This window comes from Oncorhynchus masou, chromosome 13 (assembly GCF_036934945.1).
Source record: "Oncorhynchus masou masou isolate Uvic2021 chromosome 13, UVic_Omas_1.1, whole genome shotgun sequence".
Lineage (NCBI taxonomy): Eukaryota > Metazoa > Chordata > Actinopteri > Salmoniformes > Salmonidae > Oncorhynchus > Oncorhynchus masou.
The window spans coordinates 56440564-56511828 of NC_088224.1; the positions used below are offsets into that span (position 1 = coordinate 56440564).

General features: G+C 42.8%; 4 protein-coding genes and 1 pseudogene across 7 annotated transcripts in view; 4 read left to right on the plus strand and 1 right to left on the minus strand.

Annotated features, from left to right (window-relative positions):
• The first annotated feature begins 2543 nt into the window (after nt 1-2543).
• Nucleotides 2544-19476, plus strand: si:ch211-137a8.2 (uncharacterized protein LOC777613 homolog). 4 transcript variants are annotated; one of them, XM_064984360.1, is made up of 13 exons: nt 2544-2628; nt 2719-2800; nt 11989-12299; nt 12549-12699; nt 12841-13023; nt 13148-13285; nt 13525-13719; nt 14006-14225; nt 14412-14512; nt 15144-15410; nt 16909-17061; nt 17270-17328; nt 17785-19476. In XM_064984360.1, the coding sequence occupies exons 3-13, from the start codon at nt 12022-12024 to the stop codon at nt 18008-18010; spliced, it is 1971 nt and encodes a 656-aa protein (XP_064840432.1). In that variant the 5' UTR covers nt 2544-2628; nt 2719-2800; nt 11989-12021; the 3' UTR covers nt 18011-19476. The 4 variants fall into 4 exon arrangements, with proteins under 4 accessions (XP_064840432.1, XP_064840433.1, XP_064840434.1 ...); XM_064984361.1 differs by lacking the exon at nt 2719-2800 and having other exon boundaries at nt 2554-2628; XM_064984359.1 differs by having other exon boundaries at nt 2571-2800.
• A 6303-nt stretch (nt 19477-25779) lies between these two features.
• Nucleotides 25780-36593, plus strand: si:ch211-137a8.4 (retinitis pigmentosa 1-like 1 protein). Its single transcript, XM_064984363.1, has 3 exons — nt 25780-25923; nt 32731-34575; nt 36068-36593. Exons 2-3 carry the CDS (start codon nt 32922-32924, stop codon nt 36088-36090), a joined length of 1677 nt encoding a protein of 558 aa, XP_064840435.1. The 5' UTR covers nt 25780-25923; nt 32731-32921; the 3' UTR covers nt 36091-36593.
• A 157-nt stretch (nt 36594-36750) lies between these two features.
• Nucleotides 36751-42380, minus strand: LOC135552636 (transmembrane protein 87B-like; annotated as a pseudogene).
• Nucleotides 42381-44659: 2279 nt separating this feature from the next.
• Nucleotides 44660-50221, plus strand: LOC135552637 (calpain small subunit 1-like). The gene is made up of 11 exons (XM_064984365.1): nt 44660-44791; nt 45094-45165; nt 45530-45566; nt 46707-46799; nt 48127-48184; nt 48337-48401; nt 48513-48581; nt 49190-49268; nt 49445-49561; nt 49669-49727; nt 49871-50221. Exons 2-11 carry the CDS (start codon nt 45119-45121, stop codon nt 49895-49897), a joined length of 651 nt encoding a protein of 216 aa, XP_064840437.1. The 5' UTR covers nt 44660-44791; nt 45094-45118; the 3' UTR covers nt 49898-50221.
• A 16884-nt stretch (nt 50222-67105) lies between these two features.
• The window catches only part of LOC135552638 (calpain small subunit 1-like), a 5122-nt gene continuing 962 nt past the window's right edge, over nt 67106-71265 (plus strand). The window contains exons 1-8 of the mRNA XM_064984366.1: nt 67106-67214; nt 67570-67642; nt 67915-67951; nt 68133-68225; nt 69341-69398; nt 69679-69743; nt 69930-69998; nt 70272-70350. Coding sequence (XP_064840438.1) covers nt 67596-67642; nt 67915-67951; nt 68133-68225; nt 69341-69398; nt 69679-69743; nt 69930-69998; nt 70272-70350 — 448 coding nt within the window. The 5' untranslated portion in view covers nt 67106-67214; nt 67570-67595. The remainder of the gene's footprint in view (nt 67215-67569; nt 67643-67914; nt 67952-68132; nt 68226-69340; nt 69399-69678; nt 69744-69929; nt 69999-70271; nt 70351-71265) is intronic.

Sequence of the window (71265 nt, forward strand, 5' to 3'; positions counted from 1 at the left end):
TTCAATGTGCCTACCTACTGTCTGTCTCGTGTAGTTCAGGCTATGGGCAGTAGTAGGCAATACACATGCCCCAGAATTATAATACTATCCACAGCCATTACATAACATTCCATGCTTTAGAGAACTCCTATAGATGTGCTAAGTCTAACAAAGGCAGTAGACAAGTCAGTCACAAAGAGAAGGCTGTGAATTACATTGGAGGGACCAATCAGCATAAACATCAACAGAATAGGGGCACCATTTCATTCTAGGTTAATAGGCCAGACCAGGGACTGACATTTTGTCCATTAGATGTGGCTTTTATTAAAGGCTGTGTCTCCTGGAAGGGCTCTCCATAAATGGAAGGGATCCGCTGTTTGAGTCGCCTTCCTGCTGATGCTGCTGTGAACCCTGTCAGACCTTCCTGCTGATGCTGCTGTGAACCCTGTCAGACCTTCCTGCTGATGCTGCTGTGAACCCTATCAGACCTTCCTGCTGATGCTGCTGTGAACCCTATCAGACCTTGCTGCTGATGCTGCTGTGAACCCTGTCAGACCTTCCTGCTGATGCTGCTGTGAACCTGATGCTGCTGTGAACCCTGTCAGACCTTCCTGCTGATGCTGCTGTGAACCCTGTCAGACCTTCCTGCTGATGCTGCTGTGAACCCTGTCAGACCTTCCTGCTGATGCTGCTGTGAACCCTGTCAGACCTTCCTGCTGATGCTGCTGTGAACCCTGTCAGACCTTCCTGCTGATGCTGCTGTGAACCCTGTCAAACCTCTGCACTCGGCATGCCTCAGTAAACGACTATCCCACCTACTCTGCCATTGACTACCTACCTTGCTCACAACCGTGTCCACTTTATAGTACTAGCTGTATATTACATATCTCAATGGAATGAATTAAGTTGGGCCACAGAAGACCATTCAAACTAGGTTTCTTCCTTGTGTCTCAAATCAGGGAGAAAAAAAAGAGTTACCGCACACCGTCCAGTTAAGGCTGTAATCGTCTTCTGCGTTGACTACTGAGATGCCATCTCATTCTCTCTGTGGAGCTCTGATGATGCACTTCCTCCCTGCACTCTGTCGAAAGGAAGCCTGTGGCCTCCTCACCAGTGGCTCTTCTCTTTTGTTTCTCCGGAAAGGCCAATCGGTAAGCCCCCTTCCCACTCCATAGCATAATTAAAACAGAGAGAGAGAGAGAGCATGGAGAGTAAAACCACTCTGATGTATATTTACAGTGTTTTTTTGTCATAATTAGCAGATTGGGTAATCCATTCAGACGTGCTCAGTGAGTTATCTCGCATGCCTTGCCCCTCCCCCATCTCCCCTCTCCCCTTGTTAAAAAGAGATTTGGCGTTAGCTTCGGTTGGAGAGTGGGAACGCGGTAAGCATATAATCTCTATCTCTCTCACTCACTCCCCCTGTTTCTGCTGAAGCACCAACGAAAACCGTCTGACTGAGCCCTCCTCTAAGACATGAGCTGAGAGAGTGAAGCCATCAATGTAAAAGCCTGCATCTGTCTCTCTCTCAATTCAATTCAAGGGGTTTTATTGGCATGGGAAACATGTTAACATTGCCAAAGCAAGTGAGGTAGATAATATACAAAAGTGAAATAAACAATGACAATTAACATAACATTACACTCGCAGAAGTTTCAAAAGAATAAAGACATTACAATCGCTCTCTCTCTGACATGCTGTGTTCATGCCCCACACTGAGGCTCTGTAGCCTGTATATGTGACTACAGTGAGGGGAATGTTTGCCTTTCTAATGCCCCTCCTTTGTTTCACTGTAATCAACAACAAAGGGACTCCTTAGGGGGGTGGGGGGGGGCTACCTATTAGTACAGTGTGAGTTAATCAGTTGTGCCTTCTCTAATGACACAAATACAATTACAATGCACCCTGAATCTGTATAAATTCTATCTTATTTCACTGTCCCCTAAAACCACAGGATCTACTGTAAATCATGGGGGTTATGAGTCACATATTTATACTAGTCACTCCACTATTTCTGGAGGCCTGAGCCAAATAGATTTACCAAGATCTTCTCTGTGTTCAAGACAACTGTGGTGAAAATGATAATATACTTATTTTTGTATTGAACCTTTATTTAACTAGGCAAGTCAGTTAAGTTATACTCATATGAGTATAAAATGACTGCAATTTAGAATTAAAATCTTATCTTATACAAGCCACTTCAACCACTTTTTATACCATCCCAACCAGCCTACAAGATGCCTTCATTTGAATAATTACATATAAGGGCTAGAAGAGCTGTGCACATGGCCTGTATAATACATGTAAACGTTTGCATTTATTTAAAATGATCCAGACATCTGTCTTTGAATTATATATTTTTTGTATCACAGTCTGGAAATAATCTTTTGAGTTGAAAAAAAAATCTATAAGAGAAACTTCAATTGAATTGTCCACTGTATTTTTCAGTTATGAAAGAATGGATAAGGCAACATTTTTTGATAGATCCTATTTTTGTTTGGGACACATGCAGGTAGGCGGAAGTTTAATGCAGGCGAGTAGAACGCCAGGGGTGTGGTTTCAAACTACCTGTGACAGGTCAAGTTACCTGCTACATTCATAACGCCGGCGTGCTCATTCGATAGTGGTTACATCTACAAGAGAAAGCAGGTAAACTTCACAAATGACATCCTATGGTTGTTTCTTTAAGCGTGCACAAACGTCCCTCCGCATTTTCAAATAGGTGTTTGTCATATTTAGGCGTCAAGCGAAATGGGGCTTCCAAGTGTCAAGACCTCCCAGCTGTATGAATTTTACCTGTGAATCCAGACGAAGTAGAATCGTAAGTTGCCCGTTTGTTTCACTGTCTCGATGCTATTGGTGATTTTTTTTTTTGACGTAAGCATAGTTTAAACGTTCTTGTAGGTCTATTAAAATTTAAAATTATAACGTTATTATATATATTATAATGTTATTTCATTCACGTTTTGTTTGGCGAGAGACAAAGTGGGTAATTAACAACATTCGAGTTTCGTCAATGTTATTACAAATTCCAAGAGCAGGCAGGAATGGTGTTTATCTCAGGTAGTACTAACATGTAGGCCTAAAGTGTCATTTCCACTTAAATTGTTTTCACAAGGAACCGGTTAATGTCTGGCTGCTGTACTATGAAACTACAGTATGCATGACTCATTTTTACAAGTGAATTCCCTGTCATGCCTTGAGGTTATTACTTTTTTGAGGATGTGGCATCAATAGCCTTACTGCTGGACCTACAACTCTTAGTGGAACCAAATACTCCTCACTCCTCTAATTTTCACTGAAAATTGTGCTCTTTTTCACAAGGTCTATCACTCCAGTGTTTAGTTGCTAAATTGTAATTATTTTGCCTCTATAGTCTAGTTATTGCCTTACCTCCCTAATCTTACCTAATTTCCTTACACTGTATGTTTTTTTTTCTTCTATTGTTATTGACTGTACGTTTGTTTATTCCATGTGTAACTCTGTTGTTTGTGTCGCACTGCTTAGCTTTATCTTGGCCAGGTTGCAGTTGAAAATGAGAACTTGTTCTCAACTGGCCTACCTGGTTAAATAAAGGTGAAAGAAAAAGTAAAAAAGTACTCCGAGAGTACTTTTACACAACAAATTGTACGTCGCTTGTGGGCCGATGTCTTAACCTTGTAATGCCAGTGAATAAAGCAAGTTTGTATAGGCCTAATGGGAATGACCGTGTATCTTCACAGCCCTTAGACAGTCCTTTTTTCATTAGTGACCAGCAATTAGATAAAAATGAGTCTGCTCCTTTGAGCAGTGCTTGACCTGAAGAAATTGGTGTCGGCTAATTAACTACTGAATCAGTCAGCAACATCCCTCAGACAAGTGCCAGGCCCTGGACCAGAAAGCTGACAACTGTGCTGTCTGTGAAATGGTGAAACCCAACTCATGATTTTGTGAGCAGATGTCTATCAGGATATCTTAGATAGCTATTTAATTTACTATCCCTGACCTAGAGATCAAGGGTGTAAGGACATTAATCAGAAGGAGAATTGCAGGCCTTTCTCATTTCGGTATTGATATGATACCCTCTCATCATTGTTGGTTACAGATCTCTTAATCGTGGTCACAAAATGTCCCCTCTTCAGGGGCTCAGCTCCTCAAGAATAGCATCTGGCAGTAGTGTCTCTCCAAGTTCCCTATGTGGAGCTGAGAGGGAAAATAAACAGATAAAAGATTTCTGAACTGGATTCAGGGTCGGTTTCATTTACCTGCTGCTCTCCTATAACCAAAACTGTATTGTTTAACAGGGACTCTAAAGTGTTGTGATTTATTTTGGTTTCCGTCCAGACATCCATTTTGATTAAGTCTCTAGCTGTCCGTCTATGCCACTCTTGCAGACGTCCATCGCAGGCCTCTAAATTGTTTCCAGAAAGTTACAGGGTTTTTTTTGGCTTTCATTCCAGTCAATTTCCGTTGCATTCATTAGCTTGCTCTTTTAGTTATTTAGCCAAACACATTTAATTCTGTTCATTTCCCCTGAAGTCTAATAAATGAATTGTAGGACACAAGGAACATTGCGAACCACTGAGTCTAATTGAGTGCTCTAGCCCTCTAAGAATTGAGTTACATTCCCTTATCCTATACGGCATTGTGTGTGGTTGCATGATGGTCACCCTAATGAGAGGTGCGGTCAATAACATTGTACTCTTCAGTCCTGGGCTCTTGTGTGACTGGGGTTATTCCCTCTCTCTCCTCTTAGCGATAGTATAGCTATGATATCCAGAGCACCAGTTTCGCATGCCTGATCAAGCACAACATTAGATACAGCCCTCATTAAAAGAGATTTTATCTGACACCAAACATAATCTGTGTAACCTAAAGTGTACTTGACCACACATTCTCTTCCTGTTCCCGGCCAGGCCTCTTGTTCCATTGTGTTCACGTAATTTCTCTGTTTTCTGTCTTTGTCTTGTACTCATCACATACTTTAGGCATTTTTATACAGAGACTTGAAATCTAAAGACTGAGGTATTGCTGTTGGAAACATGGGGTCGGGTTTCGCCAACGTAGCATTGCTTCCAAACGCACCTTTTTAGTAAATATTAGTAGGGAAGGCTCAGTAATTCTAGCAGCCTATGAAATATGAGAGCTTTTGTAGTCTATTTGATGTTTAACCACTTTTATTAGAGTGCAGCAGTTACAAACTAATATTTGTCTTTCAGTCACTGAGGGCTGAATACTACAGTACACAACTCACTCACTCTATCACCCTTTCTCCTATCTGTCCCTCTGTCTTTCAATCGCTGTTTCTCTACTTTCTCTCTTATTCTGCTTCGCCCTCCATTTTGTCTCTGCCATTTTCTTTCTCGTTCTCACTCAATTAATGCAGAGACTTGGAGGGTGAAAAAGTTTCCATTGAGGGTCACCAGATCTCTCCTCTGGACCTGCTCCTTTCCTCTCCCGCAACTGACTGTGTTAAGTGTTCCGATCTTGGATCAGTTTCGGGGGTGACTAATGTTGGGTTCCTCTTCCTGGTTGCCTCTGTGTAGATGGAGGGATAGATCAGGTGTCCCAGGCCTGTCTTCCACACTCCATCCGGACAGCAGAAAGGCACATTTGTTCACTTTGAGTCTTTTGTGCTACCGAGACAATGGCCGCAGTCTCTGGGCCATTGGGGTGAGGGGAGCGAGTTTGAGGGGGATGGGTTGGGAGCAGTTGACGACGTGAAACTGCGCTCCATTTTCTCTGCTACTCACTGGCTGTCCCACCGGATGTCCCCCACGGCTGCTCCTCCTCACTCTGCCCGCGGTATGGCACAGAAGGGAGTGGTCGGACATGCTGCAAAAGAGACGGGCACTGCAAACGTGGCGATAGGCATGCTAACTGTTGGGATGAGAACAGATCAAGGTGTTTTGTTAAGATGTCATTATTTCAGCTATGGTGACATGCACAGTTGTCACTTTTCACAAATAGTATGTTATGTTTCCAATGGCTCTGTACTTGTTATTTGATTAATTTTGCCTGCTGTGCCTAGTTCTTTCGACTGAACTGTATTCGCCCTCCGAGTGTTGTTGAAGTACTGAACTAGTTGGCATGGACTAAAGTGCTGAAGTCAAAGTTAAGTTTTGTTGAGCAAGACTAACTACGTGGTCACTGGTGGTGCTGTAGAGCCCATCTAATAGTATCCAGGCAGATAAATGTGATTCATGCAGCGGTGTGGTGCCTCGGTCTGTTCAGCCCTGAGCCTCTTCTCCGGGCATAGGACCTGCATACCAATAGCTGTTTTTTGTTTGTTGTTTTTTTTCACCATCAGAAGAGTAGAGGAGCTGCCTTCACACACCCGGACAAAGAACGACCTGTCCCAGCTGCTTATAAACTTTGTCCACCACAAATCAGACAGCTGAAGGGATGCAATTGCCAATTAATTATTGTCCCTGAACACTGTCCCACTAAGAACATGTAGCCAGCAGTACGTGACCTGGAGGTTGAGTCAATGTTTAGGCAAATGACAGTTGATACTTTCTGTCAAAGACTGAATAGCAGACTGACTCTGCGGGTTAACCTCTTTTCCGTGGTAGTGTTCCTGCTTCAGGATGCTACCGGTGTCAGCTGAGGAGGCATACATCAAGGAAATGTCAGCGGCCAGTCATGCTTTAATGGCTGTGTTGACGCTGTCATTATTTTTCATTTGTCTCTAGCGCAGCAGGGCTCGTCTGGGCAATCGTTGGCTGATGACGTCAGCAGCTCACCTTTTGTCTGAGCCAGAGAGGCATAGTTTTTTTTTCTTCCATAGCAGACAGCAGTTTCACTATTTGGGTTCATTCAGCTCTCACTTATTCAAATGCGGGTATTGTTATGGAAAACTACCAATATGCACCTGCTTTGCCCCCCTCCACCCCTACCCTGACAGTAATATGACTCATGCACATTGTGGGCGTAAGCTGACATTAGTTTACTTGTCATATCCCTATTAATTTATTCATGGGCAGGTAGTTACTCTAATCTGTGCAGAAATGGTGACTTCCAGTGTCTTGGGACTGTACTATATTCACAGATGGCCTTTGCCATACTGTAAAGAAGAAGGTTTTAACAGAGTAAATGTAATGTCATTGAGAAGTAGCCTATTGAGACTGTATCATCACCTGCAGACAGAGAAGCCCCCTGCCCTTTGTGCTGTCTAGAGGGGGACAAAAACCTAACATGACACTACTTTTTTTTTATGGAGGGCGTATATGATACAGGCATGTATGTGTAGAAACCTGAGCTTCTGGCCCGAGTCCCCATGGAATTACATGTTACTCAACTACTGGCTGTCAGCTTCCATCATATACTGCAACCCTAACCCCCTCACACACACAAATACACTACTCAACACTGGAGAATTGATTAACCTCTCACCATAGACCTGGAGCCTCGTTACCGCCCAGCCCTCTCTCCCTCCCAGCCTGCAGAAATTACGAGTGCCCTTCAGAAGCTGTGACATCTGCGTGTTCCATTATACTCCAGAATGGACTGAGCTCCTCTAACAGGTACGAAAGTAATAAAACTGCTTTCAACTCCCATCGCCTCAAGGCCCAATCCAGTGACTCCTTGCCCTCTTTCAATGGAGCAGTCAGCCACACACGCGTATGAATGTTCAGATGCGACTGACTGACGCTGCTCTCTCGAGTAAAAAGAAAAGGACGTTTCATGGTGTTCATATTTAACCACTGGCTGGCAGCCATTTTGAGAGCCCTGCATTCTCTTCTATTTTAATATGAAGAGAAATCTGTCTGATTGGTAGTGTTATTCCCAGTCTCACTCTGTATGATTAGTCTAAGGGCAGAGGTCAACCTCAGGCCGGTCGTTGCGGCAGCACTCTGCTGTGCCGGATTATCAAGTGTGACATTAGTCCGGAGAGGGCCGTTGACTTGCCGACGATAACAATAAGCCCCTGGTACCAGAGTAGCCAACCTTCCATGGCGTATTCATCAGGTAAGGGACCGGGGGAAATCTATTTGGCATTTTTTTTATATACCAGGGAAACAGTGGTGCCCACTTAACTCTTCCGGACACAAGTTTGAAGAAGTGGTTTATCGGCCTCCAAGGCTAATGGAATTCTTAAAGAGCCTACAGGCTACTTCCACAATCTATTTAACTGCATTAAAAAAATGGCTGCCATGGAAAAGAACAGTCCTGTGGTAATTTGTTGTGAAGTGTTAAGTCTCCAGGGCATCTCAATCAAGTTGTTTACGGGACATTTTGATTGACAACACTAGTAATGTGAGCAGATTGGGTTGGCATAACGCAGTGGTAACCATGTGAACCTTGTGTTCCCTGTTTCATGTCACCGTAAGATAAGCAATATTTACTTTTTGGTCATATAATCATCCCCTTCCATTTTTATTGATGTTGTCCATAACTGAATCACACATGATAGTAGTTCAGACTCCACCGACAGCCTGGTCTCACATCTGCACTACATAAAGTTTTTCCTGGCAGTCTCTGTGACCTATGGACTTCAGTTTAGTCATTAGTTGTAGGCATGTCACTGTCTGAGAGGTTGGCTCAAATGGAGAGTTTCTCACGTCTTTGTGCCACACAAAGGAACAAACTGAGAACCACGTAAGAGGTTTGCCAAGAGTTCAAACTTGATAGTGAAATCTCTGCACTGACTTAAGAACTTCTGCAATCCTGACTGTTCCTCAAGAGGATCTGAAGGGAATATTAAGTTTAGACAGTTGGGTCGATGGACTCTCACAAGTGGGATTGCAGATTGCCAGTGATGTGTGTTGGAAACATCCTCCACACTGTTCTACTTCCCCTGGAAGGAGCTGTCATTCCTTTCACATGGCAACATGCCTTCCGCCCTGAAGCATGGCAACATGGAAATTAGTTATGAATGACAGTGGGAAGACTGCATCAAAAAGTATCCTCCGTAGCTAATGAATGCAAAACATCAATTTTTAATCTGTGGTATTCAAATGCTGTTGTTTTTTTTCGCAGGGACCCCATATTTTTCTCCCAATAATTATTTGCGACCCCACCCAAAATTGAATGACAAATTTACATTTTTACATCAACAAATAACCATCAATTCATTACATCAAAATGAAAGAAACCAATAAATACAATTATCATTCTCAAACATTTTGTTGTCCCATACAATGATCTGTACTCGTAAGGTTTTGTTTTTGGTAACGCCACTGAAGTTCCCCCGTGATGCTACTAGGGGTCACGATCCCGACTTTGAATATCACTGCTCTAAATGGTATTTGGATAAACGTTTGGCAAAAAGACTATCTTTTCTGTTTTATAATTCGCGATCAAAGATCTGACAGCCTCAGAAACCTGTGCCCACTCTGAAACGTTATCTCACAGGCTGCTGCCCAATGTGCCATCAATCACTGAATAAAAGTGAGAAAGAAGGAAAGAAGCTATTATACTTTACTATACTGTAAGATGACAGACAAGACCAGGATTGAACAGACCGGCCTGCATGAATCTAATCAAATGTTATTGGTCACATGTAGATGTTATTGCGTGTGTAGTGAAATGCTTGTGCTTCTAGTTCCGACAGTGCAGCAATATCTAACATGTAATCTAAAAATTACACAACTACCTAATAAACACACATCTAAGTAAAGGATAGGCAAGATTATCTAAAATGCAGTGTATATACATATGAAATGAGTAATGCAAGATATGTAAACATTATTAAAATGACTAGTGATCCATTTATAAAAGTGGCCAATGATTTCAAGTCTATGTTGGCAGCAGCCTCTGTGTTAGTGATGGGTGTTTAAGTCTGATGGCCTTGAGATAGAAGCTGTTTGTCAGGCTCTCGGTCCCAGCTTTGATGCATCTGTACTGACCTCAACTTCTGGATGATAGCAGGGAGAACAGGCAGTGGCTCGGGTGGTTGTTGTCTTTGATCTTTTTGGCCTATCTGTGACATCGGGTGTTGTAGGTGTCCTGGAGGGCAGGTAGTTTGCCCCCTGTGATGCGTTGTGTAGACCGCACCACCCTCTGAACAGCCTTGCGGTTGTGGGCGGTGCAGTTGCTGTACCAGGTGGTGATGCAGCCCGACAGGATGCTCTCAATTGTGCATCTGTAAAAGTTTTAGGTGACAAGCAACATTTCTTCAGCCTCCTGAGGTTGAAGAGGCGCTGTTGCGCCTTTCTTCACCACACTGTCTGTGGGTGGGCCATTTCAGTTTGTCCGGGATATGTACGCCGAGGAACTTGACTCTCCACTGCTGTCCTGTCGATGTGGATATGTGGGTGCCTCCTCTGCTGTTTCATGAGGTCCACGATCATCTCCAATGTTTTGTTGCAATTGAGAGGTTGGTTTGCAGACAGTATACTCAGTGCCCTCACCACCTCCCTGTAGGCTCTCGTTGTTGGTAATCAGGCCTACAACTGTTGTCGTCTGCAAACTTGATGTTGGAGGCGTGTATGGCCACGCTGTCATGGGTGAACAGGGAGTACAGGAACGGGCTGAGCAAGCACCCTTGTGAGGCCCCAGTGTTAAGCATCAGTGAAGTGTATGTGTTTCCTACATTGACCACTTGGGGGCGGCCTGTCAGGAAGTCCAAGACCAAATTGCACAGGGCAGGGTTGCGACCCAGGGCCTCTAGCTTAATGATGAGCTTGGAGGTTTCTATGGTGTTAAATTCTGAGCTATAGTCAATGAACAGCATTCTTACATTGGCATTCCTCTTGTCCAGATGGGGTGTGCAGTGCGATGGCGATTGCATCGTCTGGATCTATTGGGGCGGTAAGCAAATTGAAGCGGGTCTCGGGTGTCAGGTAAGGTAGAGGTGGTATGATCCTTAACTAGACTCAGCACTTCATGAAGACAGAAGTGCATGATACGGGGCGATAGTCCTTTAGTTCACTTGCCTTTTTGAGTTGCGGAACAGTGGCGGCCATATTGAAGCATGTCCGTCAGCACACCAGCCAGCTGGTCTGCGCCGGCAGACTCTTAAATGTCTTACTCACGTCGGCCACAGAGGAGAGACCAGAGTCCTTGGTAGCGGGCCGTGTCGGTGGCACTGTATTATCCTCAAAGCTGGCAAAGAAGGCGTTTAGTTTTTCTGTAAGCAAGACGTCGGTGTCCGTGACGTGAATGGTTTTCTTTTTGTAGTCCGTGATTGTTTGTAAACCCTGCCACATACGTCTCGTGTTTGAGTCGTTGAATTGCGACTCCACTTGTTTGATTGCCTTGCGGAGAGAATAACTACACTGTTTGTATTCTGCCATAATCCCAGTCACATTTCCATGGTTAAATGCCGTGGCTCGCGCTTTCAGTTTTGCGTGAATGCCGCCATCCATCCACGGTTTCTGGGTAGGTTTTAATAGTCAGTGGGTACAACATCTCCTATGCACTGACCAGACAAGTGCATGTTTCAGACTGGTTTAATTACACACCCTCCGCTTTTGTTGTATGATTTTCTAGAGGCAGGCAGAAATGGTTAATGTCAACATCGACGGGACTGAAAGACTACTCTTTACTGTTTTAATTTCCTATCCAACAGTCTGTAATGTGAAAACGTCCTCTGTTTTCAGCTCCTAACCCCTTTTTAGAATGGTCTGAAGTGTGGGACTGCTGAGTCATAATTCATAAGAGGGATTGCTACGACAAAACGATTAGATGGCCCAGAAAATTACCTCTTGACCATTCGGGTAGTTGCCACACTTTGGGAGAGGCATTCAGCTACGCACCATCTACGCTGTCTCTCTCAATTCCTGGGCAGTCATTCAGAACTCTGTTTGTAATTACTTCTATGAATAACCCGGATGAGTTAACTCAGGTGCTCACCCAACACAGTGCTCCAAGACGTCCAACCCTTGATTTATAGTTTTGTCAAAGATCGCACCTTTTTACGGAGTGCATTGTAAGCATGTAGGTTCCATCTGATAACATACTATAGACATTGTTACACGTTCGTGTGAAAAATGCTTTCAAATGAATTGCATTGGGTATATGCGTTGTGATTGTTCCCTCATTTCGGAGTGTTGTAATGCAGCGACACTTTCCCACCCCAAACAGGTGGAGCTGCCCAGGTGACAGGTGGAGCCCAAGATGCCTGTGGAGGTGCAACTCCCAGCCGGTAGTCATGGACACCATTGTCCCTGCAGCATTGGAAGTGACATAATGTCTGAGGAGGATGAACGTCGAGTCGCTACCCAGTCTGTGAACAGCCCCTTGGGATTGGACCTGATCCTAGAGCACACTGAGCCCCTACTTTCTGAGTCCCACTTCCTTCCTCTTCTAGATATCAGTGAGGAGCCCCAAGACTGTCTGCCACTGGGAAGCTGCTTGATCCAAGATGGAAGCCTGTCTCTGGATGGATGTATCCAGTAAGTGTGTATCAGAAAAGTCCCCTTAACTCCTCAACACATTTGTTTTCTCTTCCCCTATGGGGTTTTCTCATGTGTATTTGCTGATTTGAAGGATTAAGACCTAATTAACGTGGACAGTTAATTAATGGATAGTAGATTATATTGATCAACGGGGCGATTCTGCAGTCTCTCCTAGCAGTGAACCATACTACCCATACAATGTGTTTTTCTGTTTACCAGTCTGGCCTTTGTTTTTATCTCACAAAGGCTGGAAAGAAAATGGGTGCTATGGCATGAGTTCATGAAGGAGTGCTCCTCTCTCGGCGACTGGCTCCAATTGGCTGAGAAGTCTGCCAACTCCCCGAGATCTGCCAATGTACTCTTTGTCACTGCCAAGGAGGAGCTCAAGAAATTTGAGGTAAAAGAGACCAGATCAGGCTGTCTAATGGCCGTCTAAAGCCCCATGTTGGTGGTGTTATTACAGCACTGTTTTGTTCACCTGTACAATAGTATATAAGTCTCTATCTAAACCCCCAGTTGTTGTGCTCTCCCCTCCCAGAGCCTGAGGACACAGGCTGGGGCTCGGTTAGTGCAGCTGGACAGTCTGACCCTTAGGAACAGGACCCTGACCAGGCTCTTTGATGGGGCCATGCGGTCACGCCTGCTGGGCATGGCCAAGGACTGTGGTCAGCGCTGGGACCGCCTACACGGAACCGTTGAGAGTGTCTGCCGCAGACTCAAGGTAGAAGGCACAAGATGTCTAAGGCAGTGTATATAGGGGACATTTATTTTTTTGCGCTACATCCAATTCCCCCCCGCTTCACATGCTCTCTTTCCTACCCTGTCTTCTCCTGCACCTCCCCCAGCACCGTGTGTCCCAGCGGGAGGAGTTTGAGGGCCAGAGGGAGGAGATGGCTGTGTGGCTTGCTGACATGGACCTTAGGCTGACCGAGGTGGAACACTTCTCTGGAAGAGACACCTGTGACAAGATGCGGGAGCTGCAGGTAAAGGACATGGCCTGGGACTGTACTGGACAGGACTGACCAGCTAAGTAATCTGACCACGTAATCAGTGGTCCTCACTTGTGCCTAACATAATTTTGCGTCTGCTTTACCTGGTAATTTATCTGTAATTCCCATTAACTGTCCCTGACTTGCAGCTACCAGATGCCAGTACCAGGCCTTTCCCCTGGTAAATGTCTCCTCTCTGATTTGTGTGTGTGTGTGTGTATGTATGGCCTCAGACCTTCCAGGAGGCAGTGGGGGAGAATGCGGGTCGTCTGAACTGTCTCCTGGAGCGGGGTGAGGCGCTAATCCAGAGGAGCGAGCCAGAGGACGCCCAAGACATTGAGGCGGGGCTGCAGGAGCTGCTGCTCTACTGTGCCCAAGTATTTGAGGGAGTGGGCCGTCTGCACACACGCCTGCTCAGCATGAGACTGGTATGGTCTGCTTAACCTGTATCTTTAACTGCACATGCCACTCTAAGAACCTGCTCTTCTAAGCTTCTGTCCTCTGTTCTGAAAGGCATATATGGTTTACAGGAAGCTAGTGAAGAAAAGCGAGGTGGTTTTTGGGTTGTGAAATGTCAATTTCTCTCTTGGCTCTGATCAGCTGTTGCAGGCCAAACACCGAGAACAACTCTACCATTAGTGTGTTTTTATAGCATCCTTATCGTTATTACCTTCCGCTGATACCTCCTCCTTTGCTCCCTCCTCCCTATGTCAGGTGTATGAGGATGACTGGGTACTGACTCAAGCCTCTGACTCCGGCTGTCCATCTGAGATCCTGTTGGAGCAGGATGGTGTGTTTGAGAAGAGCAGAGCCCCAGACCAGCGTAACCCCCCCAACCTGGACCACATGGTGCTGGAGTGGGACCCCTCCGTCGACATCGGGGGCCCCGTCTCCCAATACGACGTTGACTTGTCATATTTCAGCGCCCACACAGGTAGGCAATGAAACAATTTACAATGGATTAAAAGTTAATGACGCTTCTAGAATAATCCACGTGTTCTATCCTCAAACATTGGGATACCATTAGAACATTTTTAAATGATTGACGCTGTCATTGTTTTCGATGTGCGTCGGTGAGGCTTGGCACCAGATTTGAGGTGTGCTTGTGTCGTTCAAACAGATCGAGAGAAGCCATTGGCCAGAGATGGTGTGAAGAGGCGGAGTTACCTCAGCTCCATAGGCTCTCAGTCTGATCTAAATAACAGCGCAGCAGAGGACTTGGTGAGTAGCTCCTCCTACTGATCTGTATTCTGGCGCTACGCTCGGCCACTGTTCCCTTAGGCTCAGAGGCAGGTCAACATGTTTTTGCAATATTATCAGGAATGTAAACTTATGTTCAACCGGCAAAGGAATTTGGTGTATACTGAAGTATGTGCAGCCGCCTGTCAGGGTGAAACAAATGATCCATTGAAATTATGATGAGGCACAATGTTGTTGTTCAATTTGATTAACAAGGAGTTATTGTGTGTGTGTGCGAGAGGTGGAAAATGTGTGTGCTTTCGCTCTAACACACAATCTTAGTGCTCTGTTTCTAGTTAACCCTAAAGCCAATACTTCCATTATCATCGGTGTCAGTAGGGAGAAGTTTTGTTTTGCTGGTGAGACTAATATAATGCTGATTGCGTTGCACTGCTGTTGAACTCAAACCAAAACCCATTGGAATTAATAGTGGAAGATACATTAGTGTAGGACTGATTTTTTTTTTTTTTTAGCATCTGATTAAGCCAGCAATATAAAGACATCAAAGCCTCTGAGGATTTTGCATATTAAAGCAGAAAACCTCAATGAAATGTGTTAGTTCATTCCAGGTAAAATTACACAATCTATCCTCACTTGTGGCTGGTGTTTCCAGAGTCTGGAGAGGAGGTTTGAGTATGCAGGTCCAGAGGTGTTCTCGCCTCCCACAACCCAGTGTGTCAGAGATGACAGACCTCTACTCTCTGGCCGCTGGACGACCTCTACGCCCGACGGACCCTCCCCGGAGCCTGTGACCTTCGACCCTGCTCGCATCAGCGCTTGGCTGGGACAGACGCATGGCCACACCGTCCCATCTAGGGTCCTTTCAGTCCAACAGCACAGAGCCTACTCCAAGGCTGTCCAGACCGACAGTACTGGGAAGGTATGCCTTAAACCCAGTAAAACTCCTCTGCCTTTTTAAGACTGATCTAGTGTCCCCTCTGACCCATATCTCCTCCAAATTAGAATTCATTGTCGTCTCAGTTAATTGGTGGAAATAATGACTTAGACACAAACCCTCTGATCCTTTGAGGACATTGACTTTGCCCATACCCAAAAAATTATAGCCTCTGCAGTCAAACGAGTAAAGTTGGAGGATGAGCTGCTAGCAACAGTAGCCTTCATTGAGCGGCGTACTGCATCACATGAGAATCTTCACGTGTGTGTGTGTGTGTGTGTAGCTTTCTGGAACGGCTGAGAAGATGTGCCTTGGAGCCTCCAAGACTCCTGACCTTCCACACTGATTAGATTCTGCTTATGTTCCTCTTTACTAGCATTGGTCCATAGAGGGGCATGTATAGTGAGACATACACACAAAGGTGTTTGGTTCTATGCAGACCTGCTTTGTGGAAAAGGCTCACTTAAAAATATTTTTTTTTTATTTATTTATTTTTTTAATATTTTTTTTTACCTTTTATTTAACCAGGCAAGTCAGTAAGAACAAATTCTTATTTTCAATGATGGCCTGGGAACAGTGGGTTAACTGCCTGTTCAGGGGCAGAATGACAGATTTGTACCTTGTCAGCTCGGGTTTGAACTCGCAACATTCCGGTTACTAGTCCAACGCTCTAACCACTAGGCTACCCTGATCTAGGAATCGACTTTCCTTTTCAATATTTGCAAAAATGCATGGAGAATTCAGTGGCATCACGAACAAAGTGAATATCAATAGACTCATCCCCAGTTTTGTGTCATTGCATGCAGCTTTAATTTCATTGCCCACTATTTTGGAAGTGTCACCGCCTACAAAGAGTATCTTATACCTCGTCTCACTCGTAAACAAAAATAATAAATAAATATATCGGTGTAGCAGAAGCCACGTTTTAAGTGTCACCAGAACAGAAACAGCCCAGGAACATTTCCCTTCTGTTTTTTTTTGTGGAGGATACTTTCTAATTAAGCTGTCTGAAGCCCAGCCTGACTAAAGCATTCTGTTTGCCAGAGGGGGACACGTCCATAAGAAAGTGAATCGCTGTGCTGATTGAAAGCCTGATTTCACTGCAAATCCTCAAACCTTGCAGAGGAAACTTTTCCAATTCAAAGGGGTTCTTGTAATTTCTTTGCGCTCGTGGCTTAATTGGCAGCTTTACAGGGACGGCGGAACGCTCTAGCGTTAACTGGATTTTTTTTTATGTCTGTTGTAATTGCAGACGAGCGAATAAAGACACACCATAGGCCACGAGCGGTCGTCAGAACCCAGTGAGTGGATAGAGGCGCTGGTGGTTTGGTCCCATGAGAGAGAGAGGGGGGGGGGGGTGCACGGGAACTTCATTGGACCACATCTCGACGTCTCTTTTCATTTATAATTGGCCTTGGTGCATAGAAACACTGCTTGTAGAATGAGTCTAGCCTGTGCCGTAACCCAAACTGCTCTGTGTCAGTGTGCTTGTTGCTCTGAGGGAAGCCACAGTCTTGGGGGCATAGCTGTTCAGACACACGCCCAGGAGCTGTGCTTGGCCGCCTGCAACTCACAGTCATGTGACCTCCAGCTCCAGTCTGATACGATGACTTGTAGACTTCAATCAAACCCACAGGTAACAGTAACACATTATTTATGAAGATGGCAGGTTGTATGCATGCAGATCACACTAAAAGTAAAAACCTTTGCCAGCTGCCTTGTAAAATGTTGTATAGGCCTACAGAGCAGAGGCCAAAATGAATGCATCCCCTGTCGGGGGGTGTGTGTGTGTGTGTGTGTGCGCACACAGTCCCTCTCTGTTGATTCCCCTGTTTATCTGCCAGTCTCCAGAGGAAGAGCTGCACTGCAATGCCTCATGGGAGGTGGTCCATAGTGAGCAACTGTGAGTAAAGTCGTATTCACGTGTAGACTTTGGCTGCCTTTAAACAGGAGGATCAATTCTGATCTTTTGACCAATCAGCTCTTTTGCCAATAATTGTGCAAAAGATCAGCATTGGTCTTCCTGTGTAAATGTAGCCTATATGTTTTAATATTCAATGCTTTGGTTCAACTTATATTACTGTACTATCATAGTTTTTACTTATTATATGTAGATACACTCAAATAGGCTTAACTTTCATAACTACAACACTGCAAGTACCCGTCGTGACATTTGATATTCCACTCAATACCAATTTAGAAGATGATAGCAAATCTCACTCCTCCTCCATGTGATTTATAGACATTAAAAACAGCACACACTCCCAGTCCCCAAGGTCAATAACAACCCCTGACTTCAACGATGCTGAGACTTTGTAATTCTATCATGCTCCTTCTATCCATTTCCCTCCTCCTCTAGGCCAAATGAGTGCCCTGACAGACAAACCCAGTGCAGCTCGTGGCCCCTGGGGGCACTAAAGACTCTGAGGAGCCCAGTGTTCCTGGTCGTCCTGCTGGCTGTGTTCCTAGCCCTGCTGGTCTGGCCCACAACACTCTTCATGGACCCAGAGTGCCACCGCTCCAACTCCCTTGCCCGCACCTTCCAACTGGCCCTGAGCTACGTCAATGGGCCCCCGCCAACCTGAGGGACAAAAGTGTCCCAGAAGGTGGTCACATTAAATCTGAGGGAGCCCTGAACACACCTTATTCAGGGGGGACAGTCCCAGAAAGCCTTTCCATTTCACAACCGTGAGTAAGGCATTAACAAGGAGGCCGTATGAGAAATTAAGAACTATTAGGCCCAATAAAAATGTGGCCTTGGTATTTATTATCTGAATCCCTCCACCAGCCTGCTGGCAGAAGTAGCTCATGACTTAATATGCCTCATTTTATAACGCTTTCTAATGGCATTCATAATTTCTTACTATGCCAGGGTAGCACTTTTGTTGATTGGTCTGTCATGATGGATTTGTAACTTATTTATGTGGTGATTATAATCTATATGGACGACTTAATGACAGCAAATACTTTGAGCAATTCTCTTTTGGGCATTTGAAATGATCTGTATATCAATATTTATTATGTCAAAGCTAGAGAGAGCTTTCGATTTATTCTGCACTCTATATTGCAAGAGTTTGGGACTATTGGTTCGATCTGCATTTTTGTCCAAATTGAGTTACTGTTCTGTTCAATGTTCTCTGCCCATATAATACTCAACACCCCAATCTTGTTAAATTCAAAAGAATATCAGACACACATTGCTGACACCTTTCAAACCATTGAGGGTTCGGAACTTTGAAGCCAATTATCTCAGAATAATCTTTTTGCAGGTAATCGTTAGTCCCAAGCTCTCCATTTCACATGGGATTTCCTCAAATGAATAATACTGAATGCCAGAGTTCGGATTTACTAGGGCGACTTGCAGAGAACCCATTTGTAGGTCAATGGGATAGGTGACCTGGTTAATACACTTAGGATAAATTGGCACTCCTTTTGTGCTGCCGCTGTGGGTGAGACCTTGTTTGCATGTGCGTGGGTCGTTAGTATATACTCAATGAATTTCTTTTACATCTGCTGCGACCCCAACGGGGTCCAGCTGGAAAACAGGCAAAAGCCAACTCATCTGAGGCCAGTGAAGACCGTGTAAGCCTCTAAACATACTGTATGTGTTATATAATTGTTTATGGTCAATGGCTATGTTTTTGACATAGTGGATGCAATCCTGGATCTCATCCGTATGTCACAAATGTAATGTCAGTCTTAAGAAGTGAATGGATCAAAACTCCATAATATTATGTGAGGTATATGCAGCTCATCTGAAAATGTTGGAATATGTCTGCCTTATGCTTGTAGGTGTGTGTTTGTTTGTGGGGGAGTGTTTGCACAGAGTTTTGATTCTTGTCCATCCAGTGTGTATCAGCGTGGAAATGTAGCGAAGTGTAACTAATCAGATTTCTTCAAATCAGATTCAGCTTCTTGCATTTTCATGGATCATTTTTAAACTTCCCCTTTAAACAGTAAAGGATTCCTGTTTTTGTATTTTTCTTTTTTTTTATATATGTGGAGTTCAAGATCTGTACATGCATCATGAAATTAAAGAACAGTGTGAACAGAGGAGTATAGATCTATTTTTCTTCTACTATGGAATGTGTGTGTGTGTGGAATGGTATGTCGTGTGATTCTGATTTTTGCCATAGTGCGACGGCCTGCAAGTATCTGGGCTAGTGGGTGAACTGAAAGGGGGTTTTGTGCTGGTGCATGCAAAAAATGCACCCAAGAATGTTATAAATTCTATTAGTACGCAAATGAGTGAATGTCGGAAGAATTTGCAGATGACCTGTCCATGGCTGGCCAGTGAAAGTGAATTCTGATGCATAGGGTCAGGGAATCAGGATTGTGTGGCTAAAGAGGAGCCATAGTCTTAACAGGGCCACTCAGTTCACCCATGCTAATGAGGCAAATTTGTGATGTTTTCAATCTATGCTTTTTGGTTGTTTTGTCCTGTTTTCCCAATGACTCATAGAGGGGGAGTCGATATAGAGAGCAAATTGCTGGTTTGTGTGTTTGGCACAACTGTTAACAATATAATTTAGGACCTGTGCACGCTAGATTGGACTCTGGACCGAGATATACTGCCGGGGATCTGGTGCCACCGGCCAGATGACTGTAAAAAAAACGGAACAAGTAAATGCTGCTATTATCCCTTGAAGGACAAGCATTGCGGGCCCAGTGGAGAAATGGGTGTCTGCTGAGTAAATGAGACTTGTCCCCCCGAGACATTCTGAGTAAACAGACCTTTCCAGCTGACTTCTAAGGCACTGACACTGATGTACCGTTTGCACAGCGAGTGTGTACTGTAAAAGCCAGTGTGAAGAATGTCTGCTTTATTCCCCTGGATTTGTCCCTGAATCCTTCTCTAACTGTACAGTACTGGCCAATGTTTTTAGGCCAATCTAGTAAAAGCTGAGATGAAAGGAACTTATTTTTTTTTCTCTGTGGATATGGTTCTCTGCAGCAAAGTGATTTGTTTTGCTATATTCCTGCTAAAGCTACAGCAGTATATTTCACAGCCTCCGAGCCTATAAAAGAAATGTGTGTGTATATATGTATATGTGATGTGTGTGTGTGTGTGTGTTAGCCTGACTCACGTTAGTTACCATCGCCAACTGAGAAGAACTGCTATGATCAGGCTAACTATTGAAGTTTGGACTCCAGAAGGAGCAACTGACCTTGCAGAAAGAAAGTGCATAGACAGACAGTACTACAAGTCTCTACGCTCAATAGAAGCCTTGCCTGAAGTGTTCCCACTATAAATCACAGGTTATACAGTATCTTACCTCAACTGAAGAGAAGCAAAAAATATATGTTCTTGTGAAGCTGCTCTTGTGAATAAGCTGGCCAAAATTCCAACAGAGCTCTAACAAGGAGGCATTGTTTGCGCTGTAAATAAGAAAAACAAGTTAATTGAATCACAACACAAACCAAACTGCACAAGCCATTGGGCTTCCTGAGTTGTAAATCCTTTACTTTACTCCATCTTTTGCCTTGAATTTTATGTCTGTTTAAATTGTCAGCTATAAAAGTATCAACTTTCTCATATCACATATTTAATATTTGCATATTTGTCAGAGTACGTCTACATGTAAAAAAAACAATATGGAGGGGAGGGAGTGTTGTCATGCTGGCTCACTTGGCTAGTTGTCAGGATATTTAGTGAGAGGAACTCCTTCATCCTGCTTTCTGCACTACACACAATGTTGGAAAAAAAGTACTCAATTGTCATACTTGAGTAAAAGTAGAGATGCCTTAATAGAAAATGACTCAAAAGTGAAAGTCATCCGGTAAAACTACTTGAGTAAGTCTAAAAGTGTGTGGTTTTATATATACTTAAGTATTAAAAGTACAAATTTTAAATTCCTTTAAGCAAACCAGATGGCACAATTTTATTTTTAATTTATGGATAGCCAGGGTCACACTGCAACACTCAGACAGACATAATTTACAAAGCATTTGTGTTTAGTGAGTCCGCCAGATCGGCGGCAGTATGGATGACCAGGGATTTTCTCTTGGTAAGTGTGCGAATTGGACCATTTTCTGTCCTGCAAAGAGGAGACAGGATGGCCGCTACCGCCTAGTGGTTAGAGCTTTGGGCTTGTAACCGTAAGGTTGCAAGTTCAAACCCCCGAGCTGACAAGGTACAAATCTGTCGTTCTGCCCCAGAACAGGCAGTTAACCCACTGTTCCTAGACCGTTATTGAAAATAAGAATTTGTTCTTAACTGACTTGGCTAGTTAAATAAAGGTAAAAAATAAATAAAATTGAACAAGTAGTTTTGGGTGTCAGGGAAAATGTATGGAGTAAAAAGTACATTTTCTTTTGGAATGTAGTGAAGTAAAAGTTGGCAAAAATATAAATAGGAAAGTATAGATACCCCCAAAAAATACTTTAAAGTATTTTTATTTAAGTACTTTACACTACTGGTTACAACTAAGCTAATGAAAATATCAAGTGTTGGAGGAATACACACATGTTGACCTCCTGAGATTTAGGGCACAGGGTTTACATGTTCCCCACCTGTGGAAAGAGGTTTTTCACATCCACTAGGTTTGGCAGAGGGATTGACTAACAAAATGGTGTTTCACAGTTGTGTAGCTCTGTTCCATAGGTATTCTGTGACAGGTCCCCAACCCTATGTCACAATGGCTAAATCCATAGTTGGTCCCCATCGTATCTCTGCCCTCAGCCTAGCACTGGTGGGGGGAGATAGCATGCAGCTAATCGACAGAATGGATCACCATTGGCCAGGGCCCCACATCACACCCCTCCCATCCAACCCTCAGCGGGAGGCTGGCACAACAACAGCCATGATTGAGATTGACAGGTTGTGCACACATAAAGAGATTATAGGGAAATCCCTGGGAAGGCATCACTTCAGGACAGGATTGTTGTAGTATTGGGTGGCTATGACAGCTGCAACGCCAAAGTCTCCCATGCATGAGCAGTGGTGTCAACGTGGCCTCCGCTGTGAGCGACACAACCAGTCGGCACATCTAGAAAGGTCAGCTTTCTGTGCTGTGTGTGTGGACCATTCCCTGGACATCCAGATGAAGTATCTAAATGCATTGTGAACACCGACGAGGGGAGACGTGCCCATAAGACACCTACAGGTGGTGATGGATGGATGTGTGAAGACACAGTCATGGCATCCTTTTTGGTGCGGATGAACTCTGAAGTGGCCATTGGTTGAGGTATGGGATGATAGTCTATGGTTTAACCCATAATCAGACAAACCAATGATTGGAAGGTTGATTGGGATGGTCTGACAACGCAGAGGAAGCAAACCACCTCCCTCATTTGGATAGATAACCAGAGGTGTGTTCCATATTTGCCTCATCAGTGAATCACAGTACATCAGCGGGTCCATCAGTCAACATTGTCAAACAGTCATGTACTCCATTGCTTCCTCCCTGCTCTCGATGAGCACTGAATTCAGATGATAAAAAAGAATAAAGCATTCCACATATCTTCCTCCAGGGCAGGAACTGCAACAAATAAGAGGTACCATGGCCCGTCACGATCTGTTTCAGAGGAGAGTGTGGCTCAAACCTAATTACACAGATTAATGTACCGTGGAAAGTGCCATTACCTAAATGGACCCAAAAAGAGAGTGGAGGACTGCGCACATCAAAACCCAAACATTTTCGGTCTAAATGCTAATGGATGCCTCAAATCGGCCAGATGAAAAAACATATCTTTGCACTGCCTTGCTCTCTCCTAAGATGGATACGATTTTGAGCACTCTTTCATTGCAGTGCCGAGGCTACTTCAGTTGACAATGACTGTTAGCCCAGATAAATTCACCCTTCCCTATCGCCTCCACTCTGTTGTAATTCGTCTGAATGGATGTCTTGTGAGAAATATTCGGAGGCCGACCGAGGCATGCATCAAAGCACAGGCATTGAAAAGTAACCCCCCCCCCTTCTTTTTAACCCTGACTCCTCCTTCATGGTCTTCCTATTGTTCGTTATTGTTTCTACAGTCCACATTGATTAAATGGAAGGCTTAATCCTTCTAACACCATACTTTTATAGATAGTGATGTCGGCCTATTGTAAATCTATTTGCAGTAAATGAAGGGGCTGCAGATGCAATTAGATTGGCTCGGAGGCGCTGGCAGCCAGTGTGTTTAAGGCTGGGTGTCAGAGCACGTGCTGGTCATCAGGCTGCAGAAACCGGCTTCTTAAAATAAGACCTTGTTGCCCTGGACAAGAGACCGGGAAATGGAGTTGACAGGAAGTGTGAGCCTGACATACATGCACACGCTGTCGCCTGGCATTAGTGAGGCTTCACTTAAATGTGTTCACACTGAAATCCCTCCGCTTGGGGGACATTTGTTTTTATGTTTCAGTCCCTGTAGGGATTCTGCTGTCTGCTGGCTGTGGGATGTCTGGGTCTGAGAGCAGACAGACATCCGATACAGAATGCCAAAAACTAAAGCCATTACTTTGACACTGTTCAAAGCTCCCATTCCTTGTAGGTTGGTACTTAATTTGTACTGACTGTTATGGTGACAGGTAGCCTAGCGGTTAAGAGCTTTAGGCCAGTAACTGAAAGGTTGATGGTTCGAATCCCTGAGCTGACTAGGTGAAAAATCTGGTGTGCCATTGAGTGAGGCACTTAACCCTAATTACTCCTGTAAATCACTGGATAAGAGTTTCTGCTAAATGACTGGAATGTAGTGGTGCATCTGAATGGGTGTTATTTATGATCAAGCCCTTGAATGGAAAATATGTCATTACCCTACACACACGTCACCAGAGGCGGCAAGAGCCTCTCCAGGCACAGACAGCTTTCCCTCTGCCTGTCTGCGACATCCAAATGACATTGGGATTTGCTCACTCGGATAGCGGCTGAAAATAATGTATTCTCTGATTGGATCAGCCAGTGATGGAGGGAAAGGAACGATGAAATATTTCAGGCACGTTGGCTCCTACCTGCCTAAGCTGGTCAGAGGCATAGGAGAGCCAGCAGTTCTAGCCGGTGATCCCACACAAAAGACAAACATCCCACTCTGGAGATAAATGACCACCCCAAAAAGAACAGCTAACTGAGGGCTACTGGGAAGAGCCACTGTGTATTGTTGTTGAGGAAGCATAGATGGTAGCAACTCCACCTACTGTAACAGAGGCGCCATCCTCCACCCTACCAAGCCATGCCCACCAAATTATTTATTGTGCCAAACTTTGGTAACATTCTGAATTCCCGCTTCAGCTAATGTCTGCACCTTTCTTAAACCCTTTGATGCACCATGCAACATCCCATATAAGGAGAGGATTTCACATGGAGCCATGCATGACACAGGGCTAGCTCGGCTGCACCATGCCCCCTGTGCCCTTAGCAAGGCATCCATTTAATGGTTGACTCAAAGCCAGCAGTGTAGCCTAGCCTGCACAGATAGACACGCTGGCATCCCCCACCAGGAAATGAAGGCTCGGGGAACGAAAGAGACCAAGTCCTCGCAGATGTACTGTCTTATAAAATATGAATCACGCAGCGATGCTTTTCCAGTGCAGTGCACAATTTACTCTATCCAGGGGACAAATATTGTCCAATATGAAAACGGATAGGCACAGACAGATATGATGGCATCCATACAGACTGCCTGAGCCCACAGCACAATGTTCCACTGCATCCTCCCTCTGCCCTGGCGCCCCAGGCCCACTGATGGAATTTTTGTGATTGGCTATTTCTCTCCATACACCTTCATTTGTCTTCTGTGTTGCTGTCTCACTGTGTGGCAAGCAAATGGCCACTTTGCTCTCCAACATGGCTGAACAATGCTGATTGGTGAGGCGAAGGCGGATACATCATGTGGAATCAAGATATGGTTTCCAGAAGAAGAAAAATCATGTAATTAAAGGGCTTTTCCTCTGTATTTAATTGGTGGTGGACATTGTGATTGATAAAATTAATTTACTTTTCAGTGGACAGTTTATCCACTCCAGGTGTCAATTGTTCTTCATGTGCTTGAAGGGCCATTGTTCCCAAGTCACATGAGTTCAAGACTAAGATACAAAGCAACGGTTGGCTGCACACCAAAATTATGGGAATGGGAGCACATGGGAGGATAACCTGTCCTAAGATTACACGGTTTTGCGCTTTAAATCACACAATTTTACGCATATCAAATGCAAGTGGATCTTCGCTCTAAATGGGCAAATTACTGAGGGGAAACATCCGAACCGTACTCTAACTCTCTTGCCTAGTTAAATAAAGGTTAAATTACTAAAATTAACCCGCTTAGTAGTGGGGGTGGGGTGGGTGATCTCCATGGTTGCTAAGGGCAACTGGTTAGATAGATGGTCTGTATTTGCGGAGCCGCAGCTGCGCGTCTGTTAATACCAACGCGACCCTCACGTCCCCGCGCAATTCTCCACACTGGGTTGGCTGCTTCAAGGCATGAGGATGCGAGCAGGGATTTAGTTTGTGTCTTTTCCCGTCTGGAGCAGTTTATTACCTTTCTCCCGCACACAGAAACGGATTTAGCCACACGAAACAAGGTTTGCAGAGATTATTCGTTTTTTTCATTATAGCCTGTTTGTTAAATAAGCTATTAAATGCATATGATGATTAATTTATGTGATTTACATTTACCGTTTAATTAACCTTTATAGTCATACAATATGGCTATTGATGATGAAGATCTTGGATGGGCAGCAAAGCTTGGTTTTTGTTGAAGGATCTCAACGTTGAGGGACTATGAACAGGCTGTTGATGGGTGATACGTGCGCGCTCGGTGCATCTCAACTCTGGATAGCCTACGTAAATTAAATGTTTGTCTTTTTCTGGCATTGCTTTGGTTCGATAGACACTTGTTTGGGAAGACAATTGTGCGCTCCAAAACGTACTTTGGTGGCTGAGACCTGAGGCTCCTCATTAAATCAACTTCCACTCCCATTCGCCAGACTGCCTCCTTACACGTTATAATTTAAGGGCATTCAAGTGTGAATTTTAACGGGGCCAAGTAGGACCTTAATTACGTTTTACAAATGTGATCTCTCACGAGAGGGAAAACATTATAAGAGAATGTGTAGCCTAGTCTATGAGCTTCACAATAGACAAGCGCTGGATTTGTTGGGAATGTGGCGCTGTTGTTGTTTTTTTTTATCAGTGAGGATTTCATATTACTAATCACGCATGTGTTGATTCCAGGATTATATGAATGTAATATTGACTCATTCATCGAAAAGATGGCTACAACGCATTTTTTTCCCTCGACATGACTTTTGCCAGTGATGATAGCTGTCCCGCGTTATAACGCGTAAATGTTTCTCCGTAGGCCAGCCCATCTATTGTTCGGAATGCGTCTTGGCTACAACTAGGAAATAATTTCTGTTGTTGTGGTTAAATTAACGGGTTGAATTCCCTTACATAGGCAATAGCCCAAACATTTCTAGAGGAAAACATACATTTAAAATAATTCGGTAGACGTTTATTGTAGGCTAGCACAAAACTGGGCTTGTGTGGCTTTGTTACATTAGCAATGCAAATGAGTGTTTGAAAAGCACGGGCACCTGCTGTCTCAAGCATATGCATTGGCTTTTTCACCAGTGTGTCGTGAAAAACATTAGCGTGAGCAACAACAGTGGCATCGGCGGTTTGCTTTCAAAATAAAAGTCCCCCAATTGAAATGTGTACAAATAGTGGAATCCTGCCACAATTGGACTACATTCAACTAATATGCACTGTACAGCTTAATCTATGGATTGTGCAACCATGAAATGGGGTATCAGCATGCCCAGTGACACGCACAGAACATAACTCTGTAGATTTTACACAAATATTATCATCTTAGCTCTTATTGCGGGACTTTGACTGTAGAAAATCAACTCCCAACTTGGCTTGTATTGCGCAAAAGACGCTAATATGTATGTACTAAGACGCTAATATGTGTGTAAATTCTACAGATTTTTGTTCTGTGGGTGTCACTGAGTAGGCTGATAAATTTTATGGGTGCACAATCCATAGGTTAGGCCAGGGTTTCCCAAACTCGTTCCTCAGGATCCCACTGGGTGCACGTTTTAGTTTTTGCCCTAGTACAACACAGCTGATTCAACTAATCACGAAGCTTTGATAATTTGAATCAGCTGTCTAGTGTTAGGGCCAAAACCAAGATGTGCAACCTTTGGGTTACCAAGTTTGAGAAACGCTGGGTTAGGCTGTAGAGTGCAATATGAGTTTCAATATGTATGATAGACTAACTGGGGAGGTGCTTTTCCCCAGTCAATAAGAGCTAAGACGCTAATATTTGTGTAAACTCTACAGAGTTGTGTTCTGTGTCTGTGTCACTGGGTAGGCCGGTACCCAATTTAATGGGTTCAGAATCCATAGGTTGTGCAGTGCATATATAAATATCAGTGGTGGAAAAACTACAACATTTTCATACTTGAGTAAAATTTCTTATATCCTGAACAAAAATGTAAACGCAACATGCAACAATTTCGAGTGTTTTACTGAGTTACGGGGCTGGTGTGCCATGGTTTTAGGAGCAGGGTTTATTGTTTTGTTTCTTAGTTTTGTACTTAATGAGTAACCTTGGGTTATATTTAGCTTTTTTGCATTGTTTATGCTTGGGTTACTTTTAGCTTTTTTTGCATTGTTTATGCAAGTCAGTCAATTTAAATAAATTCATTAGGCCTTATCGTAAGGTTTTCACATGACTGGGAATACAGATATGCATCTGTTGGACGATGCCTTAAAAAAGGTAGGGGGTGTGGATAAAAATTGTGTGACCCCCATTTGCTTCATGCAGCGTGACACATTTGGCTGTACAAAGTAACTGGATATTGGCGGGAACTGGAACACGCTGTCGTACACGTTGATCCAGAGCATCCCAAACATGCTCAATGGGTGACATGTCTGGTGAGTATGCAGGCCATGGATGAACTGAGACATTTTCTGCTTCCAGGAATTGTGTACAGATTTTTGCGACATGGGGCCGTGCATTATCATGCTGAAACATAAGTTGATGGAGGCAGATGAATGAATGACAATGAGCCTCAGGATCTCGTCACGGTATCTCTGTGCATTCAAATTGCCATCGATAAAATGCAATTGTGTTTGTTGTCCTTAGCTTATGCATGCCATAACCCCACCGCCACCATGGGTCACTCTGTTCAAAATGTTGACATCAGAGAACCGCTCGTCCACACGAGTGCATACACTGTCTGCCATCTGCCCAGTACAGTTGAAAAGGTGAGCATTTCCCCATTGAAGTCGGCCCATTGAGCTTCCCTGAGACGGTTTCTGACAGATTGTGCAGAAATTCTTTGGTTGTGCAGACATACTGCAGTCAGCATGCCAATTGCACACTCCCTCAACTTGTGGCATTGTGTTGTGTGACAAAACTTCACATTTTAGAGTGGCCTTTTATTGTCCCCCAGCACAAGCTGCAGTTGTGTAATGATCATGCTGTTTAATCAGCTTCTTGATATATCACACCTGTCAGGTGGATAGATTATCTTGGCAAATGAGAAATGCTCACTAACAGGGATGTAGACAATCTATATAACGTAGGTAGATGACGTAATGACGCCACGGAAAATACAGTGTTACACAGAGCAAAGGCAGAAAATTACTAAGCGGACACTTCCAACAACTAGTCGAGCAGTCATTTGAAAGAGTAAAAAAACTCAAAGGTGAAATCCATTGTCAAGATGATGGCTTTTCATTGCCCTTGACAATCAACTGTTCTCTGTCGTGGATGATGTTGGCTTTCGCTGACTGGTCGAGTACCTCGAGCCCCAGTACACACTAACCAAGTAGGCGCTATTTTTCAGATGTTGCCCTACCGGAGTTACAGTATTGTTGAAATTAGAGGTCGACGATTATGATTTTTCACCGCCGATACAGATTATTGGAGGACCAAAAAATTAATCGGCCAATATATATATATGATAATAATAATAATGACAATTACAACAATACTGAATGAACACTTTTATTTTAACTTAATACATCAATAAAATCTATTTAGTCGCAGATAAATAATGAAACATGTTCAATTTGGTTTAAATAATGCAAAATAATTGCCATGTAAAAAGCTAACGTTTAAGTTCCTCGCTCAGAACATGAGAACATATGAAAGCTGGTGGTTCCTTTTAACACGAGTCTTCAATATTCCCTGGTAAGAGGTTGTAGTTATTATAGGAATTATAGGACTATTTCTCTCTACCATTTGTATTTCATATACCTTTGACTATTGGATGTTCTTATAGGCACTATAGTATTACCATTCTAATCTCAGGAGTTTATAGGCTTGGAGTCGTAAACAGCGCAATGCTTGAAGCACAGCGAAGAGCTACTGGTAAATGCAGGAAAGTGGTGTTTGAATGAATGCTTATGAGCCTGCTGCTGCCTACCATCGCTCAGTCAGACTGTTATATCCAATCATAGACCTAATTATAATATAACACACAGAAATACGAGCCTTCGGTCATTAATATGGTAAAATCCGGAGGCTATCATTTCGAAAACCAAACTTATATTCTTTCAGTGAAATACGGAACCGTTCCGTATTTTATCTAGCGGGTGGCATCCCTAAGTCTAAATATTGCTGTTACATTGTACAATCTTCAACGTTATGTCATAATTATGTACAATTCCGGCAAATTAATTACGGTCTTTGTTAGAAAGAAATGGTCTTCACACAGTTTGCAACGAGCCAGGCGGCCCAAAATGCTGCATATACCCAGACTCTGTTTGCACAGAACGCAAGAGAAGTGACACAATTTCCCTAGCTAAAAGAAATTAATGTTAGCAGGCAATATTAACTAAATATGCAGGTTTTAAAATATATATATGTGTATTGATTTTATAAAAGGCATTGATGTTTATGGTTACGATCACATTGGTGCAACGACAGTGCTTTTTTTCGCGAATGCGCTTGTTAAATCATCACCTGTTTGGCGAAATAGGCTGTGATTCGATAAATTAACAGGACAAGCTAGATAAACTACACATGGTTGATGATAGTACTAGTTCAACTAGTGATTATGTTAAGATTGATTGATTGTTTTTTATAAGTTAAGTTTAATGCTAGCTAGCAACTTACCTTGGCTCTTGCTGCACTCGTGTAAAAGGTAGTCAGCCTGCCATGCAGTCTCCTCTTGGAGTGCAATATAATCGGTGTCCAAAAATGCAGATTACTGATTGTTATGAAAACTTGAAATCGGCCCTAATTAATCGGCCATTCTGATTAAGTGGTCGACCTCTAGTTGAAATGCACATCTGTGAGCTACTTGACAAAAAAAACTATATTGGATATTGGTATCGGCCAAAAATCTAATATCGGTGCATCCCTAGTAAATAGTAAAGTACAAATACCCCAAAGCCTACATGGGGTGACAGGTGGCCTGGAGGTAGGAGTGTTTGGTCAGTAACCGAAAGGTTTCTGGATCGAATCCCCGAGCTGATAAGGTAAAATAAAAAATTATGTTGTTCTGCTCTTGAACAGGGCAGTTAACCCACTGTTCCCCAAGCTCCGTGGATGTCAATTTAAGGCAGCCCCTGCACCTCTCCGAGTCAGAGGACAGTCAAATGCATTGCCTACTTAGTTAGTTACACTATAAAGAAATCGCTCTGCCATTTCCTGGTTGCTGAAACTCTTAAGTTCACCTAATTTGAGTTTACGTGACAAAATGTAGAGAATCATTGTACCATCTGTGAAATATTTTTCCCATAACCTAAGCTATTTTTGTTTGAGCAAGTATGGTCTGGATCGGGGGGGTGGGGGGGGGGGTAAACTAATAATTGTCCTTTTGTTGACTTTATATAACAACATTCGCCCACAAAAATCTAGTCCAATTGTGGCATGATTCCACTATTTTGTTATCTATTTGCATTCGTTTCAATGGGGTACCTTTATTTTGAATGCGAACTGCCGAGGCCCCTATTGTTGCTCACACTGTTGTTCACGACCCCCCCCCCCCTCTCGGTCTCTCCCTCATTAAAATTATGTTCTATTTCTGCAGCGCATGATTGGAGCTCACAGCTAAACTCAATCGCTGGGGCATCTTAAACCCCCTCGCTCTCACTGCCGGTTTAACATAACAAAGGGGGAATAGAGTACTCGGATGAAAACCGGACAAAAAGGCTAAAGCGCGCGATTGTCCTTGTGGCAGGACGTGCAAGCGTGGTCTCCACTCCCTCCACAGACTCACATTTGCACGCAGTAGTAACCTAACTGGGAAATCAGATTAAAATGTGTTATTGGTATCGTGCTCCTTTCTCGAAATACAAGAAACTTGTATTACAATGTATGTTGCTGTATTCATTTTACGTCACATGCACCGTTTGAATCATCGAATATGCCAAAGTATGACGAGCCGATATCATAAGGTGCACCTCTGGTGTTTTAGATTGGAGAGAGAATTTATTTCACATTCTCAGATGGATGATTCGGAGAGAACGTGAAATCGGTAATAATCTATAAAGATAGCTTAACCATGGATGACATTGCTACGTTGCAAAATAACCCAATGCAGACTGGAAAACAAGGGCAGTGCTCCAAAACACAATATGAGATAAAGGGGTTGTCTGTGGGTGAAGAGATGTCTATTATAAGGGGGGTCGAGTCTATAGAAAATCATGGCCAGAGAAAATAGGGCATTTGTTCGTTTCTGTTTTGCCTATAACCTTGTAATGATGTTATGATGCATTTATAAACACTTTCCCAGATACATTTTTTTTTATCAAGGTGGCTTTTACTTTGGAAGCAGACATTTTGTCTTCAAGCAATAGATGTTTTAAAATTAGCTATGCCTTTTTCTTTGTCATTTTCCATTATGGAGATTTGCTGAAGAATTTAGATTTTCACTCGCCTCTGCTGTCATTGCATGTTATTGTTTAAGCATACTATCTAGAATGTCAGCTTGTTTTTCCTGGATACTAAAGCCCAGACATAAACCCTTCAAATGGTGCTGAATACTAAACAAAACCACTGATCCACTTTCTAAACAGCAATGCTCTCTAGCCTCTAGGTGACAGGAGTCAAACCCTTGTGGCAACATGAGATTATCTGGGGCATGTTATGCCCTGTGTTTATTCCCCTCTGAGTGCTCTGGGCCATACATGTCATTTCCACATTCTTCAAATTACCCATCACCTCTCACGTATAATTTGTCACGTTACATTATGTTGGTTTGTGGTTGGATGCATTGGCTTTAAATCCTTTTGAGCAGAGCTTTGCTGTTGTAGAGATGCAGTGTGTATTGCATCTGCTCTGTCTGGAGTACCCTAGACTAAGTAATGGACTGTCTGTGTTGTTGATTTATACATTGAATCCTTTCTCATTTCATTTCCACCAGGTTCGTGGCCCCCATTCTCACCACGGAATATGATGCAGAGGTCCTCCTCTCCAAAGGGAAGTTGGATGGGTATACTGCCATACGTGTCAGCTCGTGATCAATGAACTCAGTCCATTCAAGCACAAACGGAACTAACCTGAACTACTGAAGAAAAAGAGGGGATATAACGGCACAGACACCTTTTTGCGGATATGGCGGCGACAGATGCATGTGCAGCACCTGTACAGGAAGATGGCACCACCACCACCGAGACCAAAACAGAGGTGGAGCCCACAAACTCCGACACTGTCACAGAGGCTGTCACGTCTCCACCCGAAGAGGTACAACCTGCCGGAGAGACCACAGAGAGCACAGAGCAGCCGGCCGATGGCAAAGCTAAACAGGCATCTGAGAATATTTTCTCTTCCTTCCTGAATAAGAGTGGACTGGGAAAAGTCATGGGAGGGAAGAAGAAGAAGGAGCAGAGCACTGAGGCTGTGGAGGCTAATGGAGAGGGCAACACAGAGCAGAAAAAGGCCTCTGCCCAAGCAGAAGAGCCGGCAGCCAATGGCACAGAGGCAGTGGCAGAGGACCAGACCAATGAGAAAGTGCCGGAGAACCAGGTGAAGGTCCGATCCAAATCCTTGGACAGGTTAGAGGACCCTGAGGCCCTCAATGCCACAGTGGACACATTGGAAGATGCCCCGGCAGCAGAAGAGTCAGAGAAGCCTGCCTCTAGTGCAGCGACCAAACACATGAAACGCTGGCATTCCTTCAAGAAGCTTATGGCCCAGAAGAGTCACAAGAAGAGCACAGAAGAGTCTAAGGACGCTGAGGGCAGCGAGGGTGCATCTGGGGGCACACATGGTGACACAAGTACACTGGACTCCAAGGCTTCAGAATCCAGTGGCCAGAAACGGTGGAAACTGAAAAGGTCATGGACATTCCAGGGGCTGAAGAGAGACCCGTCAGTCGTAGGCATCAGCAAAGCTGATAAGAGCGAGAAGGCGGAAGGGGAGGAAAACCCCACAGAGAACGATGAAGCGGCTGCACCTGAAACAGACGAAGTCAAGGCACAGGTAGACGGCGAAACACAGGAGAAGACCAACACAGACGGAGAGGAGGAAAAAGGAGCCACCGCCGCCCCACACAAATCAATGAACCAACACGCAGATGAGATCTGGACCTCCTTCAAGAAACGCGTGATCCCCAAGTCCAAGCGGTCAGCAGACACGGTGGCTGCCAGTGGGGAGGAGGAAGGTGCTGCCGCATCTGAACTGGCCGAGCAGACGGAAGAGGCAGGCAAAGAGCAGGCCAAGTCGGCCAAGACCAAGCGTACACACTTCAACCGTGCCGTTTCGCTGAAAAACTTCATCATGAGAAAGGGGAAAAGCACCAGCGTGGACCAGGGAGATGGAGCTCCGAAAGAGGGTGAGGAGGCAGAAGACGGAGAGGCGAAGAACACAGAGGGTGCGGCTGCCCCAGCTGGCACGTCTGACAGCCGGCAGGGAGAAGCAGACGCTGCCCAGGGCGAGAGCAACGACAAAGGAGAGGTTCAGGTGGTCAATGAGCACACAGCCGCCGACGGAGAGGCAAAGGAGCCCACAACGAGCACACTGTCTGGTCCTGAGCCAGAGAAGGCAAACTCAGCTAAGCCCGCCGCACCAGCAGAGCCTGTGGCAGAGGTGAAAATCAACGGTGAGAATGGGTGCTCGAACGGCACGCCCGAAGAAGACGCCATACACAATCATGAAACGACCCCGAAGAAAGACGGACCAACAGACGAGGCCAAACAAGAAAACACAAACTCCATGAAGGACGCAAAGATGCTGAACCTCGGTACAGGAAATGCAGTTGCCCAAATTGGTGAGTTTGCAGTAGAAATAGACTCTGGTGATGGTGACCTCCAGCAAAATAGAGAGAACATGATGACACAGGCCAAATTAGAACTAGGGACTAGCTTTGAGAGGGGGTGGGGATTCCTCAAAATGGAGGGTCCCATTCTGAGTCAGGAGAGGCCAACGCTGAGCCACATGACCAAGAGGAAGCGCGGAAGAGGATGTTCTATGAGGCTGCTGCATCCACCGTACATACAATTATGTCAGCTGCCACTGGACAGTTAAAAAATGAGAAGAACTTTCTGGACAATGGTCAAAATGGTCTCAGGCTCCTGGGTGGCGCAGTGGTTAAGGGCGCTGTACTGCAGCGCCAGCTGTGCCACCAGAGACTCTGGGTTCGCGCCCAGGCTCTGTCGTAACCGGCCGCGACCGGGAGGTCTGTGGGGCGACGCACAATTGGCCTAGTGTCGTCCGGGTTAGGGAGGGTTTGGCTGGTAGGGAAATCCTTGTCTCGTGTGGTGGGCTGGGCGCAGCGTCTGCGTGCTACCCAAGGTTGCCAGGTGCACACGGTGTTTCCTCCGACACACTGGTGCGGCTGGCTTCCGGGTTGGATCGCGCTGTGTTAAGAAGCAGTGCGTCTTGGTTGGTTTGTGTATTGGAGGACACATGACTTTCAACCTTCGTCTCTCCCGAGCACGTACGGGAGTTGTAGCGATGAGACAATATAGTAGCTCCTAAACAATTGGGGAGAAAAAAAGGGGTAAAATTTAAATAAATAAGTGTTCTCATTGTGCCAATAGTGGGAACACTTTTGACCGTTGTCCAGAAAGTTCTTTTCATTTTCCAACTGTTCAAGAAAAGGTCATGTGATATTGACCTCAGTTTTTGTCATTGAGCGTTTACAAATATGGTGCTGGGTGAAGCTTTAAGTGGAAGCGTAGTGTAGTTACGTGATACTGGAAGCCGTTCACCTACTTCAATGCAACACTTTGAAATCCCTTTAAGGACACTGCAGTAGGTAACATGAAGCATGTAAATAGTCAGGGAAAGAACCACTGGACCAAACGGTTACTCACAGGTATCCATGTCACAGCACACAGACAGGTCACTGTGTATAACAGGGCCACTTCATTATTGTAGGGAAAGAGGCTCAAAGGACATCAATAACGTTTAGTCAATCAAAGGATTAGTAGTTAAATCAAAGTGTCACTTGGGCTGTCTAGGAACAAGATTAAGCACCTTTCTCCCTGGGGTACCAGTTTATCGATGAAAGTAGTTTTTCCTGCATGTTCAATTCACAGTTTTCAGTCAGGGGCCATGTCTACAATATTGTGATTCAAGGAGTAAGTCGAATGTGCTGTGAATCTGTCCAATAGTCTTTGAGTGATACTAACACTTCACAAAGATCGAAGACTATCAGTCAGCACCATGTATGCTACTGATTCAAATGTTTTCTATGAATGTTCTGATTTAAATGTATATTTTAATACATTTCATTTTTTTCTGTTATCATTCACCAGAGAAAAAGGTGGGAAACGTGTGACGACACACAGAGGATTAGATCTGCATGGGATTCGTTCAGCAAGGAGCTTTGACCCCCAACGGAGTAATCACATGTTCTTCGCCACGATTCTTCATGGTGAGAGCGATGCAATCCATATAGATGAAAAAAATACTCAAAAGCAATAAATCAGTCATCAATCAGTGCAGTTCTTGCTTACCATTCCATGATCAATGTAAATGTTTTGCTTGTCCTCTACTAGTGAGATTTTATATTGTCAGCAGAAGGGAAGACATTCCATCCTTGTCAAATGTTAATCTCTATGATCTCTCATTCCAGGATCAAAAATACTTAGTTTTATATCAATTGCCATTTTTGTTTGTAGTTTTGTCAATAGATATTTCAAAGTGCACATTTGAAATGATTGCCCTAAAGACTGCCCCCCCCCCACCCCCAATGTGGATTCCTTAATTAAGTAATGTGTTTTAATCTCTTTCTGTGTTGTTTTTAGACTGTTGTGTACATGAATAAACCACCATAAAATATGAAGTCTATGGGTTTTTTTTCTAAACACATCTTCTCACTGTAATGCAGATTGATCTGCCGTTGATATGTTTTGTTGATCAATGTCGTCACGTGTTCACTAGGAAATTGTCCCAAACTAGAACAATAAAGATTCAAATCAAACAACTAAAAAAAAAACACAATTGTGGAGGCTATTTATGCATAAAATGTTGACGTACTGTGTGTAGGAAGGCATTATGGAAATGCTATTGGTCATTAATCTCTATTTTGATAATCCTACATCCTTTTACATAATGGCAGATTTGTGCAGTATGCATTATCTGGAGTGCTTCCATTTCACAATGAATTGCGTCAACAGGTGAGCTCCTTCAGAGTAAATGACATCCTGTTGCAGATAAACATGTCTGCTGTAGTCAGTGTCACTGCCCTGGCAGTTGAGGGACATGTCTGTTACCGTTCTGGTAAATACGCTTGATACAGCACGATACATGAAATCACCACCATACTGTTGTCTGTTAAAACTAAATCTCTGGGATTAAGTTATTATAGAGATGACAGACGGTAAGAGCATATTATAACATATTAACCCAACATAATAGATACATGTTATGTAACGTTATAGGCTAGCTAAAAAACAAAAATGACACAAAATGGGCATGAAGTGATAACCTGCAGTGACAGGCAAATACAGGGTTGGCATCACTGAAATGGGATGTTACCCACAAGCCACAGCCATCCCAGGAATGTGGACTTCAACCATCTAAAGGTGTTCATGACATGATCATTACATAGTCATTACATTCCTGTTCTTCTGCCAAATGACAAATCAATTAGGACAAATAAAGGCGGTGTTTTCGTATGTGTGTTAAGCAGTTCATTTTTTGAAACAAACAAGCTCACAATATGACTGAAAAGGTATTTGTTTTTGGCAATATCGCACAACTGTAATACAATATTGTTGGAAATACTAAGTGGAAGCTGTAAGATAAACACCCCAGGGGTCTCGTTGTTGGATGTGTTGACCAGATAGTTGGTGGTTATCAGTGGGAACAGACACAATAAATCGATTCTGACCCACGCAGTGATGGCGCTCTGCCCTCAGGCAGGTCACTGTATTGACTATAATGTCTGGAGCATTTCACCCGCTTAGATAAACAGTCACTCTTTAAAAAGGCTACTGTATGATTCACAGATCAGTGGAACGTCACTAATGACCACTTGTGTAGAGAAATGAAAGAAAAGGGTGAACCTGGGACTGTAGTGCAGTGTGTCTGTGTATAACAGTGAATGAGAGAAAGCGAGAGAGGGACAGTCAGAGATCAGAAGATAAATAACAAGTATGTGTGTGGGGAGATTTGTAGGGGAGTGTGTATGATTGTGCTGGGCCAAGTGCAAGACTGCATACTGGACAAAAAAAAAAAAAACATTTAATCACATTCCCGCACTTTACCTATGTAAACAGTGAAAGGCAAGATACAATTTGTAGTAAAGAATCTAAAAAAAAATAATCCAGATATCCACAAAAATATAAATAAGCAGGCATTCAAAAATAAAATGAAAATAGTGAGCTCATTACATCATAGTTTATCCCATCGTATTTACAACCGCTGCTTACAAAGCTCATAAGGGATAATATCCTTCATATACAGACATAGGGTTGTCCAACGCACGGTCTCTGTCTACAGTGCACATCGTCTCCCTCGGTCTATTCCATTTGAGACATCTCAAAATTGGTTGTCATGGTCTCCTGTGGGTAAATAAAAGCATAGTTGGAACGACTTTCCAAAGGCGACATGGTGGACTGAAAAACAAAGATGGACATTGAAGTCAATCGATCTTCACAAAAGCTTTAATAGAAAAGATACATGCGATCTGATCTACCGACGACCCTTTCCATACAAGTATATTCACATTTTGAAGTAAAAAATATATCTTAAAGATATCCCTTGCATTGACAATCCTAATGGCTTTATTTGATGTGGGGGGGGGGGGGGGGGTTTAAATGAAAAAGTTACACCACCCTTCCACACCCTCTCATTGTTCAAGCCAGCAAGAAAACAGGGAGGGATAAACAAGCTGACGTAAACCCAACGAGCTACTGCGCTTTATTAAGTATGGAGCTGGCACCACCTGCTGTTCACACCAGGAATAACACCGTGTCTTAACTCGTCAGTCCAGTAGAGGGGGCAGTGCACTGGGACAGAAAGGAAAACCTGTTGGCTTGATTTACAGCTGAACTGGATTACAGTTGTCTTCTCAGTCAGAAAAATAAACTATCCTTTCTGTGCTTGTTTCACACATCATCACAGAGTGTAAACTGATTTAATTAAGTTGAGCGTTTCAATGTTCTTACTATGTAATTGTAACAGTATAACTTTAGAACGTCCCCTCGCCCATACCCGGGTGCGAACCAGGGACCCTCTGCACACATCAACGACTGACACCCACGAGCAAGGGGAACTACTACTTCAAGGTCTCAGAGCAAGTGACGTCACCGATTGAAACGCTGTTTAGCGCGCACCGCTAACTAAGCTAGCCGTTTCACATCCGTTACACAATAACCACCCTGTAATACACTTCTAGTCAAAGTGATTATATTATCACTGTCAATCATGGTTCATTTTTCTAACGTTTCCACAACTTCAATTTGTTCGCACTTACACATCTGCCATTGAAGATGGGATATTCTCTTCGACCCATTTCAGATCCTCATCCTGGGAAAAATAATAATCCTATCACCAAGACAACTTCTCTGAGCCAGAAAATGTAGTTTATAGCCTATATTCTTAGTATGGGTGGTAATCGCTGTGCTATGGAGGAGGCTCTTACCACTTTGTTCGGCTTGGCTGTTCCATTTGTCTCGGGACTTCAGACCCCTCGTCTTCACGCCCTCTGGAAGTACACTAAATAGGATTGGATCAGAAACACAGATATGATTACCGTATGTTGGCTGAGTCAATTACGTTCTATCAAAAATGGCTGCTAGGAGAGATAACCAAGGTACATTCATCCCATAGACTATCAACACACTATGGGCGTGTGACAACTAGGCCAAAGAGGTCTAGCTACCTATCAAGACCGTGTAAGATACTGTATTTCATCTTCCAGTGAACCATATGCAGTATCAACTTGTGTTCCTATGACTGAAATACCAAAACAGCAGTGACTCTTATCAAATGTATCATTCATCAGCTGTTCCTTTGCCTCGTCGTCACGCTCCTCGTCCACTAGGGGGCTGAAGGCGTATCTAAGGGGAACAGGACATGACATCACAGATCAGGGGCACGTTCAACATGACACAATGTTGTGGAACGTTCAGATAGCATATGTCTATGTGGGAAAATCAATATTCTCTGACATACAGACTAAGGGATCACGCCGGCTCTATTCATGGGATTCCTATCGGCAATGGTCGACAACATTTGGCTACCGAACGTGGCCCACTTAGGCTCAGTGCCATCTCAATTCAATTTGAGTTGACTTGGACATGGGATTTCTCCATACAAGTGCAATTTTATGTCCTGAATTGACCCTAACTTTGCCACAGATGTCTCTGTTGACATACTGAAAGATCCTAGCCAGTAACCCAATCCCTAGATTAAAAAACAGACATGACTTTGGTTGAGAGGGTTTTGGCCTTGTGTTGAACTGTTTAGCCGTGACCTCTTACCTCTGGTTGTTGGCAGACGGCCTCCACAGAAACATGATGACCAGAAGGATGGTGGAGAAGAGGAACCGCCAGAAAGCAGTCTATCCACAGCTCCCTCCAGTCCTGGAGAGATACAAAGAGAGAGTGAATAAGAGAGACGGGAGAGGAAGAGAATGTGAAAGATAATACATCTAATGCCAAATACCAGTTCACTAGAGGCCAACTGTGTGTGTGTGTGTGTGCGGAAAATCGGTTAGATTTCCTCGCGGTCAAAATTGTCAAGAAAATGTTATTTCCGATGCTCTCTGACTGTCTAGCTTTTCATTTGTTAGCGCGCTGGAAACAGTCAAGAAACTATGAATGTGGGTTCATTATCATTTCTACAGTTTCGATTTGGTTTTAGACATTTTAAAGTACATTGAGTTCGATTATTATTATTATTTTTACTCAAACCACACGCACGTGTTTGGACACCCGTGGCTTAAAAAGTTACGTAACGTAGTAAACAAACACTACTTACCGACTGGCACTTTGAAACCTTGAAGGTCTTCATCATCCAGATAATGAAAATTACTGAGGCTGCAGAGTAGAACAGTGACAGGCCAAATATATTAGATTAGTGAATGCTTGTAATCATGGGCACACCAAGGTGTATAGTACACTATGTATGAAATGTCTCTTAAGTGGTTGCAGTAACACAGCCACAGACAGCTCCTCACCAATAACGGCGAATATGAGGGTGTTGGTAAAGTGGCGATACAGGGAGAGCTTGACAACGTTTCTTCGGAGGCGAAGGAGCTTCATGGTCTGGGCCAGGCTGATAAAGATGTGATTGGCTGTTAAAGGACTCCCAACAGAACCACAGGACACACCCGGCTAACAAACAGCCCACCTTTGAAATACAATTCTCAACAGAACAGTTAACCCAATAATACCAGTCTTCTTCCACTGACTTTCAACATAACCAACACCGAAGAGTTTGCCTACCTTGTCAACCGAGCTGATATACCTGAACGTAAACCCAAGCCAATCATAAGTGTCTGAGGGTTTTCAGCCATTTTCTCATCACTCCGGAGGAGTTGAGCTCCCCTCTGCCCCCCATGGCCAGGTTAAGCACTTCTCTGAGACAAAGGCGAAGGCAGGCGGAAATAGAGGGAGAAGTGCCAATACCAACCACCACCAAGGCACTGTTGCACACAGGGATTTCAGGAAGTGAGAGCGTTGGAAGATGAAGTCAGAGGGGAGGGGAGGGGAGGGGAGGGGGGGAGATGTGAAGGGAAGTACAGTACAGGATATCCACCAGCAGAGGGTAGAGTCGAGCACAGCCAACGGAATAGCAGCAAGCGGCACCAGATCATCTTCAGCCTGAAAGGGACAGAGAGGGGAACGGATACAAGCACAGAGGGGCAGGAGAAAGGGAGGGGAGCGACAGAGGGAGCGAGGGGACATTATCACATACTCTTCAGGCAGCCATGCAGATAGACAGATACACACCAAGAGGACCCGTGTAGAACCAAACTACCACTCAAAGAGGGTTGGAATCAAACTTGTTGGAGAAGTTATGAGAGACACTGGTAAAAGGGATGAGGAGATCTGAGTAAGCGTTGGAAACACAGCTCAAGACAAACATGCCCAGGAGGGAGAAAAATAAGAGGTCTTAATACTGACAGACTAACTGCATACAGTGACAACTAGATTAACACGCTGACTGACAGACAGGCAGACTGATGGCCTCTAATGTCTGACCACTCCAAAAGGATATCCACCACACAACGCACGGGTCAGTGAACGCCAGAATAATGTCACACAGTAGTCTGCTACTGCCCCCCCCCCCCCCGACCCTGTGAGAAAGACAGGCAAACACTTTACAGTGGAATGACGGTACTACTACACACACAAGATTCCTGGCATCCTTTGGCCAAAGATGAAGATATTCAACAAAGAGCATCATGGCATTGTTTAGTTTAGTTCCGTATCAAAAACGGATCAACATGTTTTAATAGTCTAGTTAGGTGGACAATACATTTGGGGGGAATACCGAGGTAGTATATTGATCAGAAAGGAGAGGACAGAGACCAGACTTACCCGAATTGACCCTCAGGATTCCCTCGACAACGGAGAATATAAGGTAAAAATACAAATGAAATGAGCAGTCCCACCCCAACCACCCTGTGTATCAATGCACTGAGCCTTGGCCTACAGAGAGAGAGAGAGAGAGAGAGAGAGAGAGAGAGAGAGAGAGAGAGAGAGAGGCAGGCAGAGGGAGAGACAGACAGACAGACAGACAGACAGACAGACAGACAGACAGACAGACAGACAGACAGACAGATTGAGACAGAATTGGAAATAGAGTTTAACACTCTCCACTGTCTTAACAATGTGACCTCTTATGAAGGGACTGACTCCCTTGACAATTCCATAACCAAGACTAGCGATGATGACGAGCACACGGGCCAGGGTCCGCACTGCTGAAAGGATCTCCACAAACACTACTGCCCCCTGGACTGTTGGAGGACACAGCACACAAATAAAGCTTATTAAAATGGAGTACAACAGCACATTTAGCACCACACTAGGAGCAACTATCTTTTACCCAATTGCAACCTTGCCCACCAGGAAGATTTAGGTAGAAAAACAAAATTGTCTGAAAATGTGTGTTTAGGGGTGTCCACCAAAAATGACCACTTAAACCCCATGTTGATTTCCTTAAAAGACCAATTACAGACAAAAACGTGTTTCTCAAGTGATCACGTGAATTTCAAGTGAAATTTCACAAGTGAAATCAAGTGGCTTTTCTGTAAGGTTCTTGTCTCTCCCCCTCCTGACCGGAGAGGCCGTCATAGCGGATGCTCTGGAACTCGGCATAGTACACCGCGTTCCCCAGCATGCCCAGCAAGATGACCCCGCCCATCCAGAACTGGATCCCGAGCAGCTCTCTCCAGTAGTAGGCTAACAGCCAAGGCCACAGCGCAGGCCCAGCAACGCATAGATGACACACATCACCATACAAATATCCTGCATTGACAGTACACCATGCTACAATACTAGTTAGAAGAAGGGGCTAACATGTTCTTGCTGTATAATATTCTACAAGGTTCAGTAAATAACTGAGTTTTATCCTAACTTTCAGGAACATACGCAAGGTTATCGCCTACTTACATTTCGGCTGAATGACAGTATTGTTAAACATTGTCTTGGTGAAGAGGAAAAAGCTCTGCTTTTTCAAAGTTTCCTGTAACACAAGCTGTGAAAAAATGTCAAACATATGAGTACTGCAAATAGATTTGGACAACATTTAGATTAAAAACCTGTTGGGTTTCAAATTATCTGAACAAAATAGCTGAATAGTTGGAACGTAGGTGGGCATGATGGTGAGCCAATAGTCAATTTTTGCCCAGGGGCAGGCTGTCTATGATTGAATGGATCGGATCACGTACTATTTATTACTTGTATTAACTAGTCGTGAAACAAACCCATATTGACTAACACTGATAGAGTAAAAAAAATAAGGATCATTTGGACGGCCTAATCAAGGGAGAATGATAGTGTTACATTGCGTATAATACAGTGGAAGCGGTTACAATGTTACATTGTCGCCAGAATGGTGCACCGTGCGTAAAACGAAGGAAAGTGTTGTCTCAATGCCTCCTTCTGTAGATTGCGACAGTATATCAACTGTTGAAATAGATTAATCTGGCTGAACTAAACAATATTCTTAACAAGATATCATAGCCTATCTGATGCTTTGATAGCATAATAAACGTGACATTTTTATTAACTTGTATTCACTTTACACGCCCGTTAAATGCAGTGTCAGAGCCGGGTAAACGGACCTTACACGTGAACAGTGTACGTTGTCTTGTCTTGTGCGTGGTCAATAACACTGTTTTCATGGCGCTCGCCATTTGTACCAGGACGAATCCACAGCGACAACTTCCCGAGCGCTCCTGCATCCTGCCTGGGTCTTTTGTCTGACATCACAATGTAGGCGGTCTTCCGTGGACAACAAACCGGAGAAAACGTTTTCAACTTGGGAATGTACTTTCTTATTGGACAAGTTCACACAGCGTAGCTTCTTCGTTTTCAAATGTTTCCCCCCGTTTCAGACATCTACATTGCATGCAAGATGTAGGTTATGCAAATAGGTCTATAGATCGAAAGGAAAAATGCCATTCTAAAAATGTTTTTATTAGTACATGAAATCTTATGCCATTGTTTTGTAAAACAGCATCAGTAAATGCAATGAACATTAGGCCTTGTACCCTCAATTGATCATTATTTTAAATCTATATGACTCAAACATAAGTGTTGTAAAAGTGTCGTCTGAATTAGTCTCATCATCCCTAATATCATCAATAGGGAAATGCTAGTTATTCTTGACATAAACTAACGGGTTGTAGGACCCAGAGTCATTCCGACCTGTCTCTCCCTATGGTGCGCACTTCTCTATTGGGCAGGGGTGTGGAACTCTGATGCATTGAAAAATAACTCCTTGCGGAATTGGGTTTGTACCAAAAAGGAGTGCCGTCACGTCAGTATCTGCCGAATTCAGCAACGCATTTTTCCCCTGTAAGTATTATTATCAATTTAAGGGAATCAGATTGCCTTCTCAAGTTTATCAGACTGTTTGACGTTGATTTTTTGGTATTCTTCGTCACTTTTGACATCTGCTGCAGAGGTTATACTGTTTGTGCTACTTACCAATACAGGCCAAGGAGAAAAAGTTTTCAGAGGGAGCCCCAACACCAACAACACATTTATTACATCCGGACATACTGTATTCTGGCTCGTTTTCTCTCTCTGTTGTCGCCTTTTTGTTTAATCGATTAGATGTTTGATGTCAGATGTTTCTCTCTTGACTCCTTTTGTAGATTTTCGCCTCTGTCCTTTCACAAGATGTTTCTGGCCAAAAGACTCATTGGTGGCATCCTGGATGTTGTGAGGTAGGACTGGCTCATTTTCACACACACACACACGCACAAAAACTGTCATTGTAATGGATGTGAAACGGCTAGCTTAGTTAGCGGTGCGCGCTAAATAGCGCTTCAATCGGTGAAGTCACTTGCACTGAGACCTTGAAGTAGTAGTTCCCCTTGCTCTGCAAGGGCCGTGGCTTTTGTGGAGCGATGGGTAACGATGCTTCGAGGGGTGACTGTTGTTGATGTGTGCAGAGGGTCCCTGGTTCGGGCCCGGGTATGGGCGAGGGGACGGTCTAAAGTTATACTGTTACATCAGTATACTGACTTCATTCATGACATTTCTAACATTTATTAAATAGTAATAGGTCTTTCTTGTTTTCTCCAACAGCAACATCGACCCTGGTCAATTTGTGCCATCAGATCCTGTGAGTAAACCCTTTAGCACCAATTTTCCTTCAGAACATCATCAATCAATCAATCAAATGTATTTATATAGCCCTTCTTACATCAGCTGATGTCACAAAGTGCTGTACAGACACCCAGCCTAAAACCCCAAACAGCAAGCAATGCAGGTGTAGAGGCACGGTGGCTAGGAAAAACTCCCTAGAAAGGCCAGAACCTAGGAAGAAACCTAGAGAGGAACCAGGCTATGAGGGGTGGCCAGTTCTCTTCTGGCTGTGCCGGGTGGAGATAATAACAGAACAAGGCCAAGATGTTCAAATGTTCATAGATGACCAGCAGGGTCAAATAATAATAATCATAGTAGTTGTCGAGGGTGCAACAGGTCAGCACCTCAGGAGTAAATGTCAGTTGGCTTTTCATAGCCGATCATTCAGAGTATCTCTACTGCTCCTGCTGTCTCTAGAGAGTTGAAAACAGCAGGTCTGGGACGGGTAGCACGTCCAGTGAACAGGTCAGGGTTCCATAGCTGTAGGCAGAACAGTTCAAACTGGAGCAGCAGCACGGCCAGGTGGACTGGGGACAGCAAGGAGTCATCAGGCCAGGTAGTCCTGAGGCTCAGGTCAGGTCTTCTGAGAAAGAGAGAAAGATTTTAAAAAAGAGAGAAATTAGAGAGAGCATACTTAAATTCACACAGGACACCGGATAAAACAGGAGAAATACTCCAGATATAACAGACTGACCCTAGCCCCCTGACACAAACTACTGCAGCATAAATACTGGAGGCTGAGACAGGAGGGGTCTGGAGATACTGTGGCCCCATCTGACGATACACCCGGACAGGGCCAAACAGGCAGGATAAAACCCCACCCACTTTGCCGAAGCACAGCCCCCACACCACTAGAGAGATATCTTCAACCACCAAATTACCATCCTGAGACAAGGCCGAGTATAGCCCACAAAGATCTCCGCCACAGCACAACCCAAGGGGTTGTCTTATGATAGTCTTATGATAGTGCACTCACTGCCGACTGGAAAGTTTTAGAAGTTAACACCACTCTTTTGAGCAAAGGAGCCACAACTGTTGCTGTCCTGCATGATCGACCGCAGTGAAGAGGGCTGTGGGTGTTAGTGTTAACAGAACCTGGTCTTTGTTTGTGTCCTAGCCCCCACCACGCAGACCTCTGGCCTACGCGGAGCAGAATGAGAACGACGAGGAGAGACAGTTCCGCAAGGTGTTCCAGCAACTTGCTGGGGATGTAAGTAGTTATTGTTTTTCAACTTATACACTCCTACTACTATCATATCGGATCCTATTCACCTCCAAACCTACTGTCCTTTCCTATCCTATTCAGAGAAGTAAAGAGCCCAGATAAGTCAAGTCAAGAGTGCCTCTTGATTCTCTTGATTCTGGCTATGAGTCATTGAGAGACGTTCACTTAAGGCTTTCGGCTATCAAATTCAGTTTCCATAAATGTGCCATTGTATAATCAGGTCTGTTGTTGAATGTTTTAAAGAGGCTGTTTCGTTATGTGGGTTTCCACAAGGACAAAACACAGTTGTTAAAATGATTTACATTAACCCACTGTTAGTGGTTTATTGTAATATAGTGCAGACCAACGACCAGTGTGTTAATTAAGTTCCAGTATTGTTTGTGGTGTATTATATTTTGTAGGTGCAGCCAACTATCCATGGCATGGATGGTATTCCATTTTTGGGCTGATGATACACTGGCACAATCAGTGTAACCCTGTTGTTGCCTCTTGTATCCCAGTTAAGTCTTGTTTGCATTCCAAACCCCTCCCCTCCAGCCATTCACCCTGCTTAATCTGGAGCCAGTCTTCAGAATGTGGTCAACCATCTACACAGACATGGTGAATTTGGGGCTTCAAATGTGCTGTCTGTCAAGCAACTGCTGCCAACTAATAGAAGCCTTTTGGAAGAGTACAGTGAAGAGCTCCGGTTGGCTTAAATCATTGATTCTGCCCCATTGGTTATAGTCACTAAAGCCCAGAGTTCCACAGACATTTCCTTCCTGTGACGAACACTGCATCATGAGACCGGGGATGTGGTTTGCTGACAACCCAACCCTGGTTTATTCCACTGACAAGAAGAGGGACTGGTTCCTCCTCTATGTGGTTCCTACCATTGTCTGGCAGGGCGGCTCTCTTGCCTGGTTAGGTTTTGTGGGGGTGGGGTTGTAGATTGTGTGAGTCATAGATAGGGGTGGATACATGTTCTACTGGTAGGCTAAGCTGGCAACGATCGACTTTAAACTGATGACTAGCCCGAAATCATTGAGGCCTTACTCATAAGGGGGACACAAGATTCATATGGAATGAAACCTGAAGATATACCTGCCGCAAATGTGTCTGCTGAAAGTTGATACAATGACTTAGGTTGTTCTAATATGTCACGCACAAATCCAGAGAAAGCGATGCATTGGGTCCATGATTGTACTCCTAAAACATATGTTCATTAAAGTAGTCTCGGTGTCCTTATCCTTTTGTGAGCTGACTTGTGACCCAAGTACATGTAGGCATATAGAGCGTATGAGGACTTACTGTATCTCTCTGTGCATTATAGGACATGGAGGTGAGCCCCACGGAACTGATGAACATCCTCAACAGGATCATTAGCAAACGTGAGTCCTAGTCTTGCACAAACACCATGCTTGTGTCTATATTTGTCTTTGTACACCTCTTGCACACAAAATGGAGTCGAAGCGCAAGACTGGTTCCAGGGAATGGTTTTCTGTATTGTAGTGAAGGAGTGGTCTGTCTGTGTTCATTTCAGGTAGTGACCTGAAGACTGATGGCTTTAGCATCGAGTCATGCAGGAGCATGGTGGCTGTCATGGACGTATCCTTCCACATCAGTGTCTGTATTAGAATGGAGGACTATACTACACTACACTATACTATACTATCAGAGTAGTTGATATTAAGATTTACCTTAACCCTGAGCACACAGAGTGACAGCACAGGAAAGCTAGGTTTCCATGAGTTCAAGTTTTTATGGAACAACATCAAGAAATGGCAGGTGAGTTCAGTCCTCTTGTTACATTTTTGACAATCGGCGCTGTATGAACAATTGTGTGAAATGATGGACATTTCTGTGAAACGTTTGCCTTGAGCTAGAAATGATTTACATGTATTTGCAAGAAATTCCTATAACCCCCCATACAACTTCCAACAGTCCTCTTACTCCATTAATGTAAGAATGTTGTTTTATAAACGTTATGTTAATACACTCTTTATGAAAGGTACTGTGGCCTCCGGACTATTACATTGACCCCCCCCCCCCCTTCCATTTGTTTTGTACACTACTGTTACTCGCTGTTTATTATCTATGCATAGTCACTTCACCCCTACCTACATGTACAAATTACCTTGACTAACCTGAACCACCCGCACACTGCCTTGGTACCGGTACCCCCTGTATATAGCCTCGTTGTTACTTTTTATAATTAATTTTATTTTTTGTAAATATTTTCTTAATTCTTCTTGAACTGCACTGTTGGTTAAGGGCTTGTAAGTAAGCATTTCACGGTAAGGTCTACACCTGTTGTATTCGGCGCAGGTGACAAATAAAGTTTTATTTGATGAACTTTGACCTCTCGGTGTATCTTTATTTCCGCTATGATTCAGTGCATCTACATATCAAATGACGCAGACCGCTCCGGGCTCATCTCCTCACAAGAGCTTCCTGCTACCTTCAAAGCTGCAGGTGAGCTCAGAGACCAGGAGAAACGGAACATGGAATTGCATATCTTTGACATCATACTGTAAGGCCTTTTATAACAGTGACAACAAACAGCCATGACAACTGATGAAAGCCAGCTTGTCCCTGCATATATGTGTTTGGTCTCATTGGTGTCTTTCTCCTGTTATGTCCGTGTGCAGGCTTCCCTCTCAACGACCAGCTCTTCCAGTTGATGGTCCGCAGGTACAGTGATGAACAGGGCAACATGGACTTTGACAACTTCATTGGGTGCCTGGTCAGACTGGACGCTATGTGTCGTAAGTGACTGATCCTCAACACTCCCCTGTTCAGTCCGATTATGTTCTTGATTTCAGACTATTTCCTTTTCATTAACCTTCAGTAATAGTGTTTTGTGCATTTTCAGGAGCTTTCAAGACTCTGGACAAAGATGATAATGGAACTATCAAAGTCAACATCCAGGAGGTAAATTAGGTTTCACTATTTTCTCTTTGCATTTGAACGATGTGTTTAGGGTTAGTGACCATTTTTAAGATTAATGACTGGATATAGGAACTGAAATTAGACCTAAATAACTACACATCTATTGTGTTCTGCTTTCTCCACAGTGGCTTCAGTTGACCATGTACTCATAAAACATCAAGGAAAGCCTACAAAAAGCCTTCATTAATCTCTCGCTCCATTTTAAGATTTTTATTTTATATTACCATTGTTATTATTGTTTGACAGATGTTCATACATCATTGTCATGAATGTTTATTCAATTTATCACTAGATAGCAGCATTGCAGAAACACCAGGAACGCACACATTTACTTTACTACCTTTCTACAGTCCAAATATTTGAACGTTTTTTGTTTTCCTTTTTTCTGGCAACACACCTTTGGTCAAACATTCCACACTGCTATGTAATGTAATATATACATTCTAGTGCTCAATAAAGGGGGCAATATTACCTAATACTTGCAGCTATCTCATTTATTACAGTTTCTATGTTCTGCTTTTGCTCATTAAAGAAATGTTCTCTCATGTGTTTGTAAATAACTCATATTTTTGTGTTATTGTAGTAATTTCACAGACCAATTAATTAATAAAGTTGATTGTTATTCAGTTATTCATCAGCACCTCTCTTAACTTCCACCTCTGCCGACTAATAGCCAGTGGTGGAAAGTACTTAAGTAAAAAATACTTTAAAGTCGATTTTGGTGGTATCTGTATTTTACTATTTATAATTTTGACAACTTACTTTTTCTTCACTACATTCCTAATGAAAATAATGTGCTTTTTACTCCATACATTTTCCCTGACACCCAAAAGTACTCATTACATTTTGAATGCTTAGCAGGACAGAAACATGGTCCAATTCACACACTTATCAAGAGAACATTCCTGGTCATCCCTACTGCATCCGATCTGGTGGACTCACTAAACAAAAACACTTTGTTTGTAAACTATAGCTGCGTGTTGGAGTGTGACCCTGGCTATCCATAAATAACAAAAACAAACGTCTGGTTTGCCTAATATAAGCAATTTGAAATGATTTTAATTTGATACTTTTGATACTTAAGTATATCTAAAACCAAATACTTTTACACTTTTACTCAAGTAGTATTTTACTGGGTGACATTCACTTTTATTTGAGTAATTTTCTATTGAGGAATCTTTACTTTTACTCAAGTATGGCAAATGGGTACTTTTTCCACCACTGCTAATAGCCTACGCTTGGCAGCCTATTAATTTGATTTACACACTGTTAGGAAAATTACGATTAAATGACTGAACAAATCATTTTAAATGGAACTGTAACTAAGTAAACTTATACTCTGTTTTATATCTGATTAACAATATGAGTTCATAAGAAGGGATTGTGTGACACGGACAAGGAATAATTAAAGTTAATGAACACCATTCCAACTAGGAAGAAAGAAATGGGTTGTGGATTAAGTAAACAGATAAGGTAGTTAACCTATGGTTGAACCGACGAAACTTAGCTCTGGGGTGTTTTAGATAAGACAGGGAGTGCATTCCTAGGTTTTCTGTTAATTAGAACTGTCAGCTAAGTGGTGATCGATAATGTTGAGGGTTCAAAAGTTAATTCAGTTGTGTTGTGTGTCCTGTGTATGTGCTAGGGGGGTCAGAATGAACTTTTAAAGTTCCCTTTGTTCTGGTCGAGAGGAGGGGATTCTGTTAAGCAATGAAATGATGTTATGTTATTGTATATAAACTGTTGCTCATGGTAACGTGGCAGCACGCTCCGAGAATAAATTCTGTTACCTATTATTGAAAAGACTGGTCTCCGTCTATTTTATGCAAACAAGAATCTTACAAATTCTCATAAATAGATTAAGGGAATTCAATTAATGAATACATATTGGTATAATTAAATTACAGTAACACACACTGCATGGGCAAAAGGAGAAGAACACAGAACAGCGGCTGATGCCAAGCACAGGTACCCGGGCTGTTTCCAGAGCATCGAGAGAGCGGCTGTTCAAGGGGGCGTGATCGCGGAGGAAGGACTAGACACAATAAAATGAGACACCACTCAGGGAGTAAGGTCGAAGTCAGTCACCAATTGGGTGAGCGGGTGGTAATTGGGGCGTGTCATCGGACTTACCTGGGTGCAGAGCGGACCTGGAAGGCAGGAACAAAAACCTTTGAGATGATGCTGAGGGACCGTCTAGATCAAGGAACAAACAGGTGATGTGACGGATGTTCCAGTGGATTGTTGGGCAAAGTCAAGGCAAACACGACCCCTCATATACATTAAGTTAAAGGTAAGTATAGAGGCGATTTAACAGTGTTTATCACAGAAAGGAAAAAGCTGCACACTGCTGCTCCCAGATGATATTTATTAACAACGTTTTGACCCTTAGGTCTATGGATGCCCGGGGAAGACCTAAGGGTCGAAATGTTAATAAATAAGTACGCTGACGTGGAATTGTTTTAAGATGCTCATACCATGCATCATTTAGCCATTTGGTTTAGAATTTTAGTACCCCCTTAGGTATATAAAAAAAAACATTTCAAGAAAGAATTTGAAAAATATATTACGTTTTTGGCCTTTACTACTAAAGCCCATAGAAACGCATTAAATAACACATTCATAAATGTAAAAAAGGACGGTCAAAAAATAGATCATAAGAAACAAGGTTTTGAAGTGTCTGTCCTATATCTAGGAGATGTAAAAAAGCTCAGGAAATATATATATATATATTGTTTCACAAATGTAACTTCTTTCTTTGGGCACAAAATTACAGTACCTCCTTTCCTCCATTTGTTTGTATGGGTTACGTTCAAACGAGTCCTGTGATACTAGCGGGGGTTGTAGAGCAAAACATAGACCACCATAGTGTTCCCTTCCATTGAGTGGAAGTGCGACATCGGCGGATGAGGTGGATTGATGTGATCTCCTTTGGTGTACGTTACAGGCAGTGGCGATTTTAGCATGTCAATCTTTGTGGGGCAAACCAAAAAATGCCAATCACTGAACAATACTTTAATTTCACTATAACGGTGACAGACGGTGTCCACAAACTGTTAGGGGGATACATAGCTGTCCTAACAGCAGAGTCCCAACAGCAGTCCCAACACCTTACCACGGCTACACCTGGCTATAAGTGGAGCCTTGCCTAGCAACAAAACAGTTAATTCAGCCTCGTTTACTGTCTTTAAAAAAACTGAGCTAATATGGCTGACTTGGTTAAAAAAACATGGTTTCTACTGACAATTGAGATGTACAAACTATGGCAAAAGGGGACGACAAGAGGATAAGAGGCAATCCGTAATTTCGATTAAGACATTAATGAGCGAGCTAGGACGGACAAAGTCAATATAACTATTTGTTCAGAACTTTTGAAATGTACAGCAACAGAATTCAGAACATGGGCCGTTCTTGCAGTGTTCTCCCTGTACACCAAGTCAGAATCGTAGTATAAATAAAGGAGGCATAATAAACAGACAATGAAAGCTCTTACAATATTCAATGATTACATTTCTCAAAAACAGGTTATAGGCTACATGTGCACCACCAAGTCAGAACAGTAGGCGAAATTAAGAGGGGAAAATAGACCAAATTATTAGGTTGAAGCACATAGGCTACTAACAGCTTACTACACAACATACACTTAGTAGTACTTTCTTAGCTACAGCCAGGAGCCCTGGCATATTACATCATTTATGCAGCATACAATACATTTTTGGACTCACCTTGTTGTGCTGAGCTCACTTGAACAGGAAGGTGGTGCGGCGGACCTTTGTGGGCAAATTTTGTCATCAAAGTCTGGCACTCTCTGGATTTATGGTGATTTCAAGACAACTGGGAACTCGAAAAATAACAAGGTTGAATCATGATGACGTCAGTGACCTTCAGGCCGGAGGAGCTCTAGAAAAAGGCCAGAGTTCCCAACTTACAATACTGAATTGGATGACCTTTCAAGAAGTATTTTCCCAGTCAGAGCTCATTTTTGCCTAAGTTCCCAGTTGTCTTGAACTGACTGAAGTCAGATTTTCCAGTTCTGAGTTAACAGATGTTTTGAGTGTGGCAGAAATTATGCTGGATTGATAGCATGGCCAATGTTTAATGTTTTTAAAGATTTTACTAGGCAAGTCAGTTAAGAACAGTTAAGTTAAGACAACGCTGGACCAATTGTGCGCCACCCTATGGGACTCCCAATCATGGCCAGATGTGATGCAGCCTGAATTTGAACCAGGTACTGCAGTGACACCTCTTGCACTAAGATGCAGTGTCTTAGACCACCGCGCCGCTCAGGAGCCTAAAAAGAGTCCATAAAAAAAGAGACTCTTAAACCCAGACTTGGGACCACACACCCACTTCATTGAATGTCATGCTAGTGATTGCTTTACAATGCTTGCACTTAGCCACTGATTAAACTTGCTATTTCTAACTTGTTGTGTAGTGTTTATGTCCAATGGCCGATGAGCACCGATATGTTTTATCTATAATTTCTCTTCATTATTGCTCTTCATATGACAAGGATTTAAAAAGTATTTGCCAGTAGATTGTCGACTTGTTTCATGATGTTGACTGCTAGCTAATATTTAGTATGATGTTGCCATGTCAGTCCAATCAAAGCTACTGTAGATAAAATTTGACGTAATTCTATCTGTGGCCAATGCCATTAAGACGTCTTGGATGGGAAGTTCTAATGTAAATTTATGGCAACACCCAAGGGGCTTGATTTTTCGATGTCTATTCTTAGATTTGGCTGTGACATAGTGTCCCCACGAGTGACAGAACACTGAGACAATCACAGCGCAACTAGAAAACATTACCAACCCCTACGCTCCGTATATTCTGCTGGCTGCCCCAACACCACAGAAAGCACTGAGCTAGGTAGGCTGAAACATCAAGAAAGCAATTTGTATGCAGCTTTATTAATTAAATTAGTATTATATTTGTCTACATTGTTTTCAAACTGATATGTGGCATGTATTAATGCCAAAATAACATGCAAAACAGGCAACCCCCCCCCCAAAAAAAAAAAATCTAAAAATGTGGGGCCCACCTGCCCTGAATGACTGGGTCACCACTGGTTACAGAGGGGTTGGTGGGTGGCATGACAGCTTGTATTACATCAAGCAACTGTGCACTCATGGAAGATAATAATACACCCTACACCACCACTTAATCAGCATTTTAAAAAGCATCAAAACGTGCCAAAAAGGTGCCAATTTTCCCCATGGCTAAGATATGAATCAGCATGCTTGTCTCATTTCAATCCTTCTGTTTTATTCATTCCTCAACCGTGTTATGAGAACACTAACTAACTACCTCTGCTCGTCATAAAACTGTGTTGTTTGTGACTATGACTTTTATATTATATATTCATTCTGTTCTTCTATTTAAGCATACGAAACCAGGCCCATGTTGCACACTACTTCACAGCTAGTTCTGTGTTTGAAAGATAGGCAACCCTTATGAGTTATGGAAATGGCTGTCATTACCATCAACGATGTGATGCGCAGGTGAAAGTAGGAGTGCAACAGGAAGCTTTTGGTTGAGATGTATTATCTGTCTCATTCTGATCTGTATATCTGGTACAGCAGATACAGTGGTCATTGAATCAAGGGCAGGAGACAGGGAATCTGCATTGAGATAAATCAGCTCTGGTTCAAAGTTCTCAAAGTTTCATTCCAGGTGTGACTCCACAGAAAACCAGCTTTTCCTGTGGGCATCCTTACACAACTTCTAACCATCATCATATAGACAGTATGTGTCACAGTCTTTGCAGCCCACCATTCCCAGAGAAAATACACTGTTGTTAGTTCTGGTTGTCTCTTTTCTTTCCTTCTGTCTTTCTCCATCCCCCACCTCTCCCCCTCTCTTCCTGGGGTCCAAACACATTAAGGCAATTACATCACACATAAAACAAAAGATAAAACAATCCATCATGTAACATTAGTATTTCACTACATGCACTACCAGTCAAAAGTTTTAGAAACACCTACTCATTCAATGGTTTACTTTATTTTTATTATTTTCTACATTGTAAAATAAGATTGACTGTGAAATAAGATAACTATGAAATAACACATATGGATTCATGTAGTAACCAAAAAAGTGTTAAACAAATCCAAATATATTTTATATTTGAGATTCTTCAAATAGGCACCCTTTGCCTTGATGACAGCTTTGCACATTCTTGGCATTCTCTCAACCAGCTTCATGAGGTAGTCACCTGGTGTGCATTTCAATTAACAGGTGTGCCTTCATAAAAGTTCATTTGTGGAATTTATTTCCTTAATGCTTTTGAGCCAATCAGTTGTGTTGTGACAATGTAAGGGGTATACAGAAGATAGCCCTATTTGGTAAAACACGACAAGTCTATATTATGGCAAGAACAGCGCAAATAATCAAAGAGAAACAACAGTCCATCATTACTTTAAGACATGAAGGGCAGTCAATATGGAACATATCAAGAACATTTAAAGTTTATTCAAGTGCAGCTGCAAAAACCATAAAGCGCAATGATGAAGCTGGCTCTCATGAGGACCAAGTAACAGACACATCTTAACATCAACTGTTCAGAAAAGACTCAGGCCTTCATGGTCGATTTGCTGCAAAGAAATCACGACTAAAGGACACCAATAAGAAGAAGAGACTTGCTTGGGCCAAGACACACGAGCAATGGACATTAGACTGGTGGAAATTTGTCCTTTGGTCTGGAGTCCAAATTTGAGATTTCTGGTTCCAACCGCCGTGTCTTTGTGAGACGCTGTGTGGGTGAACGGATGATCTCCGCATATGTATTTCCCACCGTAAAGCATGGAGGAGGAGGTGTTACGGTGTGGGGGTGCTTGCTGGTGACACTGTCTGTGATTTATTTTGAATTCAAGGCACACTTGACCAGCATGGCTACCACAGCATTCTGCAGCGATACGCCATCCCATCTGGTTTGGGCTTAGTGGGACTATCATTTGTTTTTCTACAGGACAATGACACAACCTACCTCCAGGCTGTGTAAGGGCTATTTTACCAAGAAGGAGAGTGATGGAGTGCTGCATCAGATGAACTGGCCTCCACAATCCCCTGTCCTCAACCAAATTGAGATGGTTTGGGATGAGTCAGACCGCAGAGTGAAGGAAAAGCAGCCAACAAGTGCTCAGCATATGTGGGAACTCCTTCAAGACTGTTGGAAAAGCATTCCAGGTGAAGTTGGTTGAGATAATGCCAAGAGTGTGCAAAGCTGTCATCAAGGCAAAGGGTAACTATTTGAAGAATGTCAAATGTAAAATATATTTTGATTTGTTTAACACTTTTTTGGTTACTACATATTTCCATGTAAGTTATTTCATAGTTCTAATGTTTTCACTATTATTCTACAATTTAGAAAATAGTTTTAAAAAAGAAAGAAAAACCCTTGAATGAGTAGGTGTTCTAAAACTTCTGACCGGTAGTGTATCTACAATACAAAATGCATAACTCCACCATACCGCAGCGTAAGCATGTTTAGAGTGTGTGTGATAGCGTGCGTGCATATGCGTTTGTCTGTACCTGTGTGTGTTTCTCTTCACAGTACCTGCTGTTCCATGAGGTGTATTTTTTTATCTGATTCTACTCTTGCATCGGGTACCTGATATGGAATAAAGTTCCAAGTGGTCATGGCTCTATGTAGTACTGTGCGCCTCCCTTAATCTGTTCTGGACTTGGGGATTGTGAAGAGACCGGTGACATGTCTTGTGGAGTATGCATAGGTGTCTAAGCTGTGTGCTAGTAGTTTAAACAGACTACTCAGTGCATTCAGCTTTTCAACACGTCTTACAAAAACAAGTAGTGTTGAAGTCAATCCCTCCTACACTTTGAGCCATGAGAGATTGATATGCATATTATTGTTAGCTCTCCATGTACATTTAAGGGCCAGCCATGTTGCCCTGTTCTGAACCAATTGTAATTTTCCTAAGTGTCTCTTTGTGGCACCTGACCACACAACTGAACAGTAGTCCAGGTGCGACAAAACTAGGGCCTGTAGGACCTGCCTTGTTGATAGTGTTTTTACGAATATAGAACAGCACTTTATTATGGGCAGACTTCTCCCCACCTTTGCTACTGTTGTATCAACACGTTTGGACCATGACAGTTCACAATCCAGGGTTAGTCACCTCAGCTTGCTCAATTTCCACATTATTCATTACAAGATTTAGTTGAGGTTTAGGGTTTAGTGAATGATTTGTCCCAAACACAATGCTTTCAGTTTTGGAAATATTTAGGACTAACTTATTCTTTGCCACCCATTCTGAAACTAACTGCAGCTCTGCAGCTGTTATGTTTTGCAGTTATTTCAGTCGCTGTAGTAGCTGACGTGTATAGTGTTCAGTCATCCGCATACATAGACACACTGGCTTTACTCAAAGACAGCTTCCCTGGGGAATTCCTGATTCTACCTGGATTATGTTGGAGAGGCTTTCATTAAAGAAACCCTCTGTTCTGTTAAACAGGTAAGTCTTTATCCACATTATAGTAGGGGGTGTAAAGCCATAACACATACGTTTTTCCAGCAGCAGACTATGATCGATAATGTCAAAAGCCACACTGAAGACTAACAAGACAGCTCCCACAATCTTTTTATCATCAATTTCTCTCAACCAATCATCAGTCATTTGTTTAAGTGTTGTGTTTGTTGAATGTCCTTCCATATAAGCATGCTGAAAGTCTGTTGACGATTTGTTTACTGCAAAATAGCATTGTGTCTGGTCAAACACAATTTTTTCCAAATGTTTAATAAGGGTTGGTAACAGGCTGATTGGTCAGCTATTTGAGCCAGTAAAGGGGGCTTTACTATTCTTGGGTAGCTGTAATGAAATTCCTCTTCTTCAGAGGAGGAGTAGCAAGGATCAGACCAATGTGTAGCGTGATAAGTGTCCATAATGATATATTTAATAAATCAACAGAACACTGAAAATAATAAAAGTACAAACAAACAACCGAAACAGTCCCGTATGGTGAAAACGCTAAGACAGGGTACAACCACCCACAAAACACAACAGAAAACAGGCTACCTAAATATGGCTCCCAACCAGAGTCAACGACTGACACCTGCCTCTGATTGAGAACCATACTAGGCCAAACACAGAAATATAACAGTATTCAGACCCTTTGCTATGAGACTCGAAATTGAGCTCAGGTGCATCCTGTTTCCATTGATCATCCTTGAGATGTTTCCACAACTTGATTGTAATTCCACCTGTGGTAAATTCAATTGATTGGGCATGATTTGGAAAGGCACACACCTAGGGCTGTGGTGGTCACGAAATTTCATCAGCCAGTGATTGTCAAGCAAACAACTGTAGGTCTCACGGTAATTGAACGTTAATGAACATAAAAACATTTAGCAGCTCCTTCCTTCCACACATAGCCTACAAGCCACTGATGCAGACCTTTGGAACATCTACATAGCCTACACCTTCATGGTGCAAAAAAAATGCTATTATTTTCCTTATATAAAATAGTGCAATTAGTTATTTGTGATAAAATGAAGATCAGCTTGTGTTAATAAAGTCCCAATTTGTTGTTACACATTACCATTAGATACTTTTTGCCAATTGTATCTGGAATCCCCTTCAAATTAGTGGGCTTTTTCTTTTTTTCAACAGGTGTGGCTATTTCAGTCACAACTGTTGCTGATGGGTGTTTTAAATCGAACACAAAGCCATGCAATCTCCATAGACAAATATTGGCAGTAGAATGGCCTTACTGAAGCGGTCAGTGACTTTCAACATGGCTACGTCATAGGATGCCACTTTTCCAACTAGTTCGTTCATAACATTTCTGCCCTGCTAGAGCTGCCCCGGTCAACTGTAAGTGCTGTTGTTGTGAAGTGGAAACATCTAGGAGAAACAACTCCTCAGATGCGAAGTTGTAGGCCACACAATCTTACAGAACGGGACCGCCGAGTGCTGAAGCACTGTCACGATCGTTGGAATGAATGGACCAAGGCGCAGTGTACTTAGAGTTCCACATGTTTAAAAAATATGCAACTCACCAAAAGCAATACAGAAGGAAACGTGACATTCTGGCCTTCTCACAGGCAGCTACACAAAGACAAGATCCCACAAAAAACAGGTGGGAAATGGCTGCCTAAATATGATCCCCAATCAGAGACAACGATAGACACCTGCCTAGGATTGGGAACCATACCAGGCCAACAAAGAAATAGAAAACAGATTTCCCACCCTAGTCACACCCTGACCTAACCAAATAGAGAATTAAAAGGATCTCTAAGGTCAGGGCGTGACAAGCACGTAGCGTGTAAAAATTGTCAGTCCTCGGTTGCAACACTCACTATTGAGTTACAAACGCTACCTGCCCGAATGTATAGTGCCAACTGTAAAGTTTGGTGGAGGAGGAATAATGATCTGAGGCAGTTTATGGTTCGGGCTAGGCCCCTTGCAATGATCTTCTAGACGATTCTGTGCTTCCAACTTTGTGGCAACAGTTTGGGGAAGGCCATTTCCTATTTCAGCACGACAATGCCCCTGTGCACAAAGCAAGATCCATACAGAAATGGTTTGTCAGGATCGGTGGGGAAGAACTTGGCTTACCTGCACAGAGCCCTGACCTCAATCCCATAAAAAACCTTTGGGATGATTTGGAATGCCGACTGCGAGCCAGGCCTAATCGCCCAACGTCAGTGCCCAACCTCACTAATGCTCTTGTGGATGAATGAATGGATGAAGTCCCCACAGAAATGTTCCAACATCTAGTGGAAAGCCTTCCCAGAAGAGTAGAGACTGTTATAGCAGAAAAGGGGGGAACAACTCCATATTAATGCTGTCATGACGTGGCCCTTTCTGGGTATAGATCATGGCTTCTCACTCTCTCCTACACCCAGGTTCTGTTATCTCAGGTTGTAAATTCCTGGCGGAGACTCTCCCCCTTTTCATGCAAAGAGAGCCAACAGACTGAACAAAGGATTTCACGTGGCCGAACACTTAAATACCCAAAATGGGAAAATGAAACTATATGTCCACTTGTGAGAATGTGGGAAATGTCCGTGGACACTTAAAGGACAGTTATGTTAAGTGTGTTTCATATGGTGACCTCACGAAGGACAGGAAACACACATAGTCACTATATTTCTGAATGTGAAAGTTTCTCAATTATGGTGTTTGCATCTAATTCTTGTATAAAATGAATGAGTAAAGATTAAACTATTTGTGAAATGATGTAATGTGATGTCAAAACTTTAATGTGAGAGAATTGTATTCCCTTTAAAGTTTAACTAAGTTAATGGCCCGCCCCTGTGAGCACAGACATGATCTGGCATCATGGAACCGCATTTTCTATTGTTACGAATAAAAACCCCTCCTGAAGTAAATCCTCTCCAGACCATGCATACCTCAGTGTAAGCTTAGGTGGGACAGGTTTGAGTACCAAGACTAAGCAAAACCACAGCATGAGCTGTGATTGCAAATAGTTATTGAATTCATAACCATACCCCGTTGAGCATTGGCTACACAGCTGGAAATAGTTAAAACTCTGAAACCATCTATCCCTACAGAATAAGAGCAAATCTTAGATACTAATTACTAGTCTGCAGCTAGAAATTATGTCAACCTGGGACAAGAATACCAACAACCGCCGAAACATCTAATCTATGAGAACATTTTTGAATGGTACTCTGAAGTATCCATTCTAACCGTGTAATACTTTGATCTTCAGGGAAACAGAGAGAGACTCGGATGAACTCTCCTGCAGCCGGACCGGATTCCAACAGAAAAGATCACAACGACACATGGGCATAAATATATATCGATTACAACTATTCCCGAATGAGTGAGCGTTCATGTGCAAAGGATTAGCATTTCAATTAATGTAATTATCAACTGTGTGTAGTTATCCCGCTTCTGTCTCAGTCCACAACTTCTTCCCTTTGTCCACCAAGCCGTCATATTGGCTTTGCGCACTAGGGAACCTTCCCTATCCTTGTTAGTAACTAATATTTACTGTTTGTTTGTTTATGCATTTCTGTGATTATTTAGTTAGTAAATAAAGGATTAAGCCAATTGGTGTATGGATTATGTATAGTAAAGGCTGGGTTTGTGCAAATAACCAACCATTTACGACATTCAGATGAGACTGACATGAGGTAAAGAATAATTCATTAATGGAAGACTAATTGATCAGATATTAAAATATCTGAAGAGTTCTATTCTGAAAATTATAACTTCGTAATCTTTAGACTTGCTGTGGTGCCCCGACTTCCTAGTTAAAAAATGTACATGATTAGTTTAATCACATAGTAATTATTACACAGACTTGATTTGATTAAATAACCGTCTTCGCCTTTAATGATGCCAATGACATGACAATGTCCATTATTTTGGAATGAGATGTTCGTTGAGCAGGTGTCCACATACTTTTGGCCAAATGTGAATCACATTTTTATTTGGCGTACCCCTGACGGCGTTGCGCGTACCCCAGTTTGGGAATACCAGCGGAAGACCATTCCATTCTTGTGGGCCGGCTCAGAAGTATTGATGTCTCTGAGGGGTCTTTGGCCTGGTTTGCTTACTAGCTCTCTCTAAGAGTGCAGTGTATAGAGTCAGAACATCTGCTGTCCCAGGCACCAAGGGAGTACACCAAGGCTCTATCCTAGGCCCCACGCCCTTCTCAATTTACATCAACAACATAGCTCAGGCAGTAGGAAGTTCTCCTCCATTTATATGCAGATGATAGTCTTATACTCAACTGGCCCCTCCCTGGATTTTGTGTTAAACGCTCTATAACAAAGCTTTCTTAGTGTCCAACAAGCTTTCTCTGCCTTTAACCTTTGTTCTGAACACTTCCAAAACAAAGGTAATGTAGTTTGGTAAGAAGAATGCCCCTCTCCCCACAGCTGTGATTACTACCTATGAGTGTTTCGAGCTTGAGGTAGTCACCTCATACAAATACTTGGGAGTATGGCTAGACGGTACACTGTCCTTCTCTAAGCACATATCAAAGCTGCAGGCTAAAGTTAAATCTAGACTTGGTTTCCTCTATCGTAATCGCTCCTCTTTCACCCCAGCTGCCAAACGAACCCTGATATAGATGACCATCCTACAAATACTAGATTACGGAGACGTAATTTATAGATTGGCAGGTAAGGGTGCTCTCGAGTGGCTAGATGTTCTTTACCATTGGGTCATCAGATTTGCCACCAATGCTCCTTATAGGACACATCACTGCACTCTATACTCTTCTGTAAACTAGTCATCTCTGTATATCCGTTGCAAGACCCACTGGTTGATGCTTATTTATAAAACCATCTCAGGCCTCACTCCCCCCTATCTGAGATATCTACTGCAGCCCTCATCCTCCACATACAACACCCGTTCTGCAAGACACATTCTGTTAAAGGTCCCCAAAGCACACACATCCCTGGGTCGCATGTCTTAATGTGGAAGACACATTTCAGTTGAAGGCATTCAGTTGAACATCTGACTAGGTATCCCGCTTTCCTTTCCCCTTTTAGTTCACTGCTGCTAGCGACTGGAATGAGCTGCAACAAAAACTCAAACTGGATAGTTTTATCTCAATCTCTTCATTCAAAGACTCAATCATGGACACTCTTACTGACAGTTGTGGCTGCTTTGCGTGATGTATTGTTGTCTCTACCTTCTTGCCCTTTGTGCTGTTGTATGTGCCCAACAATGTTTGTACCCTGTTTTGTGCTGGTACCATGTTGTGCTGCTACCATGCTGTGTTGTCATGTGTTGCTGCCATGCTATGTTGTCATCTTAAGTCTCTCTTTATGTGGTGTTGTGTTGTCTCCCTTGTCGTGATGTGTGTATTGTCCTATATTTATATTTAATTTAATTTTAATCCCAGCCCCTATCCCGCAGGAGGCCTTTTAGTAGGCCGTCATTGTAAATAAGAACATGTTCTTAACTGTCTTGCCTAGTTAAATAAAAGTTAAATTAAGAATAACGTTAACGTTTTTCTGCCATGCGTAATATTTGGTAGGCTTGTATTGTATAACAATAATCATTTTAATTCCGTTTTTTTGTTGGGCTTTGGCTCGGGCTCATAAGCCTAGGCATATCCAATTTGTAAGTCGCTCTGGATAAGAGCGTCTGCTAAATGACTTAAATGTAAATGTAAATATACATAAGCGCTAATATGCATATGAGTGTTTTTGAATTAATCATCACCTAAGATGATGGGGCGGCAGGGTAGCCTAGTGGTTAGAGTGTTGGATTAGTAACCAAAAGGTTGCAAGTTCAAATCCCCGAGCTGACAAGGTACAAATCTGTCTTTCTGCCCCTGAACAGGCAGTTAACCCACTGTTCCTCAGCCGTCATTGAAAATAAGAATTTGTTCTTTAACTGACTAGCCTAGTAAAAAAAAGAATGCTCTGTCCATTTCATTATGTTAGGCTTTGAAACCACATCAGCCATGTTTTGCACTAAACCTGCTGTTGAACTTCTTTCTTCAAATGTATCATCATAGTGAGGTGAGTTTTAAAAGTAGAATGGTCTTACTGTTTTGATGATAAGTGTTTGATGTGATTTTCCATGCATTTGCATTGATGTCAGAGTGATATTTGAGCCCTGAGTACCAGGCCATTAAGACCTGAGGGAGGGACAATAGAGCCCTGAGTACCAGGCCATTGGGACCTGATGGAGGGACAATAGAGCCCGGAGTACCAGGCCATTAGGTCACACTTTTGTGAACAAAGAAACTCAGGAAGATGACAGGAAAGAGCAAGGTGGAACATATGAGGTTGTGGTATTTGTTTCACTGTTGTGCTGTTTGCAGTATGCTTTTTCCCTCACTTTATTTCACTATACTGATCCCACTAGTTCCACTTGTCATTTAATAGGAAGTTAGCTCCTATCAAAGTTCTTATTTAAAAAGAAAGATCATTGCTGTGTTATTAATCTCGCAGAGCCAGACATATATCTTTGAATATTGCATTATATGGCGTAGCTATAGAGTCTGTCATTACTGTGTGTAAATAACATTTTACCATGTAAATGCAGGGATATTTCTGAGGTACCGTAAAATAAAGTGCAACTATACTTTCTTATGAGATCCTCCATTGCCACATACTGGACCTCACTGTGGGTCATGTGCTGTTTGCACTCAATGGCAGGGTACTGATAAAACACAGAACCCACTGCCTCCTTCCTGTTTCACAGCTGTCGTTCTAAGTTGCTTCCTGCCTTCAGAGGCTGCAAATCAAAGAGGTATGATAAAGTTAATAAGTTAATAAGTATTTGCACAAACCACACTGTCTATACAGTCAAAAAACATGAATCCTTATCAAGACCCTAAATCTTGCATTTCCTGTTGTTAAACTAAGAACAAGGAATAAGCTGAAAAAAGGAAAAGCTGGAGAGTTTATGGAATACAACAGCCTGAATGAGCCCATTCAGAGTACAGTGAGTTTCTAAATGAGAGAGAGGAATTTACATGGAGACCTAATAACTCTTCAAAGCAGCGGGAGCTCCTTAGTTAGGCACCAGGAGATGTTGAGTTTTACCGGAGGTTCACAGTGTTCTGTTAACCCTGAAACAGCAGACATCTTATGAAAACAACTTAGTCACAGAGTTCTCTCCAGATCTGTTCCTGTCTGAGGGCCAGAGCCAGGGCTACAGGCTACTACTTCCTCCCCCAACAACTTCCTCCACATGCTCTTACTGTAGACACAATAAAGTAGCTTATTGTATACAGTAATGATATCATTGCCACATTGTCTAATGATTGGAGACAGGCACAAGAATACATAATAGTTTTTTTAAATGTTCTACACCCAAACAAAAGAGCAAGGTGTAAACTTCGAAATAATACATGGGACAATAGCCATAAAGCAAGTGCACAAATACACGTAGCATGGAAGCAACAGCGCAGGTGGTCACAGGACCAACGGACATGGTAACAATAACCGACAAGGATGGTTGGGGAACCAGAGGGCACATATATAACTTACTAATCAGGAGGAATGGGAACCAGGTGTGCATAATGAGACAAGACAGTCCGGGGTTGGTGGTAATGAGTCCAGTTCAGTGACGCCTAGAAGGCCGGTGACGTAGACCTCCGGAGCAGTTGAATGGAATAAGCAGCAGTACTGGGGGATCTGTGACAATCATATACATATCCTGCATTGACAGTATACCATCCTACAATTCTAGTCATAGGAAGGGGCAATCATGTTCTTGCTATATGATATTCTACAAGGTTCAGTAAATAACTGAGTTTTATCCTAACTTGCAGAAACATAAGAGAGGTTATAGCCTACTGTTATGGAATTATTCTAATCAAAAGAAGAGACTTTTAGATTTCTTCAAAACAATCCAATTTTAAAGTGAATAAAAATGTATACAAATAACACTTCTGTCAAGTTCCCCGTCAATAACCCTGTTTCCATTGCACTCGCCACTTGTACTAAGCTCTCCTGCTTGGTTGTCACTAGTTACCACAGACACAAAGTCAAAATTAACTATATTGTAAAAATGTATGATTTTTTTTAAATGTTTTGTCTTATTGTAAGATTAGGGTTAGGCATAATGTTAGCAGTGTGGTTAAGGCTAAGGTTAGGTTTCAAATCAGATTAAGATAAATTGTTGTAATAGGCAGAGTTGAGCCATAATTATGACTTTGTGGATGTGGTAACTAGTGACTACCCTCCTGGTTGCGTCCTTGGCCTGACGTCACCATGTAGGCGGTCTACCGTGGACACCAAACTGGAGATAATATTTTAACTGGCGAACGACAATGAACGTTCTTATTGGACAAATTCACGCAGTGTGGCTTCTTCTTTTTCTACTGTTTTCATTTAGTTTCAGACAGCAACATTCCATGCACTTTGTAGGTTAGGCAAATAGGTCTATATTCCAAATGAAAAAATGCCATTCTAACTAATATTTATTAGGGCATGAAATTACTTTTTTTTTGTTAAACAGGATCAGTAAATCACTGAACATTAGGCTTGTCGTGTAGATTACTTTATAAAGACACGGACTACTTCTGTGCATTTATACTGTTTAGCATTAAGTTATAAAAGGCTTTTATTGAACACACAGCTTGCTAAAACATCCCTATAGGCTTCCGCCTACACCCCGTGACCTCCTTGCCCCCTACTTCACTGCTCAACATTAACATTACACCACAAGGCCGATGTACTCTCATTATGTTAAATCAATGTGAATCATGCATAATAAAAGTGTAGTAAATTAAAAGGTTTTTAAAAAGTCTCATCATCCATAATATAATTATTAGGGAAATACCAGTCCTTCTGATCATAGCAATATAGATTATAGGACCCAGAGTCATTGACAACCTGCCTTTCTCTAGGTGCTCCCTAGGCAGGGGTGTGAAGCGCAGATCACCGAGGTAGAATATGAACAACTCTGATGCGTTGAAATATAACTTGTAAAGCTGGTTTTTGTACCTAGTAGGAGTGCCAGCACATCAGTCTTGGTCGACTTTAGCAACACATTGGTCGCTGTAAGTATTTCCTTAACAAGTTAATCTGACTGTTTCACGTTTGTTTTGCCTTCTTCGTCACTTTTAAAATCTTTTAAAATCTGCTGCAGAGGTTACTATTTGTTTGTGCTGCTTACCAATACAGGCGAGGTTGCAGTTTTCTGAGGGAGCCCCACCAATAACACATTTATTACATGTGGACAAATTGTATATATATTTTATTACAGGTGGACAAAATGTATATATCTTGCTTTCTCTCTTTTGTCGCCTTTTTGTTTAAGGTGGACAAATGGATTTTCATCAGATGTTGAATGATCAAACTTATTCTTTTTTTTTTACATTTTTTTATTTTTTTATCTCTCGGCTCCTTTTGTAGATTTTCACCTGTAGTTCCTCTTCAAGATGTTTCTGGCCAAAAAACTCATTGGTGGCATCCTGGATGTTGTGAGGTAGGCCTGGCTCCTTTTGACACACACACACACACACACACACACACACACACACACACACACACACACACACACACACACACACACACACACACACACACACACACACACACACACACACACACACACACACACACACACACACACACACACACACAAACTAGCACACACACACACCCTGTCAGGTTACTGACTTAATTCATTCATGATGTTGCACACTCAGTAGTTATTATATAATAATAGACAATGGTCCGTCTGGTTTTCTCCAACAGCAATGTTGACCCCGGTCAATTCGTGCCATCAGAGCCTGTGAGTTAACCCTTTAACAACCCTGATAACATCTCAGAACACTGTCCTAGTCTTATGAACACTGTGGATTGGAAAGTTTTAGAAGTAAACTCTACTCTTTTGAGCAAATGAGCCACAACTGTTGCTGTCCTGCATGCCAGACCGCAGTGTTAACAGAATCTGGTCTGTGTTTGTGTCCTAGCCCCCACCACGCAGACCTCTGGCCTACGCTAAGCCGAAGGAGAATGAAGAAGAGACACAGTTTCGCAAGGTGTTCCAGCAACTCGCTGGGGATGTAAGTACCTATTGTTTTTCAACTTATGCACTCCTACTACTATCATATCTTATCCTATTCACCTCCGTTATCCAACCGTTAGTGGTTTATTGTAATAGAGAGCAGACCAACGACCAGGGTTAATTAAGTCACAGATTTGTTTGTGGTTTATTATCTTTTGAAGTTGATGCAGCCAACTATCCATGGCATGAATGTTACTTCATTTTCGGGCTGATTGTACACTGGTACAATAAGTGAAGCCCTGTTGTCGCCTCTTGTATGTAAGTTAAGCATAGTTTGCATTCCAAACCCCTCTCTCCACTTATTCACCCTGCTTCATCTGGAGCCAGACCTCAGAATGTGGTTCATCCAGCCACCCAAAAGATGTTGGAAATTACGCTTCTAATGTGCTGTCTGTCATTCGCTGCTGCCAACCAATAGAAGCCTTTTAGTAGAGTACAGTAAAGACTTTCTGTTGGTTTAAATCATTGATTCCGCCCCCTTTGGTTCTGGCTATGTGTAGTAGCCCAGGGCTCCACAGATGTTTCCCTTCTCAACAGCAACTGTATGCTCATATGACTGCTATTGGATCAGGCAGTGGTGGAGTAAGAAGCTGAGGGTGTGGTTGTTGACAACCCAAAACCCTGGTTTATTCCACAGACAGCAAGAAGAGAGACTGGTTCCTCCTCTCTCTCTATACCTACCATTGTCTGACTCCTGCCTGGTTAGTTTTGTGTGGGTGGGGGTGGAGGCTGTGTGAGTCATATACTGTTGTTGAGAGTTGATACATGTATTACATGTTCTTCTGGGCACTCGTCAGGCAGTGGTTGACTTTAAACTGATGACTAGACGGCCTCATTAAGGCCTTACTCATAAGGGGAGGGAACCTAAAGACATACATGTTGCAAATGTACCCGCTGAAAGTTTTGAAGTTGTTACCATAATTGTGATTCTAATATGTCACGCACAAATACAGAGAGAGCTATGTATTTGGTCCATGATTGTACTCCTGACACATCTGTTCATTAAAGTCATCTCAGTGTCCTTATCCTTTTGTGAGCTGAGTTGTGACCCAAATACATGTAGGCATTTACAGCACATGAGGATATACTTGTGCATCTCTCTGTGTATTATAGGACATGGAGGTGAGCCCCACTGAACTGATGAACATCCTCAACAGGATCATTGGCAAACGTGAGTCCTATTTTTACACAAACACCATGCTTGTGTCTATATTTGTCTTTGTCATTGCATTCTTATAGTATTTATATTTCTGTGTGCATGTACCTTATGTTCATAAGTATGTCTATGCATGCCTTTTTGTATTTATGTACTCTCTGTACACACACACACACACACACACACACACACTTTACTCACATCTAGACACCTGCTGCACGCAAAATGGAGTTTGTCTAAGCACAAGACTAGTTCCATGGAATGGTTTAGAGTGGTCTGTCTGTGTTCATTTCAGGTAGTGACCTGAAGACTGATGGCTTTAGCATCGAGTCATGCAGGAGCATGGTGGCTGTCATGGACGTATCCTTCCACATCAGTGCCTATATTAGGATGGAGGACTATACTACACTATACTATTCTATTCTATTCTATTCTATTCTATTCTATACTATACTGTACTATACTATACTATACTACACTATGCTATACTATACTATACTATCAGAGTAGTTGATATTAAGTTTTACCTTAACCCTGAGCACACAGAGCGACAGCTCAGGAAAGCTAGGTTTCCATGAGTTCAAATTTTTATGGAACAACATCAAGAAATGGCAGGTGAGTTCAGTCCTCTTGTTACATTTTTGACAATCGGCGCTGTATGAACAATTGTGTGAAATGATGGACATTTCTGTGAAACGTTTGCCTTGAGCTAGAAATGATTTGCATGTATTTGCAAGAAATTCATATAAAACCACCTACAACTTCAAATAGTCCTCTTACTCCATTAATGCAAGAATGTTCTTTTATAAATGTCATGTTAATACACTCTTAATAAAAGGTGCTGTGAACTTTGACCTCTTGTGTAACCTTATTTCCGTTCTGATTCAGTGCATCTACATATCAAATGACACGGACCGTTCAGGGCTCATCTCCTCACAAGAGCTTCCTGCTACCTTCAAAGCTGCAGGTGAGCTCAGAGATCATGAGAACCAAAACATGGAAATGCATATTTCTTTGTCATCATAAGGCCTTTATAACAGTGTCATAACAGTGACAACAAACAGCCATGATAACTGATGAAAGCTAGCTAGTTCCTGCATATACACTACCGTTCAAAAGTTTGGGGTCACTTAGAAATGTCCTTGTTTTTGAAAGAAAAGCTATTTTTTTGTCCAATAAAAAAATATCAAATTGATTAGAAATACAGTGCAGACATTGTTCATGTTGTAAATGACTATTGTAACTGGAAACAGCTGATTTCTAATGAATTATTTTCACGTTGTGTTAGCTAATCCAAGTTTGTCATTTTAAAAGGCTAATTGATCAGGCCCATTATCAGTAATCATCACTCCTGTGTTCCAATGCCACGTTGTGTTAGCTAATCCAAGTTTGTCATTTTAAAACTGGCTAATTGATCATTGGAAAACCCTTTTGCAATTATGTTAGCACAGCTGAAAACTGTTGTCCTGATTAAGATGGGCAAAAGCAATAAAACTGGAAGGCCAGCATCCCTGAGTTGCCTCTTCACTGTTGACATTGAGACTGGTGTTTTGCTGGTACTATTTAATGAAGCTGCCAGTTGAGAACTTCTGAGGTGTCTGTTTCTCAAACTAGACACTCAAAGGTACTTGTCCTCTTGCTCAGTTGTGCACCGGGGCCTCCCACTCCTCTTTATATTCTGGTTAGAGCCAGTTTGCGCTGTTCTGTGAAGGGAGTTGTACACAGTGTTGTATACAGCGTTGTATGAGATCTTTAGTTTCTTGGCAATTTCTTGCATGGAATAGCCTTCATTTATCAGAACAAGAATAGACTGATGAGTTTCAGATGAAAGTGCTTTGTTTCTGGCCATTTCGAGCCTGTAATCCAACCAACAAATGCTGAC

What these genes read in the sequence shown, in the direction of transcription:
- si:ch211-137a8.2 (XM_064984360.1), top strand. Translation starts at nt 12,022, where the DNA reads ATGCCTGTGGAGGTGCAACTCCCAGCCGGTAGTCATGGACACCATTGT. An exon ending in ATATTTCAGCGCCCACACAG is followed by an intron (nt 14,226 to 14,411) that starts GTAGGCAATGAA and finishes TCGTTCAAACAG; the next exon opens with ATCGAGAGAAGCCATTGGCC. An exon ending in GTGGTCCATAGTGAGCAACT is followed by an intron (nt 17,329 to 17,784) that starts GTGAGTAAAGTC and finishes CTCCTCCTCTAG; the next exon opens with GCCAAATGAGTGCCCTGACA.
- si:ch211-137a8.4 (XM_064984363.1), top strand. Translation starts at nt 32,922, where the DNA reads ATGGCGGCGACAGATGCATGTGCAGCACCTGTACAGGAAGATGGCACC. An exon ending in AAATGCAGTTGCCCAAATTG is followed by an intron (nt 34,576 to 36,067) that starts GTGAGTTTGCAG and finishes ATCATTCACCAG; the next exon opens with AGAAAAAGGTGGGAAACGTG.
- LOC135552637 (XM_064984365.1), top strand. Translation starts at nt 45,119, where the DNA reads ATGTTTCTGGCCAAAAGACTCATTGGTGGCATCCTGGATGTTGTGAG. An exon ending in ACAACATCAAGAAATGGCAG is followed by an intron (nt 48,582 to 49,189) that starts GTGAGTTCAGTC and finishes GCTATGATTCAG; the next exon opens with TGCATCTACATATCAAATGA. An exon ending in TGCTACCTTCAAAGCTGCAG is followed by an intron (nt 49,269 to 49,444) that starts GTGAGCTCAGAG and finishes GTCCGTGTGCAG; the next exon opens with GCTTCCCTCTCAACGACCAG.